The sequence below is a fragment of the Telopea speciosissima genome, chromosome 3 (assembly GCF_018873765.1).
Source record: "Telopea speciosissima isolate NSW1024214 ecotype Mountain lineage chromosome 3, Tspe_v1, whole genome shotgun sequence".
Lineage (NCBI taxonomy): Eukaryota > Viridiplantae > Streptophyta > Magnoliopsida > Proteales > Proteaceae > Telopea > Telopea speciosissima.
In genome coordinates this window covers 46,307,094-46,379,182 of record NC_057918.1, presented here as the reverse complement: position 1 = coordinate 46,379,182, position 72,089 = coordinate 46,307,094, and the positions used below count along the sequence as shown (strand labels likewise).

Sequence of the window (72,089 nt, the reverse complement as noted above, 5' to 3'; positions counted from 1 at the left end):
GACAATTATTCCAACATGCAAATGCAAAGCAACATCAGTACATCACAATGCAAAAGAAAAACCAAATTAATTAATTCTTAGATGGAGACAATTATTCCGATGCAAAATATTTTGTCCAAAAACCTTCCCGCAAGGTTGCAAGTAGGGCTATTCTGCCTTTGTATTTTGTTGCCCCTTTTTGTTTCAAGATTTTTTTTTTCAATTAAAGAATGGAAAGTGGAATAGTGGATGATCCCATGAATCTCACACACAAAAAATTTGTACGGCTACACTTCATCAAATGGACATAAACTTTTTAAAAAAATAGTAATTATTTAAACTTTAAATTTAAAGCATAGATGGAAAATTGGGTTTTGACTTGGGGCGAGTCACCCAAGTCGAGTTAAATAAGACTCGGTATTTTACCTAAGTCATAAACTCGGCAAACGACCAATAGCAACGAGCCAACGAGGGCCATAAATTGTTCAAGTCATATAATGCTATAAATATAATCATATATAATCATATTTATAACATTAAAAAATAAAAAAATGTGACTCATCTTGACCGAGTTTTACAAGGCTGACTCACTAGGGTTTTTTTTTTCTTTGAAAGACGAGTCATGTTAAATAAGACATGATTTTCCTACTATATTTATTTAAAAAAAAAAAAAAAAAAAAAAAAAAACAAGAAAACACATAAGAAAGGTGAGAAGTCGAGAACCTTGATCTTCAAGGCGACGCCTAGACAACAATGTCGTCGGTGAAGAATCAGAACTTATCCATAGTCAAATACTAAAATCAAACCATGTCAATAGAAAATTGAATTAATAAAATTGCAACTTAGGTCGATTCAGAACCATATTTGGTTTAGCTCTAGACCTTTAGTGCTTTACTATAGTACTATACATCTATACTCTATACTCTATAGTCTATACCCATCAAGGCATCAACCTCCATAGCATCAGGGGAAATCGAGGAAAGTAAGACATAGATGTTACTACTTAGTACTTACTGATGTTAGTATGTCACAGAAGCAAAGAGCAAGAGTAAGAGAGAACTAATCATAAATGACCTAACTCAGTAATTTTATTTATTTTTTGGATTAGAACAAAATCACCTATTCAAGGGAAAATTAAACTGACCAACACCGAGCCTGGTCATTTTCTAAGATTGACAACTGACGAATGTCCATGAGTCCATGACACTTGATCAGATTTTATAATTTTTTAATCAACTTAGGTGACTAGTCTTGATTGAGTCAAAACCTGGTTCAATTGTCCATGTATGATTTAAATGTCAAATTTTAAAATGACCAGACCAATCAAAAACTCTTTTTTTTTTAGAAACCAGTCCAAAACTCAAAGTTAATAATAGTTTATTTAAAAAACCCCAAAGCAAGTGAAATCTTTTTTTTTTGGCTTAAGCAACTAAGCAAGTGAAAAGTCTTAAAAGTTAAAATTCTAACAAAAAAAAAAGAAGTCTTAGAAGTTAAAAGTTAAAACGAATCTCATTCTCTTAACCTCGTCTCTTCCCATTTTATTCGAACCCTAGCAGAGTAGCAGCCGCAGCCTCCCCTAAAGCCCAATCATCTTCTTATTCTTCTCCATCTCCGATCTACGATCGCCGGCGAACCTTCTTATAAGACTCAAAGCCTCAACTCCTCAACGGTGACGGCGACAGTGATGACTCGGTTCCTCTTCTTCTTCTCCATCTCCGTTCGGTTGCAGCCGCAACGACTCGGTTCCTCTTCTTCTTCTCCATTTCCGTTCAATTGCAGCGGCAGTTTCCTTAAGGATCCCTCCCTCGCCAACTTTCTCTTGCAGCAATTACATCCCTGTAAGAATCTCTTTCATTTCATTCAAATTGTGCATTTAATTTATATCTGGTTCTCTAAGATGGGGAATGTGGTCTATGAATCAGAATTTTTTATTCGTTTTTCTCCCTATTCTTGACTTTCATATAAAAATCTCTTTATTATTATTTTTTTTTGCAGTGTAGATCTGCTGCTAGCCTGCTACTACTCTAACAGCCTAACAGGCTTGGTTATCTCGGTTGGAAGGAATAACCGAAACCCCCTAGTATATCTTTTCTTTTCAGCTCTTGTGTTGCTTGTGAGTTGTGACAACTTAGATTGGGAATGTATATCTTCTCTTTTCAGCTCTTGTGTTGCTTGTGAGTTGTGACAACTTAGATTGGGAATGTATATCTTCTCTTTTCAGCTCTTGTGTTGCTTATGAGTTGTGACAACTTAGATGGGGAACGTAGTCTGTGAATCAGAATTTTTTATTCGTTTTTTCTCCCTCTTCTTGACTATCATAAAAAAATCTCTTTATTATTTTTTTTATATGATAATAAAGAGGTCAGGGTCAGGGTCAGAGCCAATCAGGGCCAACCCGGCCCGACCCTGCCCAATCAGGGCCAATCAGGGCGGGTTTGGGATGGGCTTGGCCCTGTCAGGGTCAGGGTTAGAGTATGGGTTTTAAGACCCTGAGTCAGGGTCAGGGCGGGTTTGGGCCTAGATAAGGGGACTCAGGGTTGGGCTAGTGTTTCAAAAAGCTTGACCCAACCCGATCCTGTTGCAGCCCTACATAAACCTTCTATTTATTAAAAAGTAACTTTCTAATTCTAACTTGTGCTTCCTTTTCTTTGTAGGTGTCTTCTCCAAGCAATGAGATCAAGGCATCTTTGACTTTTCAACCTTCCATAGATGAGAGAATATTTCCAAATTAAATCTATCCATAGTAAAATCCCAAAAGTGCCCTTGGAAAGTTGGAGGAGAGAGAGAGCAAGGGTGATAACTAGGATTCTACTCACAATTAATGAAATGTCAAATCTGACCTTCAAAAAACATGGAGCATGGGATGCTTATATGGGTCCCATTGTTGTATTCCTTACAAAAAATCACCCAAAATAGACCCAAATTTCGTCCAATTTGGAGATCGGGAGCCCAAGATATCTCAAGTTGAAGTTGGACTGCTCCAGAACCTTCCAAATAGAATCTTTCAGCTAACAGAAAGATAATTTCTGATAATTGCGCTAAGGCCCCTAAAATCCGAACTTCTGCTTTACTTTGTCCTCAGCCGATTGTTAATAATTACAAATAAACCCCTATCCACGGAAACGGTTGTAACTTCTTCGTTTTAACTCGGAATCAAGTGTCGTTTGAACTGTTGCGAAGCTCACTCGACAGGCTACGCATCCATACTATTAACACCTCAAAATTATGCTAAGGGGCCCACTGTAATCACATTCAAATTTGATTAATTGGCGTGATTCTTTTAGTGCTCAATCCAAACTTGATTTTCTCGACTCCTAGGCGCTTTTGGGTATTCTTAGCATCTTTTGCTCCATTTCCACAAGAATTCACCTAAAACCTGAAAAGCACAAGAATGCACCGAAGAAACTCTGTCCAATATGGTAAAATGTATGCTTTATGCCCTTAGATTTTACATATAAATGTGCTCATTAATGGCAAAACGATAAGACAGATTGTTGCTCATGATCAGGAACACATCTCCGGATTATTTGATCCGGACAAGTCTTAAAAAGATAAGGATCATCTCAAAAGAAATACTTTACCTGTGAAAAGAAACGATTCTTATCTTGGGTAGACCAATGTGCAGGTGTCACACCCATAACCAGATAATTGACAATGTCAGCAAACCAAGGTTCACTAGACACTGCCATCAGAAACTCATCAGAAAAGTTCTCGTTGACTGGAGAATCAATAGTCAAAGAATTAGGCAGCCGGGATAGATGGTCTGCAACCAAATTTTTACTACCTTTCTTATCCCTAATTTCAAGATCAAATTCCTGCAATAAGAGGACCCACCTAATGAGGTAAGCCTTAGCATCTTTCTTTTGCACAAGATATTTGATAGCTGCATGGTCAGTATACACAATCACATGTGAACCAATCAAGTAGGGTCTAAACTTCTCTAAAGCAAATACAACAGCTAAAAATTATTTCTCAGTGGTGGTATAATTAAGGTGTGCATCATCAAGAGTCCTACTTGCGTAATAAATCACATGGGGCAATTTGTTGATTCTTTGCCTAAGAACAGCCCCTATTGTAAAATTAGAGGCATCACACATAAGCTCAAATGGCACTGTCCATTTTGGAGCTTGAATAATCGGGACTGAGGTCAATGCTCTTTTCAATTGCTCAAAACTCTTATGACACTCAGGGGAGAACTCAAATGGACAGTCCTTTACCAAAAGGGAAGTTAGAGGTCTAGCTATCTTGCTAAAGTCCTTGATGAACCTTCTATAAAGACCTGCATGGCCCAGAAAAGATCTAATGTCCTTCACACTCTTGGGTAGTGGAAGATTAACAATGAGGTCCACCTTAGATCTATCAACCTGAATCTCGTCTTTGGATAATATGTGACCAAGAACTATGCCTTGCTTCACCATGAAGTGGCACTTCTCCCAATTCAAGATCAAGTTCATTTATATGCATCTTTTGAGAGCCAAGGAAAGGTGATGCAAACAATTAGAAAAGGTAGAGCCGTGAATAGAAAAATCATCCATAAACACCTCTAGGAAGTGCTCTACCATATCAGAAAAGATACTCATCACGCACCTTTGAAAAGTACCAGGGGCATTGCAAAGCCCAAAAGGCATACGCCGATAAACAAAAGTTCCATAAGGGCATGTGAATGTGGTCTTATGTTGGTCCTCCAAAGCAATAGAGATCTGATTATAGACTGCATATCCATCAAGAAAATAATAATATTCATGGCCAGCTAGTCTCTCTAGCATCTAATCAATGAAAGACAAGGGGAAGTGTTCCTTCCAAGTTGCCGCATTCAATTTTTTATAGTCAATGCACACTCTCCATCCCATTTGGATACAGGTTGGAATCAATTCATTATTTGCATTCACAACTACAGTGACTCCTCCTTTCTTTGGCACAACCTGCACAGGACTCACCCATTGGCTATTAAAAATAGGATAAATTATGCCATGATCTAAGCACTTTAGGATCTCTTTCTTGATTACCTCTTTCATCACAGGATTAGCCCTCCTTTGGGGTTCCCTAGAAGGTTTGGAACTCTCCATCAGATGAATATGATGTTGAATAATGGAGGGGCTAATACTTTTGAGGTCTGACATGGTCTAACCTATGGCTTCCTTATGTTCTTTCAGAAGCTTAATCAACTCTTCTTCCTATATAGAAGTCAAATCAAAAGCAATAATTACAGAAGAGTGTGATCCTGCCCTAGGAAGGCATACATGAGGTTGGAGGACAATGTTGTCAACTCTAATGTTGGGGGATCAATAATAAAGGGTTTAGGAATGGAGGTGGATAGGGTTCCAAGGGGCTCCAATGGTGGTTGGATGCTCTAGACCTCAAATAAGGTGGTATCATCAACACCTTCCAATTCCTGCATACATTCTTGAAATCTCAAATCAAAATCAATCGCAAAGAAAGTGTCAACATCATCGAAAAATCCCTGAAGCATATATACCTCTTCATCCATATCAGGCTACTTACCCAACCTAAACACATTAAAGTCCACAGAAGTATTGCCAAAAGACAGCTTCATGAGACCATTCCTGCAATTGATTAAAGCATTGCTGGTAGCAAGGAAAGGTCTACCCAAAATAATCGGGATTTGGTCCTTAAAATTGGCAATAGGTTGGGTATCTAAGACAATAAAATCCACAGGAAAGATAAATTCCCCAACCCTTAACAGGACATCCTCAACCATCCCCTTAGGAACTTTAACCGACCTATCTGCAAGTTGAAGAGTAATTCTGGTCGATTTCAGCTCTCCCAATCCCAACTGTTGGTAGACATGAAAGGGTAGTAGGTTCACATTTGCACCAAGGTCCAATAAGGCATGATCAATAGTGGTGTTGCCTATAGTACAAGAGATGGTGGGGCTTCCAGGATCCTTATGCTTGGCTGTTACCGGCTGTGCGGTAAGAGAACTGATGTTAGTAGCCAAGAATGCCTTTTTGGGTACATTGGTAGTTCGCTTTTGGGTGCATAAGTCTTTGAGGACTTTAGCATATGCGAGGACCTGGGCTATAGCATCCAATAGAGAAATATTCACCTGAACCTGCTTAAAAACATCCAATATTTTCTCCACAAAAGGAGACTTCTTGGTAACCAACCTATTTGGAAAAGGGGCAGGTGGGGTATAAACTCTCTCAGGGGTGGTCTTTTTCACTGTCTCAACAGAATTATCTTTGGTTTCCTCAACCAAATCATCTGAAATCTCTTTAGGTTCATCAGACGAACCTGGAATAGAAGGCACTACAATGGCCTCTTCAGAAGGAGGAGAGTCAACAGGAGTATGAGATGGTAAAGATTGAGGTGTACTAACTTGTTGATACTCACGGCCACTGCTTAAAGCATATACAACATTAACCTGGCTAGAGGGCCCTTGATGCTGTTGGCCCTGTACAACATTGAGTGGAGGAGTTGGGTACCTTGCTGAATATGAACCTGATGTCTAGGATTTATCTCCGGTTGGCAAGGTAATTTCCCTGTTTCCCTCTCATGTAAGATTGTGACAACCTGGGTGAGCTGTTTCTCCATATTATTGTGGCTTATTGTGAGAAAGGCTATGTGTTTCTCCAACTCACTTATTCTTATTACTTCTCCTGTATTGATAAACCCTGGGGGTTGCTGATAAGGTGCAAGGAGAGGTGGCCTAGCAAAATTTATAGTGGGTCCTAAGTGAGGACGAGGGGGAAAGGGGTGAGGAGACATACCTTGATTTTGTGGTGCAAAGTTGGACCTTTGGAGACCAAGCTGGCTTTGATTGTGAAAGTTGGATGGGCCTGCTTGATTTCCTTGATTCCAGGAGAAATTTGGGTGATTTCTCTATCCTGGGTTGTAAGTGTTGCTATATGGATTATTTTGGTAGAGAGCACTTACATTCTTAGTGTTGGAATTACCCACAAAGGTGTTGGGGCATTCCTCCATAAGATGTCCAAATGTATGGCACCAACTGCATATTGAAACATGGTTAACCTGGTTAACTGGCATAGGCTCTTTAGGCATTATGGACTCCAACCTTTTGATGAAGCTGTCAAGTTTGGCCTCTTTGGGTGGAACACCCTCAAAGAGATACCCCTTAGTGGTCCTTTCAGTCTCTTGGGAAGATTCCCACTCCCTAGTCTTATCAGCCAAGTTGGTCAAAGAACGTCCAAGCCTCATTCTCATCAGAAAAAGAGGTAAACCCTGCAGGACACATGGACTCTAAAAGCTACTTGGTCTGAAAGTCAATACCCTCATAAATAATTTGGCAGAGCTGCCACAAATCGATACCATGGTAAGGGCATTCTAAAAGGAGGTCCTTGAATCTTTCCATGAACTTGGAGAAGGACTCATGTGGTTTTTGCCTAAATTGGAGTATGTCACTCTTGAGTTTATTGGTCTTGTGAAGAGGGAAAAATTTTCTCAAGAAGACAATTGTGAGCTGATCCCATGTAGTAATGGAATTAGTCGGCAGTCCATAGAGCCACTTCTTGGCATGGTCTTTCAGGGCAAAGGGTATAAATCGAAGCCTAACTGCATCATCAATTAAATTTTGAACCTTAATTAGAACACAGACTTCCTCAAATTCCCTAAGGAAAAGACATGCATCTTCATTGGTCATCCCATGAAAGTGGGGTAGCATGCTAATGAAGTTGGTTTCGAGTTCATAATTGTTCCCCGTAGCAATGGGTAGACTGATGCAAGAAGGCTGTATAGCCCTGGTAGGATAAAACCTATCCTTAAGAGTCTTGGGTTGTTGGTCACCCATGGTCAAAGGTGGGGTCAAAGGTGGTGGAGAAGGTGATTTTCTAATAAGACAGTTGCTTGAATCACGGGTCCACACTGAAGCCACCTAAACAGATATGAAGTCTCCTTTAGAAAAATTGAAGAAAAATAAAAGACTAGAAAAAAATACCAAAAACAAGAGGGAGTCCAAGGTAGATAGTGCATCTGTCCCTCAAGAATCGAAGCAGTGGTTCCAAAGCTGTAAGGTTGCCATATAGGTTGACAGCAAGGGAACCTGTATAGTCTTCAATAGCCACCTACGGGCTACTCCAAGTGAATTATGATGTAGAGTAGAGGACTACTATACGTTTATGTTTCCAATAGCACTCACTATGCCGCTTTCCTGTTATCAAAGTTGGTCACCTCCAAAGATAAGTCACATGTCAATCCACCCAACCAAGTCAAGATGCAGCGTCATAGGTAACTTAATCCTATGAGGGACACCAAAAGAGGTAGGGTTTGGGCATATGAAGGACTTTAGATTGGGCGCACAGTCTTTGAAACAGAAGAGAAACAAGATGAGGTTTTCAAATTTTTTTTTTTAGACAAAGAAGAGGAGAAAGAGAAGAAACTAAAGCACTTTGAATTACTTAAAAATCAGAAAAATAAAGTGGTCAATAATATCCCCGGCAACGGCGCCAAAAACTTGTTTGCAAAAAATAATAACCACAAGCATACGGATCAATCGTAGCTACGGGTCAAACTCAAGGAGATGTACACCACTCTATTTTATTCACTTTAAAGCAATGCAAAGTGAACCAAATTAATTAAAGTATTGGATTATACTAATGATGATTAAACTAACGTATCCTAACTCACAAGCATATATCAAAATTACGCATCTAAGGAATTGAATTGGCGTCCTAACACATAAGCATCTAACTTATCAAAACTAATGTGGATTTGAAGGAATAAATTGCAGCCACACATCACAACCACATAAAAAAAATCAAAAGAAGAGTAGGGCTAAGAGATTAGAGAGGTGAAACCCGAAGTTGCTTGAACCGGACTGAAATTGCTTGCTTTTCCTAACACACTTAAAATGGCACTACCAAATCTGAAATTAAAATAAAAATAATTAAATTAAAATCCTACCATAATGCATAATGATAATAGTAACTAAAAAATAAAATCCTAAAAGCATGATTGAATTAGAGAAGTAGAGAAAAATAAAAATAATGGAGAATGAAAATTCCTAATAGAATGGAGGGATTAATGGAGATGAGAATACTAATAAAATAAAACTAATAGAAGAAGAAAGAGGTAGAGAATAAGAAGAAGAAATTAGAAACTAGAAGAATTAAGAGGTTAAGAAGAAGAAGAACATAAAAATAAAAATAAGAACTTGATACTCCCTTCTACCAAAGTTGAAAGTGCATGAATTAACTAGGCCTTGCATGAATGTAATTTGATGAAGCTTGAACACTTGATTAATCCTTGCATGGCTTTCTCTTCTAAATCTCCAAGTCTTCTCACATACTTAGGAACTTAGACTAGAAAGCTTTGAAACTAAACTAGAATTAAAGGATTACAACCATATTGAAGACAAATAAATTAAAGCATGAATTAAACCTATTACAACCATTAAACTAAGCTTATAAATCAAACTAGAAACTTAGAAAGCCAAAAATTAGAAGGAGAAGAAGAGAAAATTTCACTAATAGTTGAACTAGTTACAAGCCTAAACCCATAGGGTATTTATAGGGGAAGGAGGGAGAAGGGAGAAGAGGGGGAGGGGCTGCATGGTTTTGGGAGCTCCCTTCCTTTTAAAATCGTGGAGGGGAGAGAGAGTGAGAGAGAGGATCCAAAAATAAGAGAAGATTCTCTTCTCCTTCCTCCTTTACATAGCTTGAATCCCAAGAAAAAAGAGAAAAAATAAAAAGAGGGAGAGATAAGAATCTTAGTTACATAAACGTTATATTTTCTAAAAAGTGACTTTCTAAATCTATTCTTGTGCTCCTTTTATTTGTAGGTGTCTTCTCCAAGCAATGAGATCAAGGCATCTTTGACTTTTCAACCTTCCATGGATGAGAGAATATTTTTCAAAAGAAATCTATCCATAGTACAATTCTAAAAGTGCCTTTGGAAAGTTGAAGGAGAGAGAGAGAATAAGGGTGATGACTAGGATTTCACTCAACCAATTAATAAAATGCCCAATGTGCCCTCTAGAAAAATCATGAAGGTTGTGTGCACCCTCTAAAAATTGTGGACAGCTGTGGGCCTTAAAAAATCGTGGAATCTTGTGGCAGTGTGGGTCCCCCCCATGTGGGTAGCAACTTGTCTCTCTCTTCAAGATTGGAAAATTGCCAAAGCGATCCTGTACTTGCAGTGGATCTCAACCATTGATTAGGAGTACCTTCTTTGATGCCAAAAATATCCTTGGGAAGTGGCAGAATGGCTATGGGCTTGCATTCCAGCTCATTTCTGACCCATTATCCTTTCTTGGCCTGAAAAGAATATTCAACTGCATGAAGACCTAAACGAATGCGTAACTGAATTCCGTCACATTTATCTTACTCAAAATTTAATTCTCTTTACAGCCATGCAAAAACATTGGACAGCTTTACGTGTAAATTTGGACATGCAGCTCCTGATAGTCCAGAATAGCACAAAATAGCCCAAAAACTTGAAAAGCACAAGAAAGCATTGAGTAACTCTGTCCAATGTGGTCAAATGCATGCTTTATGCCCTAAGATTTCACACATAAATGTGCTCATCAAGTGCCAGTGATGGAAGTGGTCTCCAGATCTATTTACAGTTGTCGTTCATAACAAGGGAGAGATTCCTTTTGTTGGTACCCTTTGGTATTGTTGACAAAGGGGGAAAGCGGTCATCTTGCAAAAAGGGAAATAAAATTGTATTTAGTTTTGATATGCATGGTAGATAGCGGCACTTCTATGCATGTAAACACCTCATTTTGTTGCCCTAAGTGGCCCTAGACGATGATGAGCTCAGAATCTACCCAAAGTATGAAAGTGGTTCCCTCGTTATAGTTCATAATATCCCCCGTGCCCCCCAGGCAATGCTGTCACACCCCCATTCCCAGATTAGGGTATTGTGATGGGAATACCCATGTATTCCACACCAAACTATAGCATCGATACTTTACTGTGTCATGTACACCACCTGGTTTCTCATTTAAGGAACAAGAAAGAATCAGAGATACAACAGTAGCAATAAAGATGAAATTTATTTACATAATAGGGAGTTCTAAATGATACCGTATTCATATAGATCGATGTAATCCAAGTATCCAGGCTATCATCATAGTACAAATACTATTATAAAGTCTAACATATAAAGGAAGGTAACAAATCCCAAATGCCTTTAATTACATTCATTCACAAGTTCCCAAATCAAATATCATAATAACTAAAGTTTCTGGGCCAAAGCTCAATCTACTGTGCTTCATGAGCATACTCATCGCAACTATAGTCGGGATCCTGCTCCGTCTCTGGATGTGCGCCCCAGACCTCATAGCCATCACCATAATGATACGCTGGATCACTCTCAGTTGGGTTTGCCACTCCTGCATCCAAATCTAAAAACAAAGGTTCTCGAGGGATGAGCTTCCACAAGCCCAGCGAGTGAACCAAACCATACACAATCATACATCAATAGATACAATAATAATGCATGCTAAAGGTATGCTCATCACTTATGATGCATGGATACATTCATTCATTTTTCCCCTAACATCGAGATTCTAAGTCGGGTCAAGTACTACAATAACACAAGTAGCATCATCGACAATAGTGCCATAAATCGGTTGGCATTCCGACCATGTCAAACCCATGCTACAATGGAAGCCTATGAGACCGGACGCCCTCAATGGGTTATCCGTGAACCTCTGATACAAACCCCGTCCTGGTGTCTAGCCCGATACACAGTCGGCGTTTGAACTTTGTGATGGGCTACCCCGAAATACGATTGGGACCTATGGATTTCCTTGACACCTAAACCCTTATTGGTAAGGGTCGTAGTACTGGGTGAATTACATCCAAACCAGTAAACAATTATTGGAATGCATATACATAAATATATAGATTTGTGTATAGATGTAGCCTAAAGGTCGAGTCCATAGCACCATGCTCGGTGGCCCAGCTATCCTCTCACCCCTCTAGCTTACATCCACGTGGATGTAATAATATAGCGGGTGTGATACCGATATACCGGTCGGCCGGTCACCACCTGAATCCAATTCACCAATTTCACAATTCATTAATTCCATATTTATACAACTCACACCAAACACACGCATGGTGATTCCAAGCCCGACACCAATTCTCGGTACTTGGAATACACCACATGTTCACAACAATCCACATTCCATTTCCATACATTGCATCATACAATCATGATTGTATCTCCTCATTCTTCACATCAGTCCATAGGATATGTAAAGTAATCATAACATGCATAGAATTCATACACTTCATATGCATAGCTTAATTGATGCCTAATGGAAAACACGCCATAAAATAACTCAAGTGTTCAATCCACTTACAATCGTCACAACATATAACCTTGGGTCTCGCACACATGTACGCTCCTATAATCATAGTAGGTTACCCTAACAAACCATTCCATAGGTGTACAATAGGTGAGATAAGGTCTGGAATCGAATCCCATAGCCAAAAACCATTTATAACACAGTTATGGTTCCTATGGATGATAGGCTGCGGTTGATACATGTCATTTGCAGACTATTGTCCACAGACTCCACCAAATCAATTATATTTTGGCTACAGCGGATGATAGGTCTGCTGCTGATACCTATCATCTGCAGGCTATCAACCGCAGGCTCGCAGAGACAGATTTGAAGCTTTGATTGGTTCTAGACTTGGTTCAAGGCCGAAGGGCAGCAAGGGGATCATTTGGGGAGTGAGACTAGTCTCCCAAGGTTTTGATTAACACAAACATTTAATTCATTTAGATTCCACATTAAGCTTTGGGTTCCAAGTTCAAGAATATCCAAGTTGGAGTTCCATAATGGGGTTCTTAGGTCATTCATGACATAGGGCTGGTAAAGGATCACTCCTAGGGTTTCATTTGATGCTTGAAGCATCTAATAGAGTTACTAAATCATTTAGATGTAAAAGCCCCATGGTTTGGTAGGGGATTGAATAGATCCTAAACACATTCAAGTAGAACTAGATAGGATTCACATAGATTGAAGAGCTTACCAAGGATTTAGTTAACAACAGCCAAGGATGAGTCTTCTAGGTTGAGGTAGAGCTCTAATCTACTATTCCACAAGCTCAAAGGCCCAAGGATTGAGGGCAGCCAGTTGGGGAGTAAGGTGAATCCAAGTGTGACTTCAATGGAGGATAGGATCGTCCCTTCTCCTTCCTCCTCCTCTTTTCTCCTTCTTCTTTCCTCTTTCCTTCTCTTCCTTAGCTCCCACATTTTCTCTCTCCTCTTAGGGTTTGGGAAAATGAGAGAAATGAGGAGAGGTAGGGTTTTGTCCTAATTTGGCTAAGGATCTAAAGATGTGTTTGGATTGGGGTGATTTAAGGTCCAATCCATGTTTTAAATACATGAAGCCCCAAATAGGTCCTAGGGTATTGGTCTTAAGGTCAAGCTAGGTCCATTAGGACATAAATATCCTGAAGTTAGGTTTAACCCTAGGCTCAAGCCCAAGTCACAATACATAACCAGGCTGCAAATGGTCTCTACGGTCGATTGGCTGCGAATGATAACTGTCATCTGTAGGCTTCTATCGACAGGGTATAAATAGAGTGGGTCTAAGGGTGTAACAGTGTTGGGGCTTCCTCAAGGGTACCCACACAAGGGAGGGGGTATTATTGGGCATAACCAGTAAGGTCAACACACTAAATTACCTAAGGGTATAATTGGAATTATAAAGTATAAAATGTAAGTACCTTTATTCATTTGGGAAGGGTGGTGTCGGGTATTTCCTATGGCCTTCTTCACATCTTTGGCAAGTACACTGAGGGAGGTCCACAAGTCTTGAGTAACTGATGAACCTTCCTCGGATCCTATCAAGGAACTTTTCCTCAACAGGGTTTCCATCCTACCTCCCGAAGATCTTATATGTTCGCTTCATGGTAAAGGTCCAAAGATTGCCAAAATAGTAGAGTTAATCGCTCCTACACACGAGTCCAAATTAGTATAGGGTTGGTTACGGATGTAACATTCCCCCCACCTTATAAGAAATTTTGCCCTCAAAATTTGACCTACCTGATAGCCTGAACAAGTGAGGATGCTTTGCTCTCAGCTTGCTTTCGAGCTCCCAAGATGCTTCTTGATTGGCGTGGTTGCTCTAACGCACCTGAACATATGGAATAGAGCGGTTCCGAAAGTTATACTCTTTTCGCTCCAAGATTGCAATGGGTCACTCTTCATAAGTCAAATCTTCATTTAACTCAGGGAGGTCTTGGGAGAGCACATGAGCTGGATCTGGAACAAATTTCTTCAACATGGAAACATGAAATATGTCGTGAACCCCTACCAAGGTTGGGGGCAATGCCAACCTATAAGCTACCTGTCCAATGCAGGCCAAAATCTCATATGGTCCAATAAATTTTGGACTCAACTTCCCTTTCTTCCTAAACCTCATCACCCCCTTAGTACGTGACACCCGAAGGAAGACTTTATCCCCAATTGCAAACTTGAGGTCCTTCTGCCTAACATCGGTATAACCTTTTTGCCTCGACTGAGCAGCCTTGATACGGTCCCAAATCAGACCTATGTTCTCACAAGTTTCTTGGATCATCTCCTGTCCCAAAATCTATCGCTCGCCGACTTCATCCCAATACAGCGGCATATGACACTTCCTTCCATACTGGGCTTCAAATGGTGTCATACCAATATATGCCTAATAACTATTGTTGTAAGTAAATTCGATAAGTGAAATTTGCTCATCCCAACTACCTTACATATCGATAGCACATGCTCTAAACATATCCTCTAGGGTCTGGATAGTATGCTCCAACTATCCATCTGTCTGTGCATGAAAGGTTGTGCTAAAGTTTAGTAGGGATCCCATAGCCTTCTGTAAACCACCCCAAAACCTCGAAGTAAACCTCAGATCTTAGTCCGAAATGATGCTAATCGGTACTCCATGTAGGCGGACAACATTGTCAATGTAGAGCTTGGCAAGACGGTCCATGGTATAGGTCATCTTCATAGGGATAAAGTGTGCCACTTTGGTCAACCAATCAGCAATGGCCCAAATGGAATCCATACCTCTAGCTGTGCGGGGTAACTAGGTGACAAAATCCATGGTAATGTTATCCCACTTCCATTCTGGGATCGGTATCGACTGCAATAAACCATGCGGTCACTGCCTCTCGGCCTTCATCTGTTGACAAGTCAAACACCTCGAAACAAAAGTTGCTATCAGCCTTCATACCATTCCACCAATAGTTCCTCTTCAGATCTTTGTACATCTTGGTGCTACCTAGATGCACCGAGTATGGCGAACAGTGGGCCTCGCTCAACACCTCCTTCCTTAATTCCTCATCATTGGGTAAGCAAATCCTGCCCCAGAATCTAAGTATACCATCCTCCGATCTGATGATGTCCAGATCAGATTGCTCATTGGTCTAAGCTTTACCCCACAATTCCTACAATTCCATGTTTGTGGACTAGACCTCCTTTATCTTCTCAATCAAGGATGGTTGTATAGTGAGGGCTGCCAAGGACACCACTGTATCATCAATCAACACTTCAAGATCTAATTATCGAGCCTCCTCAATCAATTGCTCACACAAGATCAGTGCTGCTAAGGATACAGTTTATGACTTCCAGCTAAGGGCATTCGCTACAACATTCGCCTTGCCCGGGTGGTAGTGTATCATATAGTCATAGTCCTTCATCAATTCCAACCACCGCCACTGCCTCATGTTCAGCTCCTTCTATGTGAAGAAGTACTTCAGACTTTTGTGATCACTAAAAATCTCACTTTTCTTACCATACAAATAGTGGCGCCATATCTTCAATGCAAAAACAACAGCCGCCAGCTTAGGGTCGTGGGTGGGGTAGTTCTTCTCATAGTCTTTCAATTTCCTCGAAGCATAGGCCACAACCTTCCCGTTTTACATCAATACACATCCCAATCCTAATTTTGAAGCATCACTATAGACAGTCATCCCTCCTGTGCCATCAGGTAATGTCAAGATCGGGGCTGTGCTCAACTTCTGTTTCAATTCTTGGAAGCTTTTCTCACACTCATCAGACCAAACAAATTTTACTCCCTTTCAGGTCAATATGGTCATAGGAGCGGATATTCGTGAGAAATTCTTGATAAAGCACCGATAGTAATTGGCTAATCCCAAAAAACTATAGATATCACCCGTATTCTTTGGCGCTTCCCACTCCATCACAGCCCTTACTTTTCCTAGGTCAACTTTAATCCCTTCGGTTGAAACCACATAGCCTAAAAAGACCACTTGGGAAAGCTAAAACTCACACTTGCTAAACTTTGCATATAGCTTCTTCTCTCTCAACCTTTGTAATACCATCCTGAGATGCACCGCATGTTCTGCTTCTGGTTTGGAGTAAATTAGAATGTCATCAATGAATACAATCACACACTTGTCAAGGACAGCCTGAAATACCCGGTTCATCAATTCCATGAATGCTGCTGGGGCATTGGTCAATCCGAAGGACATCACCAAAAACTTGTAGTGACCATAGCGTGATTGGAATGTTGTCTAGCTAATATCACCCTCCTTGATCTTCAGTTGATGATATCCAGACCTCAAATCTATCTTGGAGAATACTTTAGCACCCTGAAGTTGATTGAGCAAGTCATCAATTCTCGGCAGTGGATATTTGTTCTTGATTGTCAACTTGTTCAGTTCGCTATAGTCGATACACATCCGCATGCTCCCGTATTCCTTCTTGACGAAGAGAACCGGTGCTCCCCAAGGAGACACACTTGGTCGAATAAATCCCTTCTTCTGTGAGTCTTAAAGCTGGACTTGCAATTCCTTCAACTCAGTTGGAGCCATCCGATATGGGGCTTTTGACACTGGTGCAGCCCCGGGTAGTAGATCAATAACAAATTCCATTTCCCAATCAGGGGGTAGCTCCATCAAATCATCAGGAAAGACATCGGGAAACTCCTTCACAATCCTTATTTCCTCCAAGGGTTTTACTTGCGCTTTTGTACTAGTCACAGAGGCTAAGTAGGATTCACACCCTTGATCCATGAACTTCTTGGCTTGGAGAGCCGAGATGATAAGCTTCTTGGACCATTTCTTTTTGTCCCCCGAAATGGTGAACTCTTCTCCCTCTTGAGGCTTGACAACAATCTGCTACTTTGCACAAGCAAGATTAGCCCTATAGGCTACCAACCAATCGATACCAAGTATCGCATCAAAGTCCTTCATATCTAATTCCACGAGATGTGCATTCATGTCCCGTCCACATATACGTACGGGGCATGGCTCATAAACTGTCTATGCCAACTACACTCCCTGTCGGTGTGCTGACTGCCAGGCCCTGAGTCAGACCCTTAGGGACAATGCCCATCTTCTTCGCGAAAGAAGGAGATATGAAGGAGTGCGAAGCACCCGAATTAAACAAAACATAAGCTGGAACAGATGCAATGCAAATACTACCTGGAGAACAAGCAACAATGCAAAAACAACCATACAAGAATGTGATGACATGATGCAAAAATATAAACTTCTATTGAATGTAAAGATTAGCCTGTCAGCACCCCAGAGGCTGCCTCAGCCTCGGCATTAGTCATAATGTATGCTTGGGTTGGAACCCAGTTGCCTCGGGCAGGCAATGGAGGTCGACCAACGAATTTAGCATGAGATGCTTGTGAAGCTAAAGGTTGAACTATGGGCCATGATACCCAAGTCTTGGTTTAAGGGCAAGCCTTAGAGATATGCCCATACTTGTTGCAGTTGTAACATCGTATGGAACCACCAGTAGATAAAGTTGAGGTTGAGTATTGGGTAGGTTCTACAGGCTGAACCGGATCTACACACTTATAATACCCAGGTGCGTAGCTAGAGTAAGGTACGCGAGGAAACTTGCTAGGTTCTCTGCCAAATGACGATGAGGCTGGCCTCTTGCCTTGTCCCGATGGAGTAAGATAGGAATTCCTTTGACTATCCTCGATGGATTTGGCGGTTTGGACCATTTTAGCATAGGTCTGGGGTCCATGAGATACCAAGATTGAGCTTATTCCTAGTCTCAAACCTTTCTCAAACCTCTTCCCCTTCTCGACATCATCCTTCAAATGGGTGGGAGCAACGTAGAATAGTTCCTGAAACTTCTGTTAATACTCAAGGACCGATTTGAATCCTTAGGTGAGATCCATAAACTTCGTTGCCTTTCTCTCCCAGTAGATTTCCAGAAAATAATTCTCAAAGAAAGCCTCCTTAAATTGTTCGAGTAAGGTTAGGATGGATAACAACAAGGTTAGGTTGTGTTGATCTCCACCAATCATCGGCCTCGCCCTTCAACATGTATGCGGCAAATCGAATCTTGTAGTCCTTTGTGCACTCAATCACTAAGAAGGTCTTCTCCATTTCTTGGATCCATACAGATGGGTGTAATGGATCCTTGGTTGGCCTGAAGAACTCTATGGGCCTCATCTTTTGGAACCTCTCCAGGATCCTTGTAACATCCACTTGCACTTGAGTCGGCTGAGCTACCACAATAGGTGTTGGGGTGGAGGGGGAGTGGTATTGGCTACTGCCCTAGCCCTCTCATCAGCTTCATATTGTGCCGTCATATAATCCACAAACTCCCTTTGCTGTTGCTAGAATGTAGCCTCATCTCATCCAAATAGTCCATTTTTCGGACTCAAAACTCTCTCAACATATCCCCAACCATTTGGTTTACATCGTGAGCCGTGATGTACCTAGGGGCATCCGGAAAGGGGTCACTGGAAGTACCAACCGTGTCTCTATCGTAGCCCCAAACAGGTGTGAGCGCTCTAGGACCACCGCCATGACGTCCGTGCACCATTATCAATTCCCTATAAGGACGAGATCACAATTGTTAGTCTCACAATAAAATAACACCAAATTTATTGAATAAATATTTTGGAGTGAATCATGAGTAGTATGGTGGACACGCACAAGTGGGAAATAGCCAATACAATGGGTGCACGCAGGCCGAAGAGCAAAAAATATCAAAAATTGCCAAAATTGCATCTAGTCGTCGATGGGCTATGGCTTATGCGTATCATCCGCAAGCTGCGGTTGATGCGCTTCCAGGGTATCATCCACTGGAGCAGTGCCCAGATTTTTAAAAAAGGAATACGAACTGCAGTTCGTATTTCCTACCTATTCTCTACCCAAACCGCCAGGGAAGAGTCCCAAACACCCAAAGAAGGTCTCTCCAACCCTAGGAAGTCTCATTCAAGCCCCATCATCGACTTTCCACTACGGAATCACTGTATAAGTTATGCTCCATCTCTCTCAATGTCACACCCCCATCCTGATGTAATATATATACTGCCACACAGGGGGTGACTGGGATAACCCGTGTCATCCCAATACCGACCAGGATCACAGATACAGTGTCCCGAGCCATAGTCCACCCTGTCATCACATATTGATAACAGAAAAGAACGAACTAATATGGAATAAGTCGTTCCAAATCACAGAGTTAGCGGAAGTGAAATTAAATTGAATAATGTGAAATTATAGAGCATCGGTTCTCTAATGATAACACATAGTACATTGTTCATAAATGTAACCACTCAATCTCTCCTATAATTAAACACATAGTTTATACATGAATGTGGAAATGAAGACAAAAAATTAAATGATAAATAATTACCCCAAGGGCACCAATCTTGGGTGTACATCTACATCCAAGTCACAGTCACTGGCTCCACTTGATTCGCATCCAACGGTTCTCATCTAAATAGTACCTCCTGCATAACAACTAAAAAGGGGTTGTGCAATGGGGTTAGCTACACTAGCTAGTGAGGGAGCACAGGGGAATGCACATACACCATACAATCAGTATCAATCAGAATGATGCATGCTGATGTTAGATTCATTTTTCACCTAGCACACAATTCTATCGGTCAAGTATATGTTACTGTGATAACTCGGGAGACATTAAGGGTCACTTATCCTATCGCCCCAGTGAAACCTCAATTATCATGAGGGGACCTACGCTGGTAAAAGCCATCATGACCACCCAGTGGCAGACCCCGATAGCCATCACTACCCCTGTCCTGGCCTCTCCCTCCTCCACAGACCATAGGTGCTCAGACTATCCAACACATAAACCCTTGTTGGCAAGGGTCGTAGCATAAGGGAACAAGCATCCTAACCACAGATATACTATATGCAAGTCCTATCGTTCCAAGAGGTATTGCAGGTACATCAACTTCTCATTCCATCTAGTACCCGGGTACCAGCACGGCACGACACGGCACATACAGATCAGGATGACATATAACAGTTTTCATAATTAAATAAATTGGGGTTCCGGTACCGGCACACCCAGCACCGTAGCCCGATACAATGGTGAGCATGCTAGGACATTCATAACAGATCACATTTGGATAATAATGCAAAGCGCACTGTTTGAGTTTAAAAATAATACTGCAAGCGTACGGGTCAATCGTAGCTACGAGTCGAACACGAGGAGATATACGCCACCCTATTTTACTCACTTTAAAGTAATGCAAAGTGAACCAAATTAAAGTGTTAAATTAAACTAATTAAACTAACAAATTAACACATCCTAACTCACAAACATCTAACGAATTAAATTGGCATGAATTAAATTGATGTCCTAACACATATCCATCTAACCTATCAAACTAACGTGGATTGGAAGGGATAAATTGTAACCAAATACCACAACCACATAAAAAAAATAAAAGAAGAAGAAGGAGAATGAGAAGAAGAAGAGAGGGAGAATGAGTTTAAGAGTTTAGGGAGTAAAAACCTGGATATGCTTCCATGAATGTAGTTGAAGAGCTTGAATACTTGAACAGACCTTGCATGACTTCCTCTTCTAAATCTCCAAGTCTTTTCATCAACTTAGGAACTTAGACTAGAAAGCTTGAAACTAAACTAGAATTATTACAACCATATTGAAGACATAAAATTAAAGCATGAATCAAAAGCATTACAACCATGGAATTAAAAGCATGAAATCAAACTAGAACTTAGAAAGCCAAAAACTGAATTAAAACTAAACTAAAACTAACTTAAAAACTGAACTAGAACTAACTTGTTACAACCCAAAGGGCAAGGGGTATTTATAGGGGGAAGGGAGAAGAGAGAAGAGGGAAATGGTAGGAGAAATATTCCCTAAGAAAAGAGAATATTCTCTTCTCCTTCCTCCTTTACAATGCCTTGAATCCCAAGAAAAAAGAATCCTAGATACATAAACCTTCTATTTATTAAAAAGTAACTTTCTAATTCTAACTTGTGCTTCCTTTTCTTTGTAGGTGTCTTCTCCAAGCAATGAGATCAAGGCATCTTTGACTTTTCAACCTTCCATAGATGAAAGAATATATTTCAAAAGAAATCTATCCCAAGTAGAATTCCAAAAGTACCCTTGAAAAGTTGGAGGAGAGAGAGAGCAAGGGTGATGACTAGGATTCTACTCACAATTAATGAAATGTAAAATCTGTCCTTCAAAAAACGTGGAGCATGAGATGCTTATATGGGCCTCACTGTTGTATTCCTTACAAAAAATCACCCAAAATAGATCCAAATTTTGTCCAATTTGGAGTTCAGGAGCCCAAGATATCTCAAGTTGAAGTTGGACTGCTCCAGAACCTTCCAAATGGAATCTTTCGGTTGACAAAAAGATAACTTTTGATAATTTTGCTAAGGCCCCTGAAATCCGAACTTCCACTTTACTTTGTCTCCAGCCAACTGTTAATAATTACAAATAAATCCCTATCCACGAAAACAGCCGTAAATTCTTTGTTTCAACTCAGAATCAAGTGTCGTTTGAACCATTGCGAAACTAACTCGACGGGCTACGCATCCATACTATTAACACCTCAAAATTATGCTAAGGGGCCCACTGTAATCACATTCAAATTTGATTGATTGGCATGATTCTTTCAGTGCTCAATCCAAACTTGATTTTCTCGACTCCTGGGTGCTTCCGGCTATTCTTAGCATCTTTTGCTCCATTTTCACAAGAATTCATCTAAAACCTAAAAAGCACAAGAAAGCACCGAAGTAACTCTGTCCAATGTGGTAAAATGTATGCTTTATGCCCCAAGATTTCTCATATAAATGTGGTCATCACGCACAATGCTTATAAATATATAATAGCATGCTTAAGATTTCGTATTAAATATATATTCAAGCCCAACAAATCACCTAGAACCCACTCACCTAACACGGGTGTCGCCGTGTGTGGTTGACATGAATCTCACTTGGGCTCCCCGATATCTATCGAGTTGGGTAGCCTAGGAATACAAAAACAATCATTAAAGCATACATAGAAGGGTCCCATGCTAGGCCCTTAAGGTTAAAATCAGATTTCAACTAAGACAGCACCAACGGACTCATAGACGGTTTCAATAGAGGTGAGTCCGTCCCTGACTCTGTTCAGGCTAAAACGTAAAATAGAGCGAGCGGACCCACGAGTGAAACATTTCACTTGAATCCGGTCGTGCATCCGTTCGACACCTGAGGCACAACTAAAAGGGAGCGGATCAACAGGCGGATGTGCTTCTTGGGTCCGCCCCCGCATCCATTCAATTTCTGAGACAGACCCAAGAGCAACAGGCCACGGGCGGAGCCGAATAGAGTGAATCCGTGCCTTCGTTCGCTCAGGCCAATTTGCAGGGTTTACACTAGGCGGACTGACAAAAGGTACCACAATTGGTGGACCCGGTCGTTCATCTGCCAGTAGTCTCTTTTGAGATTTCAGAGGGCTTTTGCTCCAACTTGGAGCTTGGGGTGCCCTAAGCTCTCAAGGACAAGGGAGAGGTGTCTAAGCCTTCCTAGGGTCACTAGATCCTAGGCTCACCTCATGGATCCAAGATCCAATAAGGATTGGTCTCACATTGGTCCAAGGGTTGGGTTTCATGGCTGAGGACCAAGGGTTCACCAACAATGGCTGAAATACAGCACTTAGGGATATGGATTAGCTCCATTAGAGCTCCCAAACTAGGCCAAGCATCACCTTGAGTCCCAAATGGAACCCTAGGTTAGCCCAAGCTCAAGAAAATTCATCAAAATCAAAGAGAAATGGGGGAGAGCTAGGTTTGGGGAGTTTACCTTGGTGAGCTTCCTCCTTCCAACCACTCTCTCCATCTCTTTCCTCCACTTTCTCTTCTCCCTTAGGTCCGGCCAGCTTGGGGAGGAGGTGTGGGGCAGCCAGCCATCTCTACATGGCCTCCACCTTCTTCCCTTCCCCTCCTATTCCTCTCCTACTTCTACTTCTCCTTCTTCTCTTGTCTCTTCTCCTCCACGGTTTACTTGGGAGGGGAGAGACAAGAGAATAAGGATTCTCTTATCCTTTTAAGGGTCAAATGGGCCTTAGGCCATGTTTGGTTTAGGCATCCCCAAACACTTAGTGGCCCTTAGGTCTTTAAATGGGTTTTAGTTAGGTCTTAGGGCTTGTTTGATCTTGGTCATAACCATTAGGTCCATTAGGTCATGCTTGGGGTGCACCTTAAGTCCATAGGAGTTAATTGTCCCCTAAGGTCTGTTTGGTTTAGGTTAGGGTATTTAAAACCAATTATTCATTTAAGTTATGCTTTGTGGGCCTACTTTCATGGCCCACTTAACCAATCAAGGGTAAGGGTAGGGGTACATATGGTCCAAAGGTTCAATTAGGGTGTCCAGGACACGGGTATGTGGGCCCCACAAAAAAAGGAATCAAAGAGGCATATGACAGCACGGGCAGATCCTCGAGCAGATTCAGTGCGAGTGACTCTGTTCGTGACTCCAGTGTTGCTGTCAAGGCCCAAACTTCAAGGAAAATTACGGGGCTTTGGCCCACACTTTCGGGTCTTCGAGGGGATACTTCTAGTAATATTTTAAGTCTGAGGTTACAGGTGTTGGCCAGTGCCACTGTGGCATTGCCCCATAGGTAAAGGTCTAAGCTGCCTCAGGTATACGGGTATATCTGGGGTGCTGGTGTAACATCCCCCCAACCTTATTAAAAATTTTATCCTCAAAATTTAAGGTGATTAAGGTCTCAAGGGTAAGGGCTTGTTGCATAACAATGTGTCTAATTGGCCCCTACTTAGATTAAGTCGAAGGTCAGGTCAAAGTAAGGCGGTGCCTATTTGACTCAACGGGACTGGTTCTTCAATTTCTTTTCCTTTTTAGGGTCTCATCACCACAAGGGTGTGGTTCACAATAACCCCAAGCTCCATTGGGTTAAGAGTCGGTAGTTACCACATTCCAAAGGTAACCACACTGTCTTCCACACTAAACTAAGTCATAAGGAATAGAAAGTTCTCAAGATCCTCCAAATCAAGTGATACCACACGGGTCTTAACTATTCTAGTTACCCTTGGGTTGTAGGACTTAACCTACCTAGTTCCCAGCACGGGGTTTACATTCTGAATGCTTTCACTTCGGGTTATCTCATTACCTAACGCAACTTCAGAATGATCTGGAATATTGATGGGACATCCATATGTGTCACTCCTAGCACGGAGGGAACGCATTTGGTGACCCATTACTCCCTTCATACCTGTCGTTGGAAAAGGTCTTGTTACATCATTCAGTTTTTCAGCCTTCACGATTTTTAACCCTATCACACAGTTATCCCACAAGGAAAGGTCCATACCAGTCCTCTCTTGAGAACCACACAATCTTCTCATGGTTTGAGTCTGAGTCAATTCCTTTAAACAGATTCCATTACTAAACTACCTGGTCATTATTAAATTAGTTCCCTCTTAGCATTAAGGTCTGGTTGACTAGGGTTGGGGCTTAACTAGCTACCACCATGGTAAGGTCAAGCCAAGGTCACATTTGTGGCTTACAGGAATAGATCTAGTCACACGTAATGGTTTAAGAAATACATTTATACATTCATATTCACACCAATCATAGGTATAAGTTTAATAATTACATTCATATTCCTATGGACATATCTGTAACCTAGGTCAATCTATAGGGACAAACTGTCAAACCCTGCCTGCTCCTGACTGGCTGGAATTTTGACTGAAGAACAGGAACCCCTAACCAGGTAACCAAGAACACTATGGAGTATTACTCCAGTGATTTGGATTGATGAAGAAACCCTATGTGGATCATCCTACATGCCTGTCTATAGATGGATCACTGACCCTTGCTGCTGTACAGGTCTCAACATTATGTATGGCCTAAAGCTCAGGTAATTTCTCTCCTCTCCATAATAGTGGGACCTACCCCTAGAAATATGCTTAAAGGCCCTAAATGACATGTGGGGACAATGCCCTAACCATGGGTCAAACCCTGGTGCAAAACCCATTGAGTTTCAGCCTTGTTGGGATCACTGGTCAAAGCACTGGGCGATGCAGGCAATGCCCAAAGACATCGCCCAGTGTGCAAAACAACATATTAAATTGGTTTTTAATTATGGGGACCACCCATAATGGACATGGGCACCCTCCATAGATAGAGGGGAGTCTGAGGGTCCAACTCATACCATGGGCTCATTTAGAGTTCTTACTACTGTTCAAATCGTGGGAGAGAAAGAAGAGAGAAAAGAGAGGAAAAGAGAGGAAGAAGGAGAAGAAGGAAGAGAAGAAGGAAGGATTTGGGTGGCAGCCTTGCATTCAAGCTTGGATCGAGCCTTCTCAGACTTGGGCAGGTATAAACAATGCTGCTCTTACCTGCTGCTACTTTAAATTCATATATTTGATAGTGTATCAGCTCTCTGGTAGCCCAGAACAGTTGGGAATTGCCTAGAACTGCTCCAGATCTGCCATGCAAGTGTAAGGCATGGAAGATCTAAGATTTTTGAGTAAAAATACAGGGCTGTTATGCTGTTCTTGGAGCCGAATGCTGGCTGTGCATAGCTGCACTGCCAGATGCTCAGTTATTTGACTGATTGGAGCCCTGAATGCAAACCCTGGCTACATGGGACCTAACCCTAGGTAGTAGTAGCCTTGAATTACTATTTTATACCTGTTTACAGCCTTGCATGTGACCAAAATCCAGATCTGCAACTGGAGAAAACCTCATGATACTATTCATTGGGCTGTCTGGGCAGCCTCTGGCAGCCAAGTGGTGGGCCCAGTGGAAAATCCACATGGACCAAAAGGAAGATCACCCCTGGGGGTACCTAGCACCCTAACATGCATGGGGAGATGTTTTGGTCACTACCCATAAGCAGCAACCTTGGGATCTCAGCCAAATCTCGGTTTGAAGGCTCTGGGCGATGCACCCAACGCCCAGAGCCATCGCCCAGTGAGTGAAACACTGCTGTTTTGGCATTCTGACTTGGGGAACGTCACCCATTGGCCATGGTATTGTGTGGGGAGGTGGAAAATGACCTAAAAGCCCCTCTTCACATCTGTCCTTATGAGGGAATGCCTTGGGAACCCAAGTGGGCCCCGTAGGACTTGGAAACCCTGCCTATGCTTAGTCTTGCAGCACTGCCAAGTTGAGGACAGCACTGTATGCTTATTATGACCTAGGGTCAGGTACTAACACTAAGAATGACCATTTTACCCCTTGACCACCATCTCTGGATGATGCACCGGGACGTGGACCTAAGGCCTAGTGCCAGGCCCAGAGAATTCCAAGTGAAAACCAACTGAACACTGGGTCAATCCAGTGAGCTTAGGTTAACCCCAGAACTACTAGAGATAGTTTGGACTATTAAAATGACAACTTCTGATTTATATCTAGGATTTGATCCCGCGCTCGAGGCCTATAACAAGACTGCAGTTGGAACTGAATTTGCGACTGAGTTCCTAGAACCAAACCCAGGTGAGTGAAATATTATTGTGTACATATAACTGTGATGCTATGCCGGCAATTAAAATTCATATTATAAATGCTATGTTATTTAGTTCTATTCAATTACTCAAATTACTACACAATGATTGTCTGTTGATCAACACTGTGAAAATTATCTGATGATTGTGAATGTTAGACTAGATGCCATAGTTGGCTTGGAAATGAGGCCTGTGGTAGCCCGTAGAATGGGATGCGGTTGACACCACCCGACTCATACGATGCCATATAGACATGGGGTTCGAGTTTCATTACCCGTGCTACGCACCCTTGCCAATAGGGGTTAAGGTGTTGGATGCCTGTGAGGGTGACCATATGTGTATATGAGAAAAGAAAAAAATGAAAAGAAATGTGTTTGCACCGGAACGGTGATTATGGGCTATAAGCCATAAAAGAAAAGAAAAGAGAAAAGGAATGGATGGCCCTACAGGTTAATCATAGAGGGCTGGCCGGGCTGACCTTGGTGAACGAATGCGGGAGCTGACTGTTCCTCTTCGATAACTCAATGGGTGTATCGCGGGAAGGGGTAACCAAGCCTGCACCAGGGATACATGTATTGGGGATTGTAGTAGCACTGACCTGACTTAGTTGTATTGCTAGGTGGCTAATAATCAATCTGGACTTGCATATCATGTAAGATCGTGTGGATTGTGGTTGCAAGCTCAGTGGGGCTCATACTCTGTTATACATTGTTTTCTATAGATGATTTTACAGATCGATGCCGCTGTGGCATGGAGGCTCATTATGAGAAGGAGAGCCCTGATTGTTATGATGATATTGGTGTGGACCCCGACGGAGGTCGTGCCTATGATGCGTGCATTCTCGATGGTCATTGATGAAGACCGTTGAAGAGTGCACTTGATACTTTTTGTCTTGGGGACTCCTTTTTGCTTTTGTTAGGAGTTTATCCATATTTTGTTCGTGGTTCTACAGTAGTTTTTCTTATTTTCTTTTTGGGGTTGAGTCAGCTCACCCTGTATATATATATATATATATATATATATATATATATATATATATATATATATATATATATATATGTATGTATGTATTTTCTTTGGTTTTGTTCTTGTCAGTTTTACTTTCCAGTTTGTGGGTAGTTTGGGAAATGTATCTGAACAATCGTATGTATGTATATAATATCATCATTTCCCGTATCGCTACGCTTCTCTTTGTTATTATAATTGTAGATTATTTGCAGCACTCTGATCTTGCTTATGGTAAAGTGATGAATGTGGATCCGTGAATGTAATAACTACTTCTAGATCCGTGGGATTTGACGGATTTCCGTTACACAATTCGGGTCACCTACCTAATCCTCCCAGGGGGTAGTTTGGGGTGTGACAGAGCTTGGTATCAGAGCGTGAGGCTCTTCTTACATTCATGGGATGCAGATTAGAGTTAATAAACTATTAACATTAAAACATGTAAGAACTAAAAGCTACAGGGGAGGTAAATGCAATTAAGAAAAAGATGCATAATTTCCATTAAAATAAAAGACAATTGTGGCTGAGCCACTACATCAGTTTGATTGAAAGTATCACTTCAATAATTACATAAGTTGGAAAAAAAAAAACTGAAACTAAATACATCCCGAACAAAAGAAAAAAATACATAAGCTAAAACAAAAAAAAAAAAGATATGTCTGAACCACGTAGCACTGAGTCAGAAGCTGGCTTGAAGGAACTACTTGTTGGGGTAAATTCCACACATCACCCATTATGATTTTGATGATAACAAATAAGTTAGTTGTACTAACTCTTGTCTAAAAGATGCATAGATAAGAGCAGAGCATCAAGTGAGGGGGAGCACTCAATTCAAGAGATTGATGCTCAAAGCAAATTGAACTTGTCTAATCTTTCAAGACATCAAAAAATCATGAAGAATGGAGAACACGTTTTGAAGACAAAGATCAAAACAAGTTAGAGGAACTCACTTTGAAGGCACTCATGTAAAGAAGTGAAGTTCAAGACTTGAAGAATTGTGAAGACTTAGAATTGTACTAAGTTGTAAATTCATTTGTTAAAGTCACAATTGATGTAATGCACACACGCACACATACATTCATTTAGAATGACCTTAGGAGGTTAAAATGGACCCCTAAACATGTAACTATTGAGTTTTGGGACCCCCCAAACCAAACCCTTTTGGAGTCTCCCTTGTAAGTCCAATAAAGGACTTAAATGAGAATGCAGAAATTTGAGAATCCAGCATGCCAGATCAAAATCCGGTATATCGGATCAATAGTAAATCTCAGGAAATGGGAAACAACAGCTCAGTTAAGCATGTTGGATGAGGATCCAGCATACCGGATCATGAACCGGTATACCGGATCATAATCCATCATACCGGATCACTTTATGACTGTTGAAATATGACCGTTATTCCCTTGTTTCTTAAGGAAAGTAGGTAATCCGGCATACCAGATTCCCATCTCGCATACCGAATTACTTATAGAATGTGAGATTCTTTTCTTAATTGGATTCCTAATTGATTCTAAGCCTCTAGCCTATAAATACCCTCTTGATTAGTGTTCTAAATACTACAACAATCATCAATCAAGAACTCTAAGCAATCAAGCACTCCCTTGTGAGATTATTCTTTTAAGATTAAGAAGATCGAAGAAAATTCAATCTCATCTTTGCTCCTTCATACACACTTGCATCCAAGTTGCATACATTAAAAGGTAGCATCTTTTCTACTAAAGTTTAAGGTAACTCTAAACCATTTAGTAGTTCTTTTACTTTGTTTGAAGTTGTTGTTGAGTCATCTTGCTCGAAATCAAAAGAAGGAGTCCTCTTGCTTGGAATCAAGAGTAGTGAGTCCTCTCGCTCGAAATCAAGATTGGTTGAGTCCTCTTGCTCAGAATCAAGAGTATTTGAGTTCTCTTGCTCTTAATCAAGATTTATACGAGTCCTCTTGCTCTTACTTAAGACTCGATTTAGTGAATTCTCTCTAAGGTGAGAGGAGTGGACATAGGTACATGTTGGCCGAACCACTATAAATCTTTTGTGTCTCTCTTTAATTATTGCTTGTCAATTGGTTATCTTTACTTATTTATTTTCCGCATAATTTTTTGTTTTCCAACCTTCACCTATTCACCTCCCCTCTAGGTGAATTTACATTTGGTATCAGAGCGGGAGCTCAAGACCGTGATTGTTTTTCAATCCAATTAAGAGTTAAAGACCATGGGATCCTCTAGCAATCGAAGGATTGAGGGATACACCATTACTAGACCTCCCTTCTTTGAAGGTGAAGGATTCTCCTATTAGAAGAATCGCTTCAAGAACTTCGTGTGTGCCAATAACATTGACGCATGGGAAGTTATAGAGAATGGACCTAATACCATAGACAAGCCCAAAGAAGAATGGACCCCAGCTGAAAAGGCTAAAATGCGACTCAACTATGTTGCTATAAGCTATCTCCAATGTGCCTTAGGAGAAAAGGAGTATAATAGGACATGCATGTGTGACTCCGCCAAGGAGATGTTTGATAAGCTTATAGTGACCCATGAAGGTACCTCTGAAGTTAAGCAATCTAAGATTGATATGCTTATAAACGAGTAACTGTTTAAAATGAAAAATGATGAGGATATATATGCAATGTTTACTCGGTTTACTAACATTGTGAACAAGCTGAAAGGATTAGGGAAAATCTACTCCAATGGTGAAAACGTTCGAAAGATTTTAAGATCTCTCTCAAAGGAATGGAGACCCAAGACTACAGCAATCAAAGAATCCAAAGTCATTGACAAATTAAGTCTAGATGAACTGCTGAGATCACTCCAAACTCATGAGATGAAGCTCAAACAAGACACCAAGGAGATTGAACCAAAAGAACCAAAGAAGAAGGTTGTAGCGTTCAAATCATACCATGAAGTAAGTGATGATGAAGAAGAACTATCTGATGACGAGATCGAATATCTCTCAAAGAAGTTCTCAAAGTTTCTGAAGAACAAAGGCAAAGCCACATTCAACAAGAGAAGACTCTCAAGAGACCAAAAAGGTAAAAATGCTCTTAAAGAAAATAATGATTCTTCTTCAAAAGACATTGTTTACTATAAGTGTAGGAAACCAGGACATTTTAGGGGAGATTGTTCAAAGATAAAGAAATATAATAAAGTATACAAAGCCAAACACTCCTTCAATTCAAGCGATGAAGAAGAGGAAGACGAAAAATGTCAAGAAGAAGATCAAATCAACCTTGCTTTTGTGGCTATTGAAGATGAAGAAAGTAAAAATGAGGTAACCCCCACTTCTCCATCTCATAAGGATAAGAATTTTCTAGAATTAGAAGAAGCTTTTGAAAACCTCTACCAAAGTAGCATGGAGTTAGCTACTACTAAAAAGAATCTCTTAAAAGTGATCAATACCCTCAAAGACCAAAAAATAACTCTAACTTCCTAAGTAAATATCTTGGAAGAAGAGAAATAGAAGTTGTGTAAAGCCTTAGAGTCCTTTACAAATGGTAAAAAGGCCCTTGATATCTTACTTGGAAATGCCTCCAAAGTACCTTTCAACAAGAAAGGGCTAGGCTATGATGTAAACATGAGTTCAAAACAAACCCAAAAGCCAAGTTCAAGTAAGATAGCAAGCAAAGGAGCTAAGAAAAATAAATATTGTAACTACTACAGAAAGAAGGGACATTCTCTTGAGGAATGCTATTCCAAGAAGAAAAGTTTTCAAGTTAAGAACCCCAATTCCAAAGGGAAGACTCAAAGTCCAAATACCCCTCAAATTATTATATGCAATAGCTGCAATAAGAAGGGACATACTATCTGGGAATGTCATCACATGAACCAATCTTTTCACCATCCTAGAAGACCTTACAATGGTCAAAACAGGAGGAGTCAACCAAAGGTGCAAAGACCTACTAGAATTCCACCTAAGGTGCAAAGACCTCCCAAAAACCAAGGTTCACATAGAGTACCCCAAAACCAAAGACCTTGGAACCCCCAATCATACCCAAATTCGTATGGTAATCAAAGAGAAAATGGAAACCAAATGGTTTGGAGACCAAGAGAAATATATGATACTGACATTGACGGACCCAATATACAATGGGGACCAAATTTTTATTAAGTTCTTTTCCTTCTATCCCCACTTTTTGATAATGCCAAAGGGGGAGAGAAATGGGGAGATAAAGTGGTAGTTTCTCTCTTGAACATATATTATCTTCATATTGTCTCTTTATATCACTTGATATTATTTATTTGTCATCATAAAAAATGGGGAGATTGATGGGGTTAATTCCACACATCACCCATTATGATTTTGATGATAACAAATAAGTTAGTTGTACTAACTTTTGTCTAAAAGATGCATAGATAAGAGCAGAGCATCAGGTGAGGGGGAGCACTCAATTCAAGAGATTGATGCTCAAAGCAAATTGAACTTGTCCAATCTTTCAAGACATCAAAGAATCATGAAGAATGGAGAACAAGTTTTGAAGACAAAGATCAAGACAAGTTAGAGGAACTCACTTTGAAGACACTCATCTAAAGAAGTGAAGTTCAAGACTTGAAGAATTATGAAGACTTAGAATTGTACTAAGTTATAAATTCATTTGTTAAAGTCACAATTGATGTAATGCACACACGCATACATACATTCATTTAGAATGACCTTAGGAGGTTAAAATGGACCCCTAAACATATGACTATTGAGTTTTGGAACCCCCCAAACCAAACCCTTTTGGAATCTCCCATGTAAGTCCAATAAAGGACTTATATGAGAATGCAGAAATTTGAGAATCCAGCATGCCAGATCAAAATCCAGTATATCGGATCAATAGTAAATCTTAGGAAATGGGAAACAGCAGCTCAGTTAAGCATGCTGGATGAGGATCCAGCATACTGGGGCATGAACCGGTATACCGGATCATAATCCAGCATATCGGATTACTTTATGACTATTGAAATATGACCTTTATTCCCTTGTTTCTTAAGGAAAGTAGGTAATCCGGCATACCGGATTCCCATCCCGCATACCGGATTACTTATAGAATGTGGTATTCTTTTCTTAATTGGATTCCTAATTGGTTCTAAGCCTCTAGCCTATAAATATCCTCTTGATTAGTGTTCTAAATACTGCAACAATCATCAATCAAGAGCTCTAAGCAATCAAGCACTCCCTTGTGAGATTATTCTTTCAAGATCAAGAAGATCGAAGAAAATTCAATCTCATCTTTGCTCCTTCATATACACTTGCATCCAAGTTGCATAAATTGAAAAGTAGCATCTTTTCTACTAAAGTTTAAGGTAACTCTAAACCATTTAGTAGTTCTTTTACTTTGTTTAAAGTTGTTGAGTCCTCTTGCTCGAAATCAAGAGAAGGAGTCATTTTGCTAGGAATCAAGAGTAGTGAGTCCTCTTGCTCAGAATCAAGATTGGTTGAGTCCTTTTGCTCAGAATCAAGAGTAGTTGAGTTCTCTTGCTCAGAATCAAGAGTAGTTGAGTTCTCTTGCTCTTAATCAAGATTTGTACGAGTCCTCTTGCTCTTACTCAAGATTCGATTTAGTGAATTCTCTCTAAGGTGAGAGGAGTGGACGTAGGCACGTGTTAGCCGAACCACTATAAATCTTTTGTGTCTCTCTTTAATTATTGCTTGTCAATTGGTTATCTTTACTTGTTTATTTTCCGCATAATTTTTTGTTTTCCAACCTTCACCTATTCACCCCCCCTCTAGGTGAATTCACACTACTCCGGTGGAGGCAAGTCGCTCGAAGGAGGCTGTATCTGGTGTGAGTCTACACGATAGAACCTATCCCAAAAGTCCAAGTGCTACTCGACTGATCCTACCCTACTCTCCAATGATGTGAAGCCCTGATCCATCCTAGTCGCCATGTCAGAAGGCTGGGTACTGAGGCCCTGAAAATGTGACATCATTTGTGCCCACTCAGAAGGCCATGGAACCTGAGAACTGGTAGCACCCGTCGCCTCATAGGCAGGTAAGTCTGTGAACTGTGTGCCAACACCCTCGAAGTCGCCCTGACCCATAACCTGCTCATCAACATCCTGCTCCTCTCCATGCTCACCCTGGATGTCTGCCTCAATATCTCCCAGCTCCATATCATGCTCATCTCCTGGCATCTCAAACTCCTCATCCTCTGGTGGATCCTCTCTTGGTACCTTCATCTTCAGTATTGAGGTCTTATCAATAGGCCTGGATCTGTCCTTCTCCATGTACTCTCCCACCAAAGGAACCTCAAAATGCCGGAAGACTAAGGTAAGGAACTTCCCATATGGAAGGTTCCCATCAACTGGGTTCTGTGCATGATATAACATGGCCTGAAGTAGCAAATAAGGGAGGTTTATAACCTTACCTCCTCTACCCACTCCCAGAAGGCAATAGGTGATGTAGGCCCTCATCATAGATATGCTGCCTCTGTTCCCACCCTTCGGGTAGATGTTGTAGGACACACATCTACTAATTACTCAAGCACTAGGCTTATAGGAAGCCTCAGACTTGGGTATGCTCTTAGACCCAATCAGTGCTTTGAAGACTATCCTCCTAGTCTCCAAAGAAAACATCTCAGAAATGTCCATCCTAGGCTTATAGTAACACCTCTCTCCAGTGTTGGGTAAGCCCAAAATCCCTGCCAATGAAGCAGTGGTCAACCAAATGTCCACTCCCTTCACTCTACTCTCCAACCCAAACTCTTATGCCCCAGATGGTACCAAGTTGCAGTAGAAGTACCGAACCAAGTTGGGATAACAAGGCTCGGTAGGTGTCAACATAGAGGTCCAACCTAAGATATTGAACCTAGTAAAGAGACTGTACTGGTGAAAGTCTTCCACCTGAACAACCCGACCATTTACAATTTTTAGGATTTAAAGTTCTTCCAATCTCTGAAATGCTCGTACCTAGAGAATAGGAATCGGTCAAACTCGGGTTCTTTCGAAGAGGAATCGTCCCTAGGTGAAGATGGTGGCACTGTGGATGATGATGAATCCTCAGTCTCAACCCGAAGTCTCTTCCGTGCCACGGACTTCCTAGCCGTACGGTGACTAGTGGACATTTTGCTGCAAAAAGAAAAGGAAAAGAAATAGTTAGGGCAAGAGAATCTAACAAAACCCTAGCTAAAGCAAGAATGAATAACAAGAAAACCTAATAGGTGAATGTAGCCAAGAAATCTTACCTAAGCTTGCGAGGATTCACGGGAAACCCAAGGAAGTGTGAGGATTTGGTGTGGGAATAGTCACACTACCCTCCAAAGAGTTTCTCCAAGTGTTTGGGGAAGTTTAGAAAGAGTTAGGAATGAAATGGGCCCCTCCCGGACTCATATACCTGTGCCCCGATTCTCTAGGCGATGGCACTGGGCGATGCATCCAACGCCCAGAGACATTGCCCAGTGAATGTATTTTGCTGATTTTTGAGTTATAACACATGGGAACTTGGATATCACCTATAATAACCTTGTTAAACATAGAAATATAAATTTTCATAAATGTTTTATAATATATATATATAAAGAAAAATAATTAATTAAAAACTAATTAATTAAGCCAAAACAAAAATTTTATGAAATTAAGGGAATACAACTTCTATTTGGGGATTTTAGGGGAACACATGTAAAATGTTTTCCTTATTAATGTAAGCTCCTAAACATAGATAAATATATATATATATATATTTATGGGAATTGGTTGTCTGTAAAATATTTAGTTATTGTGTGGATGATATTGTGATGTACAAACTGAGTGGAGTGTTGCTATGCAAACCCAAACATAGATATGTAGGTATGTTGTAATACGTATTTACGACGTGTAGGGAGCGTAGACCTTACCTTACCCAAAGTCTAGGACAGCCAAGAATAGGATCTAATAGGTTGTTTGGCCAATCAAAACACTTTAGATGCTAAGGTACCTCGAGCCAACCCAAATATATTTTTATTGATTCTTAGTCATTTAAATTCCAGTAGACATGTACTTAATTCTTTTAATTAAGTATAACCTGGTGCTTAGAACCATTTTCTATGACAGGATCCATTACCTCAGCTAAGGCTGGAGACCCCAGCATCATGATCTATATTAGATAGCTACGAGAGAGACTCAGATGGATAAGACTAGTACTACCCTGAGCCGAGAACTGGTTGGACTTTTATTTAGCCCTTGCTGCCATTAGTGGACCAGGGGAGCGAGACTTTTATATGTCCTTAGCTGAAGAAGTAAGAGCCAATATAGAGTACCTGCTTGCGATGGAGTTTGTGACCGGAAGGAAGCTAGAATTGCTTGCCTGTTAGATCAGGTAAATAATTAAAAGCCTTCTACTTAAAAATTTTGAAATCTCTCATATAGTTTCATGCATAGCATACCATCACATAAAATGTCTAAAAAGAGAAACAAAACACTAAATGAAAGAAACACCTCATAATGAACAAAGATGACATATCTAACAATCCACCTTACTAGTGCGGCTCATGAAATTCACTGGAACTATGGGCTAGATTTATACCTGCACTAACTAGGAAATAATTGTTGACCCCGATGAACGATGTTAGAATACTCAACATGCTCCTCTTTTCAGAGAAGCAATGATGGTTAACACGAGAAGAAGTTCTCGTGGTGGACGCAAAGGAAAGCAACCTCGTGTTATACCGAAGGTTGAACTACCAAATGGGACTGAGGCTCAAAATTTTAAGGCATCGGCAGCTTCGTCAGAGGCACCAGTGGCTACACAAGCCACGGCTGCAGCACCTCAGCCAAATGTGGCAGTTGACGATGTAACTGCATTCATGACCACTATGATGCGGACCATGCAACAACAACAAGAATTGCTTGGTCAGATGTCTACACAGTTTGCAACCATGATGCACGAACGTGCGGCACCACCACCCAACCAGCCCGTACTATTTCCACCACCTATGCCTTAACACTTAGCAGAGAACTCCACTGCTAAGGTTATGGAGAGATTCAAGAAACTCCAACCGCCTACATTTTCCAAAATAACTTTTGAGGCAATGCAGTTGGAATGGTGGATTAGTGCTCTAGAGAAGGCATTTGAAGTACTCGAGTGCACGAACGCACAAAAGCTGATATGTACGGGTTATCAGTTACAGAATGAAGCCGAAGCTTGGTGGAAAGCTACTAAGCCTAACTTGGAAGCTACTCATCCAAGCCCCCCGTGGGAGCAAGTTAAAGAAGTATTCTTCAAGAACTACTTCCCAGAGAGTTTCAGGGATAGGAAAGAAGTTGAGTTCATTGTACTGGTGCAAGGGACCAAGTCAGTGTTGGATTACCAATAGCGATTTGAAGACATGTTCCATTTTGCTCCAGAACACCTGACAGGGGAAGTTAGTAAGGCAAAGAAATTTGAGAAAGGACTCAAGACTGAGATTGGATCAGTATTGTTAATCATGAGCATCCAAAATTATGCTCAGATGGTCGACAAGGCGAAGACCATGGAAGATAGATTTAAAGAGAAAGAGACAGAGAAAGTTGTGACATCGTCTATAGGCAAGAGGCCAAACAATTTCTAGACCTATGCCTGGCTAAATAAATCTTACCACGGAACCAATTCAAATTCCATCTCGACTCAGTATAGTAGGCTGAACGTGGGTCAGAACCCTTTCTGCCCCACTTCCAATTGACCTGCTCAACCAACTATGAGTCAAGCGACAACAGCAGCTTCATCAGCCCGACCAGCTACCAGACAAGTGAGTCAAGCCTCAACACCTGTTGTTCCACCCTATAAGTGCTATGTGTGAAATAAGGAAGAACACATGGCTAGAGATTGCAGATCACGTGGGTATGGCAACAACTCGCCGAATCAGCCCTACACTAGACCTTTCCAGCCACGGGACAATTGGACATGAGGAAAGGTGTTCGCGATGACGAATGAAGAAGTTGAGGTGAACCCCGATGTATTGACAGGTAAGTCTATTGAACACTACTAAATTATAGGGAATAATCGGCTTACTTCATGTAACCTAAACTACATATAAACCCTAGGTACCCTGAATGTCTCAACCATACCTGCACGAGTGTTATTCAACTCGGGCACAACCCACTCTTTCATTTCTACCACTTTTGCTAGTAGGATGAAAGATCAACCGAGAGACATCGGGCAGGAACTAGTAGTCAGCACGCCGATGGGTAGTGTCGTGAGTTTGAAGGAGGTCTACAACCCTTGCTAGATTGAGATCTATGGGAAGAATCTAACCGCACGGTTGATAAAGATGAATATAAAGGATTTTGACGTGATACTAGGCATGAATTGGTTATCCGCCTATGGTGCAAACGTCTTGTGTGCAGAGAATAAGATAGTGTTTAAAATGGATGATGGGTCAATTCTCACCTATCAAAGTGAACAAAAAAGGAAACCCAGGAAGATAACCTTATCAGCCCTCCAGGCGCAAAGATTGTTAGACGAAGGGTGTCAAGGCTTTTTGGCTACTGTCATAGACACGGAGGCGAAGATAAAACCCTTGGAGGAACTTGAAGTCGTCAGAGAATTTCCTGATGTTTTTCTAGAAGATCTGACGCAGCTACCGCCTGACCGCGATATAGAGTTCACGATTGATCTAATTCCAGGTGTAGCACCAGTATCCAAGGCACCATATCAGATGGCGCCAATCGAACTAAAAGAGTTGCAGGTTCCACTTTAAGACCTACTGAAGAAGGGATTCATATGACCGAGCGTATCATCCTGGGGAGCACCCATGCTGTTTGTTAAGAAGAAGGATGGTAGTATGTGGCTGTGTATCGACTATAGCGAGCTGAATAAGCTGACTATCAAGAATCGATATCCACTACCGCGCATCGATGACCTATTTGATCAACTACAAGGAGGAAGAGTTTTCTCCAAAATCGATCTTAGGTTGGGATACCATCAATTAAAGATCAAAAGCGGTGACATTCACAAAACAGCGTTTCAAACCCGATACGGACATTCTGAATTCCTGATTTTGTCGTTCGGATTAACCAACGCCATGGTAGCATTCATGGACATGATGAATACAGTGTTCCATGACGTGTTGGATAAGTTTGTCATTGTGTTTATTGACGACATTCTGGTGCACTCCAAGAATGAGGAAGAGCATACTCGACACCTTACCTTTGTGTTGCAGCGGTTGCGGGAACACCAGCTTTTTGCCAAATTCAGTAAGCCACACCAAATTGGATACCTGGGACACATTATCACTGAGGACGGCATCAAAGTAGACCTAGGCAAGGTGAAAGCAGTTCTCGAGTGGGAGACTCTGAAGAGTGCCACTGAGATCCAAAGTTTCTTAGGATTGGCTGGATATTACCGACGGTTTATTGAAAATTTCTCGCGGATTTTGGCACCCATGACGAAAGTTACAAGGAAGGGAGCCAAATTCTAATGGAATGAAGCATGCGAGAAGAGTTTTCATGAATTGAGAAATCGTTTGGTGATAACTCCAGTCTTGACCATTTCGGACGACACCAGAGGAATGGTAGTATATACTGACGCATCCAGGATAGGATTGGGTGGCGTCCTAATGCAGAAAAGTAAAGTAGTCGCCTACGCCTCTAGACAATTAAAAGAGCATGAGAAGAACTACCCCACTCATGACTTAGAGTTGGCAACGGTAGTTTTCGCATTAAAGATATGGTGGCATTACCTATACGGTAAAAAGAGTGAAATCTTCAGCGATCATAAAAATCTGAAGTATTTCTTCACCCTGAAAGAGCTAAACATGAGATAGAGATGGTGGTTAGAACTGGTAAAAGATTATGACTGTGAAATCCAGTACCACCCTGGTAAGGCCAATGTTGTTGCTGATGCATTAAGTAGAAAATCTCAGACTGCATCTCTCGCTTCCATAGTTGTAAGCGAACAGCTGATAGAAGAAGCTTAGAAGTTTGATCTAGAACTCGTGATCGAAGGAACGGCTATGCAATTAGCAGCCATGGATCTACAACCATCAATACGAGAAGAGATAATTGCGAAGCAACTATTGGACCCCGAGTTGGCCAAGATCATTTGGGAAGTGCAACAAGGTGTCCATAAGGACCCAGACTTTTCTTTGGCCCATGACGGAGCACTGAAGTTTCAAGATAGATTGTGCTTGCCTGATGATTTTGATGTCCAAGACCGAATCCTTAAAGAGGCGCACAACTCACCCTATACAATTCACCCCAGAAGTACAAAGATGTACAAGGATTTGAAGAAGTATTACTGGTGGATGGGAATGAAAGAGACCATAGCTATATACGTGTCCAAGTGCCTCACCTGTCAACAGAGAAAAGCAGAGAGACATCGACCGTATGGATTATTACAACCACTTCCTATACCTGAGTGGAAGTGGGAAAGGATCACTATGGATTTCATGACAAATCTGCCCAACACCAAGAGGGGCATGAATGCGATTTGGGTGATCGTAGATGGACTGACAAAGGTAGCTCACTTTATACCAATCAAGATAAGTTACTCTATGGAGAAGCTTGCCCAATTATATATAGAAAATATAGTCCGCTTACACGGTGTGCCTGTCAGTATTGTGTCTATTAAAGATCCTTAGTTTACCTCAAGGTTTTGAAGGAGTTTACAAAAGTCATTGGGGTCTCAACTGAATCTTAGTACAACTTTCCATCCGTAGACGGACGAATAGTCAGAAAGAACTATTTAGACTCTGGAGGATATGCTCCGGGCATGTGTTTTGGAAATGAACAGTAGTTGGGATGCTCACATACCTCTGGTGGAATTTGCATATAATAATAGTTATCACTCCACCATTGGCATGGCACCATTTAAAGCTCTTTATGGACGGAAATGTCGAACTCCACTATATTGGGATGAAGTTGGCGAACGAAAATATCTCGGGCCTGAGATGATACAAGCGACCTATGACAAGGTGGATGTCATAAGATAGAAGATCAAGACAGCCCAGCCAAGATAGAAAAGTTATGTGGATAATTGAAGGAAGGACATTGAATTTGAAGTTGGAGAAAAAGTGTTCCTTTGAGTATCGCCAACTAAAAGATTGCTATGCTTCTACAAGAAGGGCAAGCTGAGCCCAAGATTTATCGGTCCATATGAAATACTCAATAAAGTGGGACCCGTAGCATACCGACTAGCATTACCACCATCTTTGTCGGGCATCCACGATGTTTTCCATGTGTTGATGCTGAGGAAGTACATTAACAACTCGACACACATATTATCGACTGAACCTGAACAGTTGGACGTGGATATGACCTACGAAGAACAACCTACGGAGATATTACATAGAAAGGAGCATGACCTCCATAACTGCATAGTCGCCTTTGTAAAGGTTCGATGGGGAAATAGCCCGGTAGAAGAAGCTTCATGGGAACTTGAGGAAGAAATGAAGGAGAAATATCCCCAGCTCTTCAAATTGCAAGGTAAGCAAATTTTGAGGATGAAATTTTTGTAAGGTGGGGAGAAATATCAAACCTTGCTCCTAACTGGCTGGAATTTTGACTGAAGAACAGGAACCCTTGACCAGGAAACCAAGAACACTGTGGAGTATTACTCCAGTGATTTGGATTGATGAAGAAACCTTGTGCGGATCATCCTACATGCCTGTCAGTAGATGGATCACTAACCCTTGCAACTGTACAACTCACAGCATTATGTATGGCCTGGACCCTAACTAATCTCTCTCCTCTCCATAAGAGGGGGACCTACCCCTAGAAATATGCTTAAAGGCCCTAAATAACATGTGGGGACAATGCCCTAACCATGGGTCAAACTCCTGTGCAAAACCCACTGAGTTTCAGCCTTACTGGGATCACTGGTCGATGCACTGGGCGATGCAAGCAACGCCCAGAGACATCGCCTAGTGTGCAAAATAGCATATTAAATATGTTTTTAATTGTGGGGACCACCCATAATGGACATGGGCGCCCTCCATAGATAGAGGGGAGTCTGAGGGACCACCTCATACCTTTGGTTCACTGTGGACCCCACCAGTGTGCCCAACATCACTATGAATCAGTTTAAAAACTCATTTTCAAAAGGAGCCTTAGCAGCCAAACAGACCCTAGTATGGGCTGGGTCTATAAATAGGTGAACCATGGGCTCATTTAGAGTTCTTACTACTGTTCAAATCGTGGGAGAGAAAGAAGAGAGAAAAGAGAGGAAAAGAGAGGAAGAAGGAGAAGAAGGAAGGATTTGGGTGGCAGCCTTGCATCCAAGCTTGGATCGAGCCTTCTCAGACTTGGGCAGGTATAAACAATGCTGCTCTTACCTGCTGCTACCTTTAAATTCATATATTTGATAGTGTATCAGCTCTCTGGCAGCCCATAACAGCTGGGAACTACCTAGAACTACTCTAGATCTGCCATGCAAGTGTAAGGCATGGAAGATTTGAGATTTTTGAGTAAACATACAGGGCTGTTATACTGTTCTTAGAGCCGAAGGCTGGCTGTGCATAGCTACACTGCCAGATGCTCAATTATTTGACTGATTGGAGCCCTGAATGCAAACCCTGGCTGCATGGGACCTAACCCTAGGTAGTAGCAGCCTTGAATCACTATTTATACCTGTTTACAGCCTTACATGTGACCAAAATCCAGATCTGCAACTGGAGAAAACCCAGTGATACTATTTACTGGGCTGTCTGGGCAGCCTCTGGCAGCCAAGGGGTGGGCCCAGTGGAAAATCCACATGGACTAAAAGGAAGATCATCCCTGGGGGTACCTAGCACCCTAACATGCATGGGGAGATGTTTTGGTCACTGCCCATAAGTAGTAACCATGGGATCTCAGCCAAATCTCGATTTGAAGACTCTGGGCAATGCACCCAAAGCCCAGAGCCATCACCCAGTGAGTGAAACATTGCTGTTTTGGCATTCTGACTTGGGGAACCTCACCCATTGGCCATAGCACTGTGTGGAGAGGTGGAAAATGACCTAAAAGCCCCTCTTCAAATCTGTCCTTATGAGGGAATGCCTTGGGAACCCAAGTGGGCCCCGTAGGACTTGGAAACCTTGCCTGTGCTTAGTCCTGCAGCACTGCCAAGTTGAGGATAACACTATAAGCTTATTATGACCTAGGGTCAGGTACTAACACTGAGAATGACCATTTTACCCCTAGACCACTATCTCTAGATGATGCACTAGGAGATGGACCTAAGGCCCAGTGCCAGGCCCAGAGAATTCCAAGTGAAAACCAACTGAACACCGGGTCAATCCAGTGAGCTTAGGTTAACCCTAGAACTACCAGAGATAGTTTGGAATGTTAAAATGACAACTTCTGATTTATATCTAGGATTTGATCCCGTGCTCGAGGCCTACAACCAGACTGCAGTTGGAACTGAATTTTTGACCGAGTTCCTAGAACCAAACCCAGGTGAGTGAAATATTATTGTGTATGTACATGTAACTGTGCTGCTATGCCAAAAATTAAAATTCATATTATAAATGTTGTGTTATTTAGTTCTATTCAATTACTCAAATTACTACACAATGATTGTCTGTTCATCAACACTGTGAAAATTATCTGATGATTGTGAATGTTAGACTAGATTCCGTAGTCGGCTTGGAAATGAGGCATGTGGTAGCCCTTAGAATGGGATGCGATTGACACCACCTGACTCATACGATGCCATATAGACATGGGGTTAGAGTTTCATCACCCATGCTATGCACCCTTGCCAATAGGGGTTAAGATGTTGGATGCCTGTGAGGGTGACCATATGTGTATAGGAGAAAAGAAAGAAATGAAAAGAAATGTGTTTGCACCGGAACGGTGATTATGGGCTATAAGCCAGAAAAGAAAAGAAAAGAGAAAAGGAATGGATTACCCTACAGGTTAATCACAGAGGGTTGGTTGGGCTGACCTTGGTGAATGAATGCGGGAGCTGACTGGTCCTCTTCAACAACTCAATGGGTGTATCACAGGAAGGGGTAACCAAGCCCGCACCAAGGATACATGTATTGGGGATTGTAGTAGCATTGACCTGACTTAGTTGTATTGCTAGGTGGCTAATAATCAATCTGGACTTGCATATCATGTAGGATCATGTGGATTGTGGTTGCACGTGCATACATGATGATATGTTTTGCTCACGAGCTCAGTGGGGCTCACACTCTGTTATACATTGTTTTCTTTAGATGATTTTGCATATCGATGCCGTTGTGGCATGGAGGCTCATTACGAGGAGGAGAGCCCTGGTTGTTATGATGATATTGGTGTGGACCCTGATGGAGGTTGTGCTGATGATGCATGCATTCTCGGTGGTCATTGATGAAGACCGTTGAATAGTGCACTTGATACTTTTTATCTTGGGGACTCCTTTTTGGTTTTGTTAGGAGTTTATCCCCATTTTGTTCATGATTCTACAGTAGTTTTTCTTACTTTCTTTTTGGGGTTGAGTCAGCTCACCCTGTATATATATATATATATATGTATGTATGTATTTTCTTTGGTTTTGTTCTTGTCAGTTTTACTTTCCAGTTTGTGGGTAGTTTGGGAAATGTATCAAAACAATCGTATATATATATATATAATATCATCATTTCCCGTATCGCTACACTTCTCTTTGTTATTGTAATTGTAGATTATCTGCAGCACTTTGATCTTGCTTATGGTAAAGTAATGAATGTGGATCCATGAATGTAATAACTGCTTCTAGATCCGTGGGATTTGGCGGATTGCCGTTACGCAATTTAGGTCACCTACCTAATCCTCCCAGGGGGTGGTTTGGGGTGTGACACAAAAGGTCTTCAAGTACGGTATACTAGGTCTCTTTAGAAACCAAGTCATGGTGTAGGACTCCCTCTATAAGCCTATACAAGGTTTGGAAGAACCAAGTAAAGTACAAATAGAGTCGTCACTAGCTTGAGGTGCCATGAATTATTTTCGAGTACACGTGGTTCCGATTAATCACTCAAACTAAGCTATTCCAACCCAGCCTACTATTTTCCTTCTTCTAGTCTAGCTACGGGTTTGGATCCTCGGCACCTCATAGGTTGGGTCCTATTAATCGCTCCCAACTCGCTCACTAATGGGATATAAGGATTCTCATCCACAAAGGTAACTCTCCTTCTCTCGCATATAAGGGGAGTCACAACATACACCGATGCTTGCCATCTCATATTGGCTGGCCCAGTAGGGTGTAAGTCCTAATCCCTTCCAACTTTGGGCATTAGACGAGGCTTAGGTGGTCTCCACAAATGGGTTACACAACCAGGGCGTTCAACCTAGTGTATAGGCACAAAATCATCATGCATAGGTGGGGTCAAAAGGTCTCCAAAATCTGGGCTCAAAATCCTAAAAGAAATCGAGCGGATTCACGAACGGAATCAGTACCCCGGGTCCATTCATGGCTCCACTGAAAATATAGAGAGAGCGGACTGATAGAGCGGATGCGGAACGTGAATCTGTTTGTTTGTCCGTTCTCAGAAGGGTCAATGGATGAGAGGAAATGAATCGAACGGATCTACGGACGGACTCATTGATGTGGATATGCTCATTGATCTGCTCAGGCTAATATCCCAAAATTTTAAGTTTTATACGGGACGGATCGACGGGTGGAGTCACAATAAGTGGATCCGATCGTTCGTCCGTTCGTAGAATTTTAACAAAACAGAGCAATGAGTTTTAATACTTATTTTGGCTCCAAAGAAGGGAAAACGCAACCGTAAGGGGAGAGGGTTCTACAAGGTTTCTGTTTGGGCTTCCTAGCACTCTCTTGGGGGTTTTCTTGAAATCTCAAGCCTCAAAGATCAACTCTTACACTCTCAAGGTAAGATTTCTCTTTCTCCTTTCTCTTTTCCATTCTCTTCTTTCTTCCATTGTAAGATTTTGCTTGTGTCTCTTCATATTCTCTTCCTTTTTCTTCTTGGATCTGAGATGGATAATCCTAGGTTGTGATAGGATTTGATTTCTGTTTGCATTATAATGGTTATGCACACCAAATCCATGCTAAAATCTACTTAGGCTAGGTTTCTTGGGTTAGAATCAAGCCCTAATCGATTAATGGCACTACATGGTTGAATCCCTTGTTTGTTTATTGTATATCTTATAAATTTTAAAGCCCTTGCAAGTATTTTAGAGGTTGATATCTATGGTTGTCAAGTGTAGTTGGATTTACTTGGACAATTCTAGGGTTAAGTCAGGGTAAAACCTCAATCCTTCAATGCTTTAGAACAAACCTTCAAGTTTGTGCTTAATTCTTATGTGCCCTAGAATCTCATAGGAATTTATCTTATTGTTTAATCTTCAAGCATCTTCTGCTGTTTGTAAGATTGTTGACAAAACCTTTGAAATCTATCCTCCATCTTCTAAATAATTCATTCACTTGATGTATCCCCAATGCATCTCTTATTTATGGGATCATTTGCAAAATTCTTGGGGCTTATCCCCTTTTTCTCAACTAAATAGTCCTTGTCTCTTGATGGGGTATCTCATTCAATATCTTAGTTGTTTGACATTGGCTGAAATATATAATATTCAAGAGCACATACATTGTTCATGTTGACCTCACATTTCGACACTAGGGATCTCATGTAGGATTAATGTGTGAATTAATCTTGTTTTTCAACATATCTCCAATAATATCCATATTCCATATTCTCATCATTTACATTTGTATATATTGATTTTCCTCATCATGTATAACCCTTTTCTTCAAGTCATTCCCATATCATTTAAACATTCTTCTCCTATAATTTATTTACGAATCATATGCCATCATTCCAATTTGGCTTACATTTGTCGTCCTTCTTTGATTTGTGCATTATGTGTAGGAAATCTAATCATGGGTCCAAAAAGGAAGAGAGACCTATCCCTTGTGCGAGCTATCCCCACTGCCTCCAACGTAAACCGGTTTATCTCAGAAAAGACCGAAGGAATTTACAGGGAGCATCTCTTCAATAGGAAGATTCTTGTAGAGAGAGATGTCACAGTGGAAGAGCTTTTGGCCTACAAGGTGGGGGCCAGGTTTGGTAGACTGAACTGGACCGACATGCTCGCTCACCCAGACTTCTACTACCCCACTCTGGTCAGGGAGTTCTATGCAAATCTGATAATGATCCAGGAAGATGATGATGGCTCCAGGTTGACTTCCTATGTAAAGGGAGTGGTCATTAGCTTCAATGTCATGGAGCTGGGGGTTCTTCTCAGTGTATCCTCAGAGGGTGAGAGGGTATACTATCCTCTAGGCAGTCATTCGGACCAATGCCTCCCTTTAGATGAGAAGCAAAAATTATTTAAGGTTCTCTCCAATGACAGGTTCAAGGGGAATGAAGATCTTTCCAAGTTCCCTCCTTCATAGCATGTTCTGATTTTCATAGCCAAGACCAATCTGGCTCCTTCTAAGGGGCACAATACTCTTCCTCCTCTGATGTCTATGGTTCTAGCTCATTCTCTGTACACGGGCCAGCCCATTTGTCTGCCTCACGTGGTCATATAGCACATGGCCCGCGCAGTGATGAATCTTGGTTGAAACAACACTCTACCCAATGGTCGACTGCTCACTAGGATTTTCTTATTCCTTGGGATTGATCTTGACCGTGAACCCAACAGAACATGCATTGAGGGACCTATTGGGTTCAATGCACTACAGAAGATGAATCTATACTATGATTATGACAGTGTTGCAGAGCAAGTTCAGTACAGGGATGGCAGAGGGGCCAGGGAGGAGGATGAGGATGACAGCGATGATGACCTAGATTTTACGGGTTCTGGACCATCTGTAGTAGGTACTTCGGGTGCACCTGGGGGAGGTAGTGACATCATGATGGCTATTCGGCGACTGAACCTAAGGATGGCGGATGGCTTTGACGATGTCAAGAAGTAGTTCTCTGATCAGACTCAGCGTCTAGAGAGGATAGAGCGAGAAGTGAAAGATCTCAATGCCTTCTCGAGTCACGGTGGTGGTGGTGCAGATGCCTAGCTCAGTTCTTCCCCAGCAGTTCTCTAAAGTTATTTTGAATAAGATCCATTAATTTCTTATCTTTTGATGGTTTGGGATGTTGGAACTATTTCCTTTTGGCTTCTTTTTGCAATTCCTTTCTTTTCTTTCTTTTGTCAGTTGGATTGGTGAACTTTAGAACATTTTAATTATGGTGAATGAATGTACCCTTGGTTTTGGTGGAACAAATTAGATGTTTTGAATTGGATCCTTGAAACCTTCTACTTGAGGTTAAAATGGGCACTACTGTGTCCCAACAAAGAATTTTGGAACAAATCGATGGTTGAATTTATATGCTTAATTTAGCAGAGTAAGATTACATGTTCAGGTTGGAATGAATGAAGTCACAGGTTTGAAGTTGGGGAAAGGCTTAACTGGCTTCAAGGAAAGATTGGGACAATGTGGAATTATAATTAGCCTTATATATATATATACTTTTATATTTGCTAAATTCCCCCTTGTTTAGATCATTGTGGATCATTATGGTTGGTTATATTTAATTCATTATCGTTCATGAATTATAGCATATATATTTACCCAGCTAGTATCTACGTAGGACTCGACCAAGCAATTGCATAATTGTTATTTAACAGCCTGTGTTTCGAGTTTTAAGTTCCATGTTGTCTATTGTCATCTAAATTCTTATTTTTACTCCAATCAGTCTTCTCACTATGTCCACATTCAACCATTTATGTGCTTGAGACTTTTAGTTTAGAACCTATTTGTGGAGAGTAAATCAAAAGGTTACACTGGACCATGGTCGGTGCAGAACATCATTGCTCTGATACCACTCTGTCACGCCCCAATCCCGATGTAATATATATACTGCCACACAGGGGTGACTGGGACAACCCGTGTCATCCCAATACCTGCCAGGATCACAGATATAGTGTCCCGAGTCATAGTCCACCCTGTCATCACATATTGATAACAAAAAGGAACGAACTGATATAGAATAAGTCGTTCCAAATCACAGAGTTAGCGGAAGCAAAATTAAATTGCATCATGTGAAATTATAGAGCATCGGTTCTTTAATGATAACACATAGTACATTATTCATAAATGTAACCACTCAATCTCTCCTATAATTAAACACATAGTTTATATATGAATGTGGAAATGAAGATAGAAAATTAAATGATAAATAATTGCCACAAGGGCACCAATCTTGGGTGTACATCTACATCCAAGTCACAGTCACCGGCTCCACTTGATTTGCATCCAACGGTGCTCATCTAAGTAGTACCTCCTGCATAACAACTAAAAAGGGGTTACGCAACGGGGTTAGCTACACTAGCTAGTGAGGGAGCAAAGGGTAATGCACATACACCATACAATCAGTATCAATCTGAATGATGCATGCTGATGTTAGATTCATTTTCCACCTAGCACACAATTCTATCAGTCAAGTATATGGTACTGTGATAACTCGAGAGACACTGAGGGTCACTTATCCTATCGCCCTAGTGAAACCTCAATTATCACAAGGGGACCGACGCCGGTAGAAGCCATCATGACCACCCAGTGGCAGACCCCAATAGCCATCACTACCCCTGTCCTGGCCTCTCCCACCTCCACAAACCACAGGTGCTCAAACTATCCAACACATAAACCCCTGTTGGCAAGGGTCGTAGCATAAGGGAACAAGCATCCTAATCACAGATATACTATATGCAAGTCCTATCATCCCGAGAGGTATTTCGGGTGCATCAACGTCCCATTCCATCTAGTACCCGGGTACCAACACAGCACAGCACATACAGATCAGGATGTCATATAGCAGTTTTCATAATTAAATAAATTAGGGTTCCGGTATCGGCACACCCGGCACCGTAGCCCGATACAATGGTGAGCATGCTAGGACATTCATAACAGATCATATTTGGATAATAATGCAATGCGCACAATGCTTAAATATATAATACCATGCTTAAGATTTCATATTAAATATATATTCAAGCCCAACAAATCACCCAGAACCCACTCACCTAACACGGGCGCCGCCATGTGTGGTTGACATGAATCTCACATGGGCTCCCCGCTATCCATCGAGTTGGGTAGCCTAGGAATACAAAAACAATCATTAAAGCATACATAGAAGAGTCTCACGCTAGGCCCTCAAGGTTAAAATCAAATTTCAACCAAGACATCACGAGCGGACTCATGGACGATTTCAGCAGAGGTGAGTCCGTCCCTAACTCCATTTAGGCTAAAAAATCAAACAGAGTGAGTAGAGCCACGAGCGGAACATTTCACTTGAATCCGATTGTGCATCCGTTCGACACCTGAGGCACAACTAAAAGGGAGCGGATCAATAGGCGGATGTGCTTCTTGGGTCCGCCACCACATCTGTTCAATTTCTGAGAAGAGAACAACAGGCCCCGGGCGGAGGCAAACAAAGTGAATCCATGCCTTCGTCCGCTCAGGCCAATTCGCAGGGTTTGCACTAGGTGGACTGAAGGACGGTACCACGATTGGTGGATCCGGTCATTTGTCCGTCGGCAGTCTCTTCCGAGATTTTAGAGGGCTTTTGCTCCAGCTTGGAGCTTGGAGTACCCTAAGCTCTCAGCGATAAGGGAGAGGTGTCTAAGCCTTCCTAGGGTCACTAGATCCTAGGCTCACCTCATGGATCCAAGATCCAACAAGGATTGGTTTCGCATGGGTCCAAGGGTTGGGTTTCATGGCTTAGGACCAAGGGTTCACCAACAATGGCTGAAATACAGCACTTAGGGGTATGGCTTAACTCCATTAGAGCTCCCAAACTAGGCCAAGCATCACCTTAAGTCCCAAATGGAACCCTAGGTTAGCCCAAGCTCAAGAAAATTCATCAAAATTAAAGAGAAATGGGGGACAGCTAGGTTTGGGGAGCTTACCTTGGTGAGCTTCCTCCTTCTAACCACTCTCTCCATCTCTTCCCTCCTCTTTCTCTTCTCCCTTAGGTCTGGCCAGCTTGGGGAGGAGGTGTGGCCCAGATAGCCAACTTTGCATGGCTTCCACCTTCTTCCCATCCCCTCCTATTCCTCTCCTACTTCTACTTCTCCTTCTTCTTCCCTTCTTCTCCTTCTTCTCTTATCTCTTCTCCTCCACGGTTTACTTGGGAGGGGGAGAGATAAGAGAATAAGGATTCTCTTATCCTTTTAAGGGTCAAATGGGCCTTAGGCCATGTTTGGTTTAGGCATCTCCAAACACTTAGTGGCCCTTAGATCTTTAAATGGGTTTTAGTTAGGTCTTAGGGCTTGTTTGGTCTTGGTCATAACCATTAGGTCCATTAGGTCATGTTTGGGGTGCACCCTAAGTCCATAGGACATAATTGTCCCCTAAGGTTTGTTTGGTTTAGGTTAGGGTGTATAAAACCCATTATTCATTTAAGTTATGCTTTGTGGGCCCACTTTCATGGCCCACTTGGCCAATCAATGGTAAGGGTAGGGGTCCATATGGTCCAAAGGTTCAATTAGGGTGTCCATGACACATGTATGTGGGTCCCACAGAAAAAGGAATCAAAGAGGCAGATGACAGCACGGGCGGATCCTCGAGCGGATTCAGTGCGAGTGAGTCTGTTCGTGACTCCGGTGCTGCTGTCCAGGCCTAAACTTCAAGGAAAATTATGAGGCTTTGGCCCATACTTCCAAGTCTTCGAGGGGATACTTTTAGTAATATTTTAAGTCTGAGGTTATAGGTGTTGGCCAATGCCACCATGGCATTGCCCCATAGGTAAAGGTCTAAACTGCCCCAGGTATAGGGGTATGTCTGAGGTGCGGGTATAACACTCAATCTATGTTTTCCTTATCCTCTCTATTCCAATCGATTTAGGTTAGGTTTTGAAAATTTTCCTCGAGATTTCTAGAGCTGTTTTGCATTCATTGGTGTTTATGAGTGATTGTTACATGAATGCATGGTAGTTCAACGTTTGGGAATGGCTATGGCGTATGTTTTGACACCTCCATTCACATCTCCCCTTCCAAAATTGGGATTTAATGGTTTTTGCCCAAATTTTGAATTTTCTTGGGGATTTTAGGCAATGTGGTTTGGTATTTCAATAGAATAGATGTTTGCACATTAAACACACACCAAATTATGCTTCAATTTGATTAATCTAAATGATTACTTTAGTTTGCTCAATTCCTTGGTTTTTCCCAATTCTAACATCAGGGCTTTTACGATTTTGCCCCAAATCGATCGATCTCCTGCATTGCAGATTGGATGGTAATGAAATTGGTTAAGTTACTCCTAACATGTTTGCATTATATTCTTATTCTATATATGTATATATTAGCTTTAAATTTTCCTAATTGTTTTTCCTCTCTTGGCTTTTGGTTGTATAGATCAATGGCTAATGATTTTGATGCTCATTGGTTCAGTTCGACGGAGCATGAAAACCTATGGCTAGAGTTCAGGAATGCCAAGGTCATACAAGAGAATCGAGTCGTCATGGAAGATTTGGAGTCCTTTTGTGTAGCACAACTATTCGCCCACCTCGGGTGCTCTAGCATTCTTGAACCCGATGATGATTGTTACCCGGTCCTTGTGCGCTACTTCTACACAAATTTCCAATTAATTGAAGAAGGCACTTTGGGTTGTAGGGCCACTTCGTGGGTTGATGGGGTGAACATATCCTTCAATATTGTTGAACTAGCGGAGATCTTGGAGATCTCGGCTAGTGGTGGGCATAGATATGGTGCCCCAAAGGTCGAGTAAATGGGCATCATGTCTACAGATGAATATCAGAAAATGTTGGAGGTTTTGCGGCCCAAGGAGGTGGACACGTGCTTGCTCATCAAGGATTACTATCCTTTGCTTCGAATCCTTGCATGCTTGGTGCATTTGAACATGCTTCCAATTAGAGGACACAAGAATCAAGTAAGTCCCTATTATCATTATATTACATACATCTTGTATTAGGCCATGCACGAATTGCTTGCTTACCCTTACGATGTCTAATAGTAAGTCTGTCTTTTCAGGTTTCAAATATGCAAAGCTATTGTGCCTACTGCCTCTGCATTGGGCGTCCCCTCTATCTCCCTAATATTATTATCTGGGCTATGGCATACCGTGCTGATCACCCAAATGAAGGAAGTTTACCTTATGCCAAGCTAATCTCTGCCCTTCTTTGTCACTTCTGGGTACCTTTGGAAGGAGGTTTGAGGGCGAAGCGGGTTACTCCTTTCAGTACAACCATATTGAAACAAATGAATATGGTCGGGCGAGAGCGATGTTTGGAGCTTCCAGATGATGGAGCATAGGATGGGGACAATGATGGTAATAATGGTAGCAATGATGATTACGACAGCTCCGATGGGGATGATGATTATGGTCATGGTAGAGATGACTGAGATGTGCCCATGGCTACTGCTACTACGGTCCCTGCCCCATCTGCTGAAGTACTCACACGGGGTTGTAAGGTAAGGGTTGCTGCCTCCACTTCACGAGCTGCAGGAGCATCTGCTTCCCAGGCACAATCTGAGGTCCCTTCTCCACCAGCTTATGAGGGTACACAGGATCATCCTGCCGATTGGGGCTATATGACTCTCCACTTTGGCCAACATGGAGAAAGCGATAGAGGAGAACCACAGGTCATTATAGGCCCAGATCAGCGAGGGTTCCTCATCCATGCGCACGACGCTTGCTGGAGAATTGGGGGTATTGATGGAAGGTTGTCAGATATTGAGTTTTGCCTAATGATACAAGGTGCATAAGACAGAGCAAGTCGTCAAGCCGCCAGAAAGGCTCAGGATTAGGACAAAGGAAAAGGGAAACAACAACAGTAGTTTCAAGAGTCTCTTTTATTTTCCTCTAGTTTATTATGCTCTTCTTTTTCTTTATTAAGTTAGTTTCTAGTCCTTAAAAGTAGTGGAGGTGGAAAGAAATACTTTGTATTTCCTCTTTATTTGAGTAATGTCGGCCCTGGATGGCCTAGTATGTTTGAATGTTTAAAGTAATGCAACACTCTTTTCAATCAAAACAAGGTTCAAACCTACTTATTTTGTGTTTGTTAATGATTTTTATGATTTCAAATCCTAACACGGTATGAATCGAGGTGAATCAGATCTGGTAGTGTACATGGCAGGGCAAAAGCTCTCTGATACCATGCTGTCACACCCCCATTCCTAGATTAGGGTATTATGATGGGAATATCCTTGTATTCCACACCAAACTACAGGATTGACACTTTACTGTGTCATATACACCACCCAGTTTTTCATTCAAGGAATAAGAAAGAATCAGAGATACAACGGTAGCAATAAAGATGAAATTTATTTACATAATAGGGAGTTCTAAATGATACCATATTCATATAGATTGATTTAATCCAAGTATCCAGGCTATCATCATAGTACAAATACTAATATAAAGTCTAACATATAAAGGAAGGTAACAAATCCCAAATGCCTTTAATTACATTCATTCACAAGTTCCCAAACCAAATATCATAATATCTAAAGTTTCTAGGCCAAAGTCCAATCTACTGTGCTTAATGAGCACACTCATCGCAAATATAATTGGGATCTTGCTCTGTCTCTAGGTGAGCTGCCCAGGCCTCATAGCCATCACCATAATGATATGCCAGATCACCCTCAGCTAGGTCCGCCACTTCTGCATCCAAATCTAAAAACTAAGGTTCCCGAGGGATGAGCTTCCATAAACCCAGTGAGTAAGCCAAACCATACACATCCATACATCAACAGATACAATAATAATGCATGCTAAAGATATGCTCATCACATATGATGCATGGATGCATTCATTCATTTTTTTCCCTAACATCAAGATTCTAAGTCTGGTCAAGTACTACAATAACACAAGTAGCATCGTTGGCAACAGTGCCATAAATCGGTTGGCATTTTGATCATATCAAACCCATGCTACAATGGAAGCCTACGAGACCAGACCCCCTCACCGAGTTGTTCCCGAACCCCCAATACAAACCCCATCCTAATGTCCAACCCAATACACAATCGACACCTGAACTTCGCGGTGGGCTAGCCCAAAATACGGTCGGGACCCATGGATTTGCCCAATACCTAAACCCCTGCTGGTAAGGGTCGTAGTACTGGGTGAATTACATCCTAACCAGCAAACAAATATTGGAATGCATATACATAAATATATAGATTTGTGCACAGATGTAGCCTAGAGGTCGAGTCCATAGCACCATACTCAGTGGCCCGGCTGTCCTCTAGCCTCTCTAGCTTACATCCAACCGGATGTAACAATACGACGGGTGTGATACCAATATACCGGTTGGCCGGTCACCACCCGAATCCAATTCACCAATTTCACAATTCATTAGCTCCATATTTATACAACTCACACCAGTCCATAGGATATGTAAAGCAAGCATAACATGCATACAGTTCATACACTTCCATATGCTTAGCTTAATTGATGCCTAATGGAAAACACGCCATAAAATAATTTAAGTGTTCAATACACTTACAATCATCGCAATGTATAACCTTAGGTCTTGCATGTGCATACGCTCCCGCAACCATAGTAGGTTACCCTAACAAACCATTCCATAGGTGTACAATATGTGAGATAAGGTCTGGGATCAAATTCCATAGGCAAAAACCATTTATAATGCAGTTCTGGTTCCTGCAGATGATAGGTTGTGGTTGATACATGTCATCCACAAACTCCACCAAACCAGTCATATTTTGGCTACAGAGGATGATAGATCTGCGGCTGATACTTGTCATCTGCAGGCTATCAACCGTAAGCTCGCAGAGATAGATTTGAAGCTTAGATTGGTTCCAAAATTGGCTCAAGGCAGAGGGGTGGCAAGGGGATCATTTGGGGAGTGAGATTAGTCTCCCAAGGTGTTGATAAACATAAACATTCAATTCAAATAGATTCAACATTAAGCTTTGGGTTCCAACTTCAAGAATATCCAAGTTGGAGTTCCATAATGGGGTTTTTAGGCAATTCAAGACATAGGGCAGGTAAAGGATCATTCCTAGGGTTTCATTTGATGATTGAAGCATCCAATAGAGTTACTAAACCATTTAAAAGTAAAAGCCCCATGGTTTGGTAGGGGATTGAATTGATCCTAAACACATTCAAGTAGAACTAGCTAGGATTCACATAGATTGAAGAGCTTACCAAGGATTTAGCTAACAACAGTCAATGATGGGTCTTCTAAGGCTGACGTGGAGCTCCAAGATACTATTCCACAAGCTCAAAGACCCAAGGATTGAAGGTAGACGGTTGGGGAGTGAGGTGAGCCCAAGTGTGACTTCAATGGAGGATAGGGTCCTCCCTTCTCCTTCCTCCTTCTCTTTTCTTCTTTTTCTTTCCTCTTTCCTTCTCTTCCTTAGCTCCCACATTTTCTCTCCTCTTAGGGTTTGGGAAAATGAGAGAAATGAGGAGAGGTAGGGTTTTGTCCTAATTTGGCTAAGGATCTAAAGGTGTGTTTGGTTTGGGGTGATTTAAGGTCCAATCTATGATTTAAATACATGAAGCCCTAAATAGGTCCTAGGGTATTGATCTTAAGGTCAAGCTAGGTCCTTTAGGACATAAATATCCCTAAGTTAAGCTGGGGTTTGACCCTAGGCTTAAGCCCAAGTCACAATACATAACCAGGCTGCAAATGGTCTCTGCGGTCAATTGGCTGCGGATGATACCTATCATCCGCAGGCTTCTGTCAGCAGGGTATAAAATAGAGTGGGTCTAAGGGTATAACAGTGCTGGGGCTTCCTCGAGGGTGCCCACACAAGGGAGGGGGTATTATTGAGCATAACTAGTAAGGTTAACACACTAAATTACCCAAGGGTATAATTGGAATTATAAAATATAAAATGTAAGTATCTTCATTTATCCAGGAAGGGTGGTGTCGGGTATTTCCTATGGCCTTTTTCACATATTTGGCAAGTACACAGAGGGAGGTCCACAAGTCTTGAGTTATTGACGAACCTTCCTCGGATCCTATCAAGGAAACTTTCCTCAACATGGTTGTCATTTGAACCTCCTGAAGATCTTGTATGTTGGCATGGTAATGGTCCAAAGATTGCCAACATAGTAGAGTTTCGCTCCTACATACGAGTCCAAATTAGTATAGGGTTGGTTATGGATGTAATAGTTCACAACTTCCATGATGATTAAGGTAGCAAAAAAATGATTTTTAAAATAAACACTCAGGTAAATTAAGACTAACCCCATAGATCCAAACCCTAGCTAGAATAGGCTTAGAACCGACTATCAAAAGATGGAATCAAATATGAGTTAAACTTTTAAGTTAAGTATGAAATCATATTTTATTTAAGAATGCTTGGATTTTAGAGAGTTAGTCACATAGTTGATTTGGGTTGTTATTACATTGGAAGGAATTGTGCTTTAAATTGAAATTGAAAGTGGGAGTTAGAGCTGCTGGAACCTTTAAGTAAAAGGAGATTTCAAAGGGCATGAGAGGAACTTAGGTGTATGGTGAGTTATGTCAATCTTGTGAAATTTGTTACTGAATTTGAATTTAGATTAAAAGGTAATGTTAACCATGGATTACTACTGATAATAGAGGGTGCTATTAAGTAGGTTGAACACCTTAATAAAAGGATTTTCAAGCAATTAGAATAGGGAGCAAAACATGTGCATACCTTGCTGAAGCAGGGGAGTTGAACCAGACTTGGATCTGGGTTGAAACCCAAGATCTAATTGACCAGATCATGGAGGTCGAGCTCTGGTCGATCGATAGAGCTACTATGAGTGTCGGTCGTGCAACTGTAGGTTCAAGTTGACCGATAACTTTGATCGATAGACAGAAAATGACTCTTTAGGAACTTTTTGGATGATTTCTTTTAGGGTTTTGCATAATGTAAGTACCGCGGTCCTCGGGGACGAGGTTCCACCCGGCCTTATGGCGACAAGGATTAGTCTTCAAAATGTTGACAGCATGCCATTGAGATATATTATCATGGGGATGGGGGTCATGCTTCATAGGGATGGAGTTGCCACATAGGATTAGGGCCTAGGACCCAATGGGGGTAGCCCTTATCCAGTGGGAGTGGAAATTGGCTACAAGATTCCATATGGTCTGTCAGAGATTAGGCAAGGGGTCAGGTTACGAGAATGGGAAGGTGTTAGGTATCCATCTTATCCGATTAAATCGGCCTTTCTGTTCTAGATGCTGAATGTCGACCTCATAAAGTATGTTTAAAATGACTGTATAAAATGCATTTTATTTACACTATATACACTAAAATAGGAATGGGAAAACACAAAAGACTACATTGTAACGATGAAAATGTAACGATTATACCTTTATGCAGGAATTCCTTGACTGTCGGTGGTCCCCTGGCTCAGGTGGAGACGGATGGGCGTATCATCACCGGTTCTTCGGATAAAGTCATGGCCTTTTGAGGGTATTTCTTGTTATCCGTACATGAACAAAATAACGGTTATAAAAAGAGATTCTTGCTACCTGTATATGGACGGAGTAACAACTAGGTTAGGAAGGGAGCACTCATCGCTCAAGTGGGATAATCAAAGGATCTATCCATTCTTTGAGAGAAGCTACTCACAATTACTCAAAATGGCCCAAAAGAGGGGGAAAATAGTTGAAAATCGATTTGGAGGGTCTCCCTTGCCTATTTCTCCATGAAAATAGAGGTAGGGGCGCCCTCCTATTTATAGGGGTGCCCTACATATCACGGCGTCATGGTGGATGACCACAACGCCGTAAAAGATTTTTCCACGGCACTGTGGATGACGTCACTTTGGTGACGTTCGTCCTTTTCCACGGTGCCGTGGTGAATTACCACAGCGTCGTGTTCTGTGGGCCTTCCTGGGCTAGTTTAGGCTTACTTTGGGCTTCATTAGGGGATAAGGGTGTGACATCTTCCATCCGTGTCCCATTGTCATCATTAGCAGGGGTGGTGGCAAAATTTTAGTGTCTACAGTTTCCCCCTCTTTGGCTGAGGCCTGTGCTAACAGCCGTAAGGCAAAGACAAAAGAACAACTAATTTTGTCACCGAGAACATGTACTACTGACATTTTCCTCAAAGGCAGCAGAGTTGCAAGCGGTTAATCACGACGAAATCTTTAGATAAATTCTAAAAGAAAACTCAAACGGAACCAAATCATTCAAGGGTAATGTGTTACACCCACTCCCAAAATATGCCCTAATTTTTCAGGCTAAATTGAATTTTCATTGGTTGGTGTTGCGATGCTGCCAATTGTCAAACACCTGTGACCTTGGGCCGTAACGGTCAAAGGGAAAGCTCGAACACAAGGATGAGATTCACACCTTGATGGGCGATTGCAACACTCAAAGGTAAGCTTTTAACCCTAAAAATTATGTATCCATAGCCACTTTGAAGACCTTAAAGTGTGGGCCATGGCCCAGAGACTTTACTGTTCTTGTTTAGCCTTTTCAATAGGAATGGATTATCGAACGCACCCACTACTGATGAGTCAGTTCAAAAGTCCATTCATGTTGTTGACCTCTTTTGTGAAGGAAACTTCTATGGGACCCACATGCCCCGTGCCCTGAGCATCTTAGATGTGTCTTTGGACATGGTGGACCCCACCCTTAACCTTCTCTAACATTGTTGGACCTCATAGATGGGCCCACAAGCCTTATGATGTGTTAAAAATGGATTTTTGGAAATAAGGACCTAAACCAAACAGACCTTAAGTGGTCACTTGGTATAAATAGGACCTTAGGGCCATTTGTTAGCCATTCAATACCTCACAACCAAACCGTGGAAGCAAGGAGGAGAAGAAAAGAAAGGAAAGAGAAGAAGAGAAGGAGGGCAAGAAGGTTGGCTTTGTGGCTTGCTGATTTGGGGAATCACTATAGGACATTCCATCCATTCTAGGTAAGCCTATACCTTCTCTATCTTTTCCCTACCCTTGGTTCTTAAGAACCCTTTCTTGGATCGATTCTAGCCTAGGGTTCTTCTTGAACCCAAGGTGCAACCTTAGGACTATATGAGTTCAGTAATGGACTCTACCATCCCTTGCATGCACCTAATAACCTACTTAGAATAGCCCACATTGCTGTATTTTTAGACTCTTGACCTAAACCCTATTTGATGAACCATAGAAGGATCCCAATCCTTAAATCCCTAAGACCATGCTTAGGCTAGGTCATGACAACCCTAATGGACAGTGGAATGACCATCTCTAAGCCCTAAGACCATCAAACACCTAGGGGTTAAGGTTGGAAATCAAAACAACTAAGAAATTCATATACTGGTTCGAATGGATTTACGAACGGACCTAGGCATCGGGCCTCCATTCGAAAATCCATTCAGCCTTTAATGTTTAAAACTTGAGCTTTGGCCTAAATGGATTCACCAACAGACCCACTGGGTGTGCCTCCGTTCAAAAATCCGTTCAGCTCATTTACCCCCTTTCCTCTCAGTTTTTCATTTACTGAGAACAGATTCACAAACGGACTCATAGCATCCGCCTCCGTTCGAAAATCCATTCGTTACAAACTGCTCAACTCCTGCTCACTATTTTGACCATAACTTAGTCTATACACATTGTATCAATGCAATTCAAGTTGCGTTGTAAACTAAAATTCTAGGAATACATTTCATACGAAGAAACCCTTGACCAAATTGGAGTGGAAGGTCCTCCAAAGTGCGCCCAAACATGGCTGATGTGTTTTGACAGCAAGGGTTAGAATTAAATCTATTTACCCTGATGACTTCAAACCGAGGGTTCCAAGTGGTGTGGCTTGGGAGGACTATGAGTTTCACTGATGTACTCTACCCCCTCACTTTATAGACCTAAAGACCTCCTTTGAGAAACCCTAGTTGCTGACCTAAGGCCCCATGATCTTAACCCTGTACTATAGATTCAAGAGGGATCCAATCCTCGAACCCTAAGACCAATGCTTAGGTTAGGTCATTGTGACCTTTATGAACTCTATGACGACCTCCCCACCCTAAAAAAATAATATACATAAGGCTTGAGGTTAGCAAATGATGACTTGAAGAACCTCTATTTTATCCCGAAAGGATTTATGAACGGACCCACAGGACTGGATTACATTCGAAAATCCTTTCTTACTCTTTTACTGTTTTATGAATTTAAAACCTTGGAGACCCTTCCTATACCCTTCCTATACTTTCTACACTATTGTTCATGCACTTTAGGCTACCAATCTACTATAGGAAAACATGTATCATGTTGATCGATAACGAATACTACGAGCGATACACGAACTATGTGAGTGGGTTTTGGGTGATTGTTTGGGTTAGCTTATTATTAAATATTCATTTACCATGCTACTTGTATGATTAATAAGCATATTGCATAGTTGTATTATTTATCTTGATTGTGAACTGATTTGAATGTGGATATGTGAATTACCTCATTATTGTATTGGGTTACGGTGCTGGTGTACCGGTGCCGAAACCCCAAAAATATTTTTGAACTCTTATTGTTTATCATATTGGCATGTATACACCATGTCATGCTGGTACCCAGGTGCTAGATGGAATGGGACGTTGATGCACCCAGAATATCTCTCGAGACGATAAGATTTATATGTAGTATAACTATGGTTAGGATCTTATTTCCCTATTTTACGATCCTTACCAACATGGGTTTAGGTGTTGGGTGATCAGGGCTCCTTGCCTGTGCGGGAGAGAGGCCAGCTCAAGGATGACTCCGGTCATCGGGGTCTGCCACTGGGTGATTTTGATGGCTTCGACCGGTGTAGGCTCCCTAGTAACAATAGAGGTTTCACTGTGGAGATAATATAAGTGACCCATGGTGTCTCCCGAGTTGTTACAGTAGCATATAGCTGGACTTAGATTGTTTGCTAGGTGGAAAATCTACTAACATTTACATGCATCATGGACTATGTGTGAATTGTATGTTTGTGTATTCTCCATCCCCTCATTGGGCTCAGTGGAGCTTACCCCCATTGCGTAACCCTTTTTAGTTATATGTAGGTGGTGTCTGATGGTGCTTCCTTTATTTTGATGTGAACTGATCGGAGCTAGTGACATAGGACTTTGATTGCTGGCGTACACTCGGGGACTGTGCCGTTAGAGCACAATTTTATCTTTTCCTATTTCGTTTATCATTTGCATTGTGTAAACTTGACAACACTACTGCTGTTTGAGTTTTAGTTAATATTTTGGGTTAAAAATGTAATATATTTAATTATCTATCACTTAGACTCAAACCTTTATGTTATTGTAAACGTTTCCGCACTCTTGTATCTACATTTGCTTTTATTGTAAATGTATTTCTCCCGCACTCTGATATTACTATGGTTTAATATTGGTTTATGACTATGAGTTGGCCACTGCATTAAGATCCTGGCGATGATGTGGGATAACGCGTGTCATCCCAGTCATACCCTTTTATTGTACTTTAGCCCTTCTTGGGATGGGGGTGTGACATAATGTGGTACTCCTTAACCAGACGTTTAACATGTGAGGGTGATGTGGCACCTCTCGATCAAAAATTAGACAACTGAGGGTGATGTGGCACCACTCGACCAAAAATCAAACAATTGAGGGTGACATGGCACCACTCGACCAGAAATCAGACAATTGAGGGTGATGCGGCACCACTCGACTGGAAATCAAACAATTGAGGGTGATGTGGCGCCACTCGATAAAAAATCAGACAATTGAGGGTGATGTGGCACCACTCGATTGGAAATCAGAGAATTGAGGGTGATGTGGCACCACTCAACCAAAAATCAGACAATTGAGGGGTGATGTGGCACCGTAGGGCACCACCTAAAAAAATCCTCTCTTTTTTTTTAGTTTTTTTTTTTTTAGGTCACGGCGTCGTGGGGGATGTTCACGGCACCATGAAATGGGTGGCAGAACCTATTCATGGTGTCGTGGTCACCTCACTGTGGTCAAGGACATGACACCGTGGATAAGTGTCCACGGCACCGCGACCGCCTTCATAGCGCCATGGTCATGAACTGCCAATTCTATAAATAAAGGGTTATTTTCAACCCTTTCCACCTACTTTCCTTTTAGCGAAGCTCTGCCTCTCCTCCTCATCTCAGACTTTCACCCCCCGATGGCTCTTTGTAGATGCGCCCGACAGTCCACTGATGGACCCCTGTTGGGCACGAGCAGCGAGGACACATGGGTCGGATGGTACGTGACTGGCTACACATTGAGGGATACCGATCGCCATATCTGCGGCCACATATGGGGGCAGTCCCCACTGGTACGTGTATCTTATTCTTGTGACCATAATTTATTAAATATTGTTGTTTATTATTATATTTTTGAATTTATGTATTTAATTTTAGACTAGATACCCTTTAGTGTAAAAAAAAAGCAAGGCCAGTAGATACCACCCTAGGTACCCTTTAGCACACAAATCGAAGCGAGACCTCCATACACCAAGTTAGGTATCCTTTGGCACATAAAGTGAGGCAAGACCTCCAAACACCACCCTAGGTACCCTTTGGCGTACAAACGAGGCGAGACCATTAGATACCATCCTAGGTACCCTTTGGCACACAAAATGAGGCAAGACCTCCAGACACTACCCTAGGTACCCTTTGGCGCGTAAAACAAAACAAGACCTATTTGAAGATTTTAATTAATTATTTCCTTTTATGTTCTTATTTATTTTGGTACTAGTAATGATTCTTTTATTTTTCTTTTACAGAAGAGGCCACTTTCTGACCTGAAGAAGTACTGCTGCACCGATAAGGTGCTCTCCTGGTACAAGGAGCTCTACCCTCAGCTCCAATTGAGAGTGCAGTGGACCAGCTTGGGGCACATAACTGCCCATAACTCCCGAGATTTGGATAGTGTGACCGCTCGCATGCTCGTGGAGAGGTGGTGGCCGAGCACCCACTCCTTCTACCTACCAATAGGAGAGGTGACCATCACACCTCTCAATTTTTATATGATTACTGGGTTGTCCTTTAGAGGGGAGCCCGTTAAACTGACGACGACAGATCAGCTCGAGACTTCCGACTGCCTCGACTACTACCATGACATGTTGGGGATCCCTATGACCAAACGGGGGATATCCACCAACATGCTTCGATTGCATTGGAGGGAGAGGGTGGTGAATGATGAGTCGTCTCCCCGGGAGCAGGATCAGCTGGCCAGGTGTTTCTTGCTCTTCCTGCTGATAGAGGTCATGTTTAGCGACATGATCAAGCCGATCTCTAATCTTGCCTACTACCGCTTCTTCGAGGACTTTGATCGAGTGACAGAGTACAATTAGGGAGGCCCTGCATATGCACACTTCTTGTGCATGATGGATTTCTTGGTCGTGGGGTCTCTGAACCTCATCAACTGTGCCTATGTCCTCTGGGTAAGTAAACCAACATGTATCCTTCTATCTTGCTTTATTTTGTCATTTTCTCCTTATTTACATTATTATTTTTTGTAGACATGGAGCTATGAGGTTCTCCGATTTCGGATTCCCTCCTTCCAACCAGGTGATGATCCTAGCCCTCGGTGCGCATCCTTTTGAACAAGTTGAGATTCGAGGATGTAAGTTCCCAAAACATCAATCCTTAATCCTCTCCTCCCTTTCTTTTATGTTGATTTTATTAACCTTTAATATTTCCCTTGCAGGTTGCCTTCCAGCCTTACCTCCTAGAGTACCATCCCGAGCCCGAGATGTATGATAGGGCTGCCGCTCTTTGTTCACAATGGATGTTGTTCTAGGAGCCTTGGGGGTACTCTTTCTATTTGGGGGAGCAAGTGTCACTCCAGTGGTTTGAGGTGAGGCATGTCCCCTACCTTCCTCCAGCTCGGATGCACAATCCCAAGCTCTTCCCTCTTGAGGAGATTACGCTTTGGAGGGTGGGGGAGGAGGTGGCCCACCTGACCCTTGATGAGGGAGACTATGGCACCTTACTTGTCAGGGAGACCGTTTACGTTCCTTGTACTACAGGAGGTCCTCAGGTAAGGCAAAAACTTAACCTTTCTCTCTTTCCTCTCTTTTATTATTATTAATCTGATTTCTCTTCTTCAATACCCTGGCCATACACTCTTCGCAGGGAGCTTTGGTGGGAGGCAGTTGTCTCATGCTTCTAGGATTGCTGTTGGTCACTCCGAGGCTGGGATTTTAGGGGGGAGCCTCGACGTCTAATAGCCAATATGAATGACCATATCGAGGGTTACCGCCCGTGGACTATCCGATTGATCGAGCCCAGGAGGTCTGATATGATACTACATCCTCCCCAGACTCCCGATGGTGATCTCAGCCTTCCTCTTCCGTATGATGGGGTAAGAATCCTTACTTTCTGCTCTTCTTCTTTTTATTTTAGGTTAGAGACTAATTTTGTTGAGGTTTCAAGTTAGCGCTGCGAGATACGTTGACATGTGGCGTATGATGTGCAGCATGGATGAGGCCATCATCTCAAGGGTTGAGATGACCCAGTATTGGGTAAGGCTTCCAATGAATTTCCTTCATTTCTTTTCTTTTTTATTATTATTTTGTCACTTGGCTCATCCTCTTGCATGTTTCCTTTTCTTTCACAGAGGGGACAGTCTGCCTTCTATCAAGGGGAGGCTGAGAGATATCAGGCAGAGTCTAAGAGGTATCAGGCCAATCTGGTGGAGGCCAAACTAGAGATAGAGACCCTCCAGTTGCAGGGGGTGGACCTGGGAGCGGTCAAGTAGATGGTAGTCTCTCAGTTGATGATCTGGACCTCTGACTCCTTTCCCCTTCCCCTGGTTTTTATCTTATAAAGACAAATTGTTCATCATCATTTTATTTTGTATTGTATGTTTATATGTACATTTCTTTCTTTTTTTGTTGTGTTTTTTCTTTTCTTTTTTGTATATTGTTAGACAAACAAGCATGGATGTAATTAGAACTTCCTTCTTCCTTTATAAATACACAATTCCCAAAACTGATGCATTCTTTCTCTTGAAATTTTGATTACATGGAAAAGGGAAGCAAAAGGACCAAATATTAAACTGTCATCACTTGTTTACAACATAATTCCACCATAATTTGGATAAAAGGATCACCAACTCTTCGGTCAAAACCTTTGGAGCCTTACAGTTCCTCAGCTCAACTTGCTCTTGTTCTTCAGATATTAGAGAAGGTATATAGAAGTTGGTATGAGTCAAACCCATCAGTCTCACATAGTTACACCCTTGTGTTTCTGGTGCCTTCAATTTTTCCTTCATCCAATGGCAGTTCCACTGGATTTCCTGAGCAGTTCTCTTACCCAAATAATCCTCTCAGTCTTGGATTTCATAAAACCCTGGTGTTTCTCTCTTCATCTGGTAATGTATGGACTGAAGATGATTACATGGAATAGGTTGAACCAGTCATAAATTTCCCAATAACCACATCTAGAATACTGCGAGAGACCTACAAAATAAATATGTCCCACATTTCTAGGAATGACACATGGGGTCCAAACCCTTGCAAGTCTTTGCCAAAACTGTGGGAACAATGTCGCATCATTCTTCAATCTGCTCTACCACCTTCGGTATCATAAGAAACATGCCTTTCCTTGGAGCTCTCAAGAGATATATTCTGATCATGTAAAAGAGATAAGCCCTCTTTCTGCTTTGGACTTGAGATTCTTCTTCTGACCTGCTGTTGGAAAAGATCTTGATCACTTTCATTGCATCCACCTTGTCATAGTGGAGAACTTGCTTAATTTCCTTCTTGCTTAGTCTAAGAAGCTTTCTAACGCCCCGTGGGATTGGCCTTTTTGTACTGTTGGGTGAAACAATCTTCCATGTGGAGGTGATAGCATGCAAGCTCGGAATTCTTCAATGGTTGGGGCTATCTTGACTCTTCCAAAATGAAAAACATGCAGCTGAGGGTTCCAACATCTTGATGCTTTCTGAATTAAATCATGATGGAGTTTGAAACACCTGATTCTACCTAGGATGGGTAATTTGACATCTTCTAACAATGTAGGGCCGTTCATATGCATAAGGAGAGTCCACTGACTCAACTGTTCGTCTAACCCTTTTTTCTTTGGCTCCCTTATGATACCTGCATCGAAGATCCCATTAGTAACTTAGACAAAGGTCAGTCTTTTAGTCAGTTACCAGCTCATAGTAACCTCGAATAAATCCTAGGTCGAACACATGGGGAGGGATTTTGAAGGCTAATTGGCAAAATTTACCATTTTCATAAGAGAGACGCCGGTTGGCAGAATTATGGAATGAACTGATACTATGCCCTTTATTCTCTTTTTTTTTTTTTAATGAGACCGCACTTGGACATGCCAAGTTGCCTACGTATCCCTTGGGAGGAATTAGGTCGAACGTAGTTCAAGTTGATCAAAGGTTTAGATGAAGTATTTCTTCAATTGATCCATATTGTCCAATCCCCAGAGGTCTTTCCGTCTATATCCGTAAGATCGCCTTCACCTTGTATGGGCCACTCCAATTAGGTCGAAACTTTCCTCAAGGGTCATGAATCAGAGCCCTTTGCTCCCTCAGCACTAAATCCCCTACCTCAATGCTCCGAAGTCGCACTCCTTTATTGAATGCTCTGGCCATCCTTTGTTGATATTTCTTGAGATTGTCTATTGCTTTCATCCTCCTCTTATCCAAGAGGTTAATTTCTTCGTACCTGGCTCTATTCCAGTCTCCTTCTGGAAGCTGATTGTCGAACAGTATTCGAAAAGAAGGCACTTGTATTTCCATAGGTAAAACTACCTCTATTCCATAGACTAGAGAATATTGGGTTGCCCCGGTTGGAGTCTGGATAGATGCCCGATAAGCCCATAAAGCTAATGGAAGCTTCTCTGCCCAATCCTTGTGTGTGTCAGCCATTTTTTGCAATATGAAGTTTATATTCTTATTAGTAGCCTCTATTGCACCATTAGTTTGTGGTCTATATGTCGTAACTTGTGCCTTTTTATATTAAATTTGGTGCAAAGCTCTTCTGCCGTCCCTTAGAAGTGCTTTCCTTGGTCTGAAATTAGCTCATAAGGCACACCATATCTACAAATGATGTTCTCTTTAATGAATTTTGCCACCTTGGTGGCAGTCAAGACTGTATAAGACTGAGCCTCCACCCATTTGGTGAAATAGTCTATGGTGACCAAAATGAATTCATGGCCGTTAGAAGCCTTCAGAGTTATTTTCCCAATTACGTCTATCCCCCAAGTTGAGAATGGCCAAGGAGCATTTAACGAATGTAGCTCTGTGGGAGGAATATGTATGACATTGACAAATATTTGGCATATGTGACATTTCTTGACAAAGGTGATACAGTGTACTTCCATGGTTGCCCAATAGTATCCCAACCTGAGTATCTTTTTGGCGAGCATTCTTGCTTTCATATGTGGTCCGCAGATGCCTTAATGGATTTCTTCCATGATGGCTTGAGCTTGCTCCTCATCTATGCATAATAATTGAATGCCATTATAAGATCTCTTGTATAGCAGATTCTCTTGAAGCATGAACTACGTCGTATATTTCCTCAGTCGCTTCTTTTCCCCTGTTGTGAAATATTCTGGATATTTCCTTTCTATTATGTAATCAACCACAGGTACAAACCAAACCCTCCCATTTGCTATCAACAAGTTTAGGGGTTCCACGTATGCTGGACTAGCCCTTCTTTTGATCAAAAAAGGTTGAATTTTGGCTTGGGAATCATATTCTACCATGGAGGCCAAAGTAGCTAGAGCATCTGCAAATCTATTATTGTCCCTTGGCAAATATTCAAAAGAAATTTCCTTAAAGCATTTAATCATTTGCTCTAGATACTCTTGATAGGGTTTCAATTTGTCATCTCTTGTTTTCCATTTTCCCTGTGTCTGACAAATCACCACTCAAGAGTCTCCGAATACTTTGACTCTTTCTGCACCCACAAATAGGGCAATTTCCAAACCAATGGCGCATGCTTCGTATTCCGCAATATTATTGGTGCAGCTGAATTCTAGACGGAATGACATGGGTAAATGAGACACATTAGGAGTTACTAGCAATACGTCCACTCCATATCCCTTTTGGTTTGTAGTTCCATCAAAGTATAACTGCCATCCGTCTTCTTGACCTTCTTTAACGAGACACAACTCTTCATCAGGAAATGAATCTTCCACTAGTCGTGAATCTGACACCATGGGATGTGCAGCTAAGTGATCTGATATCGCTCGCCCCTTTATGGATTTTTTATTGACATAGGTTATGTCAAACTCTGATAACAACAACAACCATCTGGCCAGTCTTCCAATCAGGGCTGGCTTCTTAAAAAGGTACTTGATCGGATCCATTTTGGAGATAAGTCGAATTGGGTGTGAGATCATGTAATGCCTCAATACTTTAGTTACCCAGACTAGATGTGCAGGTCTTTTCCAAGGGGGTATAGCAAGTTTCATACCGTAGGAACTTCCTGCTTACGTAGTAAATCGCATGTTCTTCTCCATTCTTCTGATCGAGTTGTGATATCATTGATCCCATGGATATTTCTTTCACTGATAAGTATAGCAACAAGGGTTCGCCGGAACTGGCGAAACAAGGACAGGTGGATGTACCAGATACTCTTTTATTTTCATGAATGTGTCCTAACATTTGCCATTCCACTCCTTTGGTTCTTCCTTTCTCAAGAGCTTGAAAATAGGTTCACATATTGTGGTTAATCAAGATATGAACCTACTTATGTACTGAATATGACCCAGGAATCCATAGACCACTTTCTCCATCCTTAGTGCTGGCATTTCTGTGATGGCTTTTACCTTTTTCAGATCTACTTCCACCCCTCTCTCGCTAACGAGAAATCCTAGCAATTCGCCTGTTGTTGCTCCAAATACACATTTTTGTAGATTCAACCTAAGGTTGTATTCCTTTATTCTTTCAAAGAATTTCTTCAGTGCTACAAAATGCCCTTGTCGATCCATTGATTTGACTATCATGTCATCAATGTATAACTCGACCTATTTGTGTATCATGTCGTGCAATATGGCTATAGCTGCTCTCTGATATGTTGCACTTGCATTCTTCAAACCAAAAGGCATAACCTTGTAGCAAAATGTCCCCCACAGTGTGGTAAAGGTAGTCTTCTCTCGGTCTTTGGGACAGATGCTAATCTAATTATAGCCAGAGAATCCATCCATGAGTGATAGTAGCGTGTGCCCGGCAGTGTTAACTAGTATGTCGATGTGGGGCAGCGAAAAATCATCCTTGGGGCTAATCTTGTTCAGATCGTGAAAATCCACACATCTGAACTTTCCCATCCTTCTTAGGAACTGGAACAATATTGGACAACCATTGAGGATATTGGGTTACTTGACGGAACCCTGCATTCCATTGCTTAATGACTTCTTCTCTAATCTTTTCACTCCACTCTGGTCACATTCGTCTCGGCTTCTACTTGACAGGCTAGCGTCCGGATATGTTGGTAGCCTATGTTTTACGATTTTTGGGTTGATACCACGCATATCCTCATAAGACCATGCAAAGACTTCCTCAAATTCCTTAAGGAGAGAGGTCATTTGGCGAATCTCTTCATTATTGAGAGATGAACCAATTTTGATCATTCGAGGGCATTGGTCAGTTCCCAAATTTATGAAACAGGTGTCCTCTCGTATGGGCTGGGCCCTTCTTTGTTCTAACTTTTCTAAAAGGTGTTGATGCTCGATGGCGTCATCATCATCAGAAGAATAAGAGGAAGAAGAAGAAACATACTTGGAATTAACGATTTCATTTATGATACAAGGAGTACAAACAGACTCGATAGACTGGAAGTTACTAACTTCCTTTATGAAAGCACATGTAGACATAGACTCAGACCGGATTACACTAGAACTGGCTATGACTTCAGACTCTATGATATGGAAATCTCCCACAACCCTTGCCCAGTTTCCTATGGATCCTTGAAGAGGTTGTTTCAAGAGTTGAGGTGTTGGCCCTTCCCTTCCTTCAGTGATCATTGCTATTTCGAACAACTCATCAATCCCTTGATTATCCTATTCTTTGCTCATCTTGGCTCGTTCCAACTCCATGGTTACCCAGTCTACTTCATCTTTGAAAAATATCTCAAACCCAGGCTGGAAGCTGTCTATCTCTTAATTGAAGCAAGGTTCAATGTTTCTGCAATATGGGAAACTCTCCCCTTCTTTCACAAAGTAACCATTCAAAGGTTTGAAGTAAGGGGTGATCTCAATCTTCTGATTCTTCAATCCTTTGATGTTGCTCCTCCCTCCAGCCGAGGCCTTTCTTTTCATTGGGGTGAAACATAGGCCATGATGATTGGTGTTGGCTAATATCTCAGGAAACGTTGGTATTTCTTACTGGTTCTTTCCCAATCCCAAGCCTGGGAAGTACTTCATCTTCCTCATCATCCTCAACGAAGCCTTGCTGCACATGGTGGGAAATTTAGCCGGGATGGGTTCTTTTCCTTTGGAAGGGGTCACATAGATATTTCCAATTTCGAACCCTCCTAACTGTATTTCTGACGGAGTAGAACCTTCCACTTCTATGTTTGCAAGTGTGTAACCATTTCTGGGACTTTGAAAATGATGGTCACATTTTGCTCATGAATAAATTTCAACTTCTGGTGAAGGCTAGATGCAAGAACGCCTGTAGAATGTAGCTGTCACACCCCAAATCACCCCCTGGGAGGATTAGGAAGGAGACCCGAATTGCGTAACGGCAATCCGCCAAATCCCACGGATCTAGAAGCTGTGCTTACATTCATGAAACCATATTCATCACTTTACCAGAAGTAAGATCAAAGTGCTGCAGATAAACTACAATTGCAATAACAAATAGAAAGCGTAGCGATACGGGAAATGATGATAATATATACATAGATAAGTTTGATACATTTCCCGACAACCCACAACCGAAGAAACAAAGCTAACAAGAACAGAACTAAAGTTACTACATACATATATAAATAGGGTAAGATAACTCAACCCCAAAAAGAAAATAAAAAGACTACAATAGAACCACAGTCAGAACAGGAATAAACTCCTAACAAAACAAAAAGGAGTCCCCAAGTCCAAACATCAAGTGCACTCTTCAACGGTCTTCATCAATAACCACCGAGAACGCACGCATCATCGGCATGACCTCCGTCGGGGTCCATACCAATATCATCATAATAATTAGGGCTCGCCTCCTCGTAATGAGCCTCCATGCCACAGCGACATCGATCTACAAAATCATCCAAGAAAAATACTATATAACAAAGTGTGAGCCCCCACTGAGCTCGTGAGCAAAATATATCATCATGCATGCACTTGCAACCACAATCCACATGATCCTACATGATATGCAAGTCCAGTTTAATTATTAGCCACCTAGCATTACAACTAAGTCAATTCTGTGCTACTACAATCCCCAATACATGCATCCCTGGTACGGGCTTCTAACCCCTTCCCGCGATACACCCATTGAGTTGTTGGAGAGCACCAGTCAGCTCCTGCATTCGTTCACCAAGGTCAGCCTGACCAGCCCTCTGTGATTAACCTGTATGGTAATCCATCACATTTCTCATTTCTTTTCTTTTCTGGCATGTAGCCCGGCATATAGCTCAAAATCACCATTCCGGTGTAATCACATTTCATTTCATTTCTTTTCTTTTCTTTTCACATTTTTACATATGGTCACCCTCACAGGCATCCAACACCTAAACCCCTGTTGGCAAGGGTGTGTAGCACAGGTGATGAAACTCTAACCCCATGTCTATA

The 72,089-nt window shown here is 41.7% G+C and overlaps 1 protein-coding gene across 1 annotated transcript; it reads right to left on the bottom strand.

Moving 5' to 3' along the window:
- Positions 1 to 16,703: 16,703 nt before the first annotated feature.
- On the bottom strand, positions 16,704 to 33,753 carry LOC122655228. Its single transcript, XM_043849439.1, has 4 exons — positions 33,664 to 33,753; positions 17,953 to 18,028; positions 17,209 to 17,357; positions 16,704 to 17,048 (listed from the first exon to the last, which is right to left on the bottom strand). The coding sequence occupies exons 1-4, from the start codon at positions 33,751 to 33,753 to the stop codon at positions 16,704 to 16,706; spliced, it is 660 nt and encodes a 219-aa protein (XP_043705374.1).
- Positions 33,754 to 72,089: the final 38,336 nt, after the last annotated feature.

Coding starts and splice junctions, on each gene's coding strand:
- LOC122655228 (XM_043849439.1), bottom strand. CDS start 33,753: ATGCCAGGAGATGAGCATGATATGGAGCTGGGAGATATTGAGGCAGAC. Junction 17,358..17,952: donor GGGGAAGAGGTTTGAGAAAG/GTTTGAGACTAG, acceptor CTTGTTCTCCAG/GTAGTATTTGCATTGCATCT. Junction 17,049..17,208: donor TCAGCACACCGACAGGGAGT/GTAGTTGGCATA, acceptor GCAAAGTAGCAG/ATTGTTGTCAAGCCTCAAGA.